Source organism: Coturnix japonica, chromosome 11 (genome assembly GCF_054131305.1).
Source record: "Coturnix japonica strain WE chromosome 11, WE-NBRP24, whole genome shotgun sequence".
Classification (NCBI taxonomy): domain Eukaryota; kingdom Metazoa; phylum Chordata; class Aves; order Galliformes; family Phasianidae; genus Coturnix; species Coturnix japonica.
Genome location: NC_140673.1, coordinates 17926799 through 17998887, shown reverse-complemented (window position 1 = coordinate 17998887; position 72089 = coordinate 17926799). Strand labels below are relative to the sequence as shown.

The window sequence follows — 72089 nt, the reverse complement described above, 5'->3', positions numbered from 1 at the left end:
AGTAATTGGTTTAATTATAACTTAGAATGGTAAAATGGCTTAGGTTGGAAAGGACCTTAAAGATCATTTAGTTCAGCACATGAAAGACATGAGAAATCTGACTGCCAATGAACTCACAGAGTTCATGTCCGCTGGTAGCCAGCTTTCCCTTCTCATTTATCAGAGGGATCCTTTGCCTGTTTCCTCTAATCAATGTAGCTATAGAATTTCTTGCTATTTTTCACATCCCTCACAAGTTTAATCCCATCTGTACCTTGGCTTTCCCAATCCCATCTCTATGAATGACACCCCTGTGTTACTCCTAGGTCACATGTTCCTTCTTCCACCGCCTGTATGCATCGCTCTCCTCCCTCATTTTCACCAGCAGATCCTTGCTCAGTCATGCCGGCTTCTTGCCTCCTCTGCTTGAATTCTTATGCTAGGAATGGAGAGCTCTTCTGTTCTCAGAAAGACATCCTTAACAAATTTCCATCTCTGTGCCCCTAAGGACAGTTCCCCATGGAGTCCTATTCAATAATCCCTTTAACATGTGGTAGTGGCTCTCCTGAAGTTCATGGCTCAGAATTTGCTCTTTTCCCCAGGCACATAAACTTCAAAATCATGATCTCAACCTGGACATGGTCACCACAGCCCACACTGACTCCAATTTTAACCTTGTTAGTGATCTCCTCTGCACTTGTGATGACCAGGTCCAGTAAATATTCACTTCTGTTGTCCTTTGATTACAGTTTGTCATATACTGTTAAGTAGTAATTAAAAAAAAAAATTGAGGAAAAAAAATAATAATTGCAGTTCACTGCAAATCACAAAACGATGTTGTGATACCAGGTTAAATAAGGTTTTGTCAAAGCCCTCTGAGATAAAAGCCAAAAGCAATTCCTCCTTAAATAGCAATACATGATCCTGGGAAAAGTCAGCTAGGTGTCTGCTCTGTGATCTTCAGTTGAACATGCAAAAATGTTAACAGCGCCCTTCCTACTCCTGCAGACCCTCAAGTACAAGAGCTTTGCCCCTTTTGACCCAGAAGGAAGAAGTGGTATGTGGAGTGCCAGGAGCTCAGTAAAGCACTTCACTGAGACCTGGTCCATTAAGGGCTTTAAATGTCAGAAATAATATTTTTAACCCGATCTACAAAACCAGTCAGTGAAAACAGCGTGCAAAGTTAATAATATCGTCACTGAGAGTTTATAAGCTATGGTTCTCTAAAGAAACCTTTCACTCTACATTTCAGTTCTAAGAAAAAAGCAGAGCCTGTGTAGTTAAAGGTCCTGTTGAAAACAAGTCTGTGCGCACAGGCGCACTTCATTTTAGAATGAGGTTTTTTTTGTTGTTTTTTTTTTAATAAGTTAATGTTTCTGAGAAACAAACGGTATTTTCAGTAATATTTCTCATTTGAAAATGCATTCCTGATGACAACATCCATTAAATGAATTCAAAGTGATTTTTCAACTGCTTTAACCTTTGTATTGCCCTTGCAAGCGTTCCTGCAAGTTGCTACCTGTTTCTGGTCAAATCTCAGCCCCACACTGGTGGCTGCAACACTTGTCTACATCCCATCTTTCAAAGTTTTTTTTTTGTGTCTGTGTGCACAACCAGAAGGTATGGTTCATGGTGTTCAGAAAAGGCAGTGTGCAAATTCCTATTCCAGGTATAAGAAACAGAGTTAAAAAATTTCTCCTTTCCCTGTTTTTGGCACACTTTGAGGGAGTCATTTTTCTTGATTTATTCTTCAGTAATCTGAAAACTCCCAGACATGTCTTGGTGTTCCTTCTTCAACAATAAGCTCAGAAAATGACACATGTAATATTCAGATCAGGAGACCAAGTGACACAGCAAGTAATCTTACAGCTTTGACCTTCAAACTCTTTCCACACTGACTCACTCACTACATTACCCATCAGAAAACACTTTGCTGACAAAAGCTGCTTTTCACATACAGGCAAAGTGGTGAAACTATTCTAGGTAAAAGAACACCTTTCCTCCTTTATGATGAGCATAAAATAAATAAAGAAAGAAAGAACAATTTCTTAGGAAGTAACTAATTTTTGACACAGTCCTATTTTCCGCCTGATTTAATGGGAGAAAGGAAAGTGGCAAGTTTAAAAGCAAACTTGAAAATAGTTATTACATTGGTTTGATGACCAGTTACTTCTTCAGCAAGTGACCTAATTTGCTCCCTTAGACTTCTTCCTGCTTGATAACACATGAAAAGGCCTGTACGTTAAAATGTGCATCTCAGTACAGACCATCACATTACAATGAGACATAGCATGAAGTTGAAAATAAGTCCTTTTAGCTTCTGCTAAAAACAATGTCCTCACATCTCAAAAACCCGCTAATGCAGGTGTCTCAGAAGTCACACTATTAACTTAAGAAATGCACCAGCACCCTATTGACATAAACAGTACCCCTTATTCTGTCCTTATCTGGCTCTCAGTTTTAAAATATTTTTTGTTTCCTTCCTGGTCCGTATGAAGGAGAAGAACTCACCAATCTGAACACAATTAACTGTTTTTTTGTTATAAGATGGAAAGACTGTGCCAGATCCATAATTGATTTAAAGCTGACAGAGACCCATTGGCCTCAGACTAACAACTGCTGAACAAGTAGCCCTCACTGTTTCAGAGGTGAGCTTCCAAAGATACTGTTCAGGGCCATATTCTGATGCTACTTGTCCTGCCAGATTCGGCTGAAGTCACAGTTAATTTTCATGGGTACATTTAAGACTTACCCATCATCTTCAGTTCTATTAAGAGGTTAAATTCCACTGATTTAAAGCCAACAAGGAGTCACTATAAGAAAGATAAAGGAAACTGTAGTAAGAAATACCAAATCTCATCTCCTAGAAGATTTGCCAAGAGTTTTATTTGATTTCTTATTTGTCCCTCCACCAGGTAGCTAAAGCAAGACTGAGACTACCAGCTCAGTATAGAACTACTTGCACATGTATTCTTTTGTATGTCTTTTATTCACAAGGAGTGTTTATTTGATTGAATGAGGCAGAGATGGGTTTGAATGGAGGGCTGAATGAAAGCTTCCAATGGAGAGTCAAAGGTATGCCTGCAAAGGTTAGGCTGAGTGGCAGCAGAGTGGCCAGGCAAAAAGGAGACCTCTCTCCACAATTATTTGATTAGCTGCCTCTCTACACCCGCTGCCTGCAACGTTTCACTGGCATCACACACATCAGAATACTTCTTTCCTGGGAGAAAGATAGAGATGTTAAGTACATAGGTCCAGCTCCTTCAGCTTGCCCTGCTCCATTCATACATTCCTATATTGCAGTAGAAGGAGAAACTCCTCCATGAGAATTCTCCACTGATTAGTTATCAAGAGGCAAGGATACTGTTCTACTTATTTTCTTTCATTTAGATTAATTTTGAAAAATCAATATTAAAAAAAAAAACAGAACTGAATTACATACCTTATTATAGAGACAGCTCCTAAATGTTGGACACAGTCCTTTCTCATTCAGGGAACATTAACTGAATAAAATACGAGTAAAGGACCTCGGTGTCTACATAAAATCTAGTAAAGAGCTAAGTCCTCAGCAAGAGTTGCACATTTAATCTTCATCTAAAGTTTGTTCTTTCACTGTCACCCACCACAAGGTGCTATCCCACCATTTGGCCACAGTGAACAAAGAAAAATAAAAAAACAAAAAAAACTCGGGGTAAGAGAGGCAACCTTCACTTGTACTTTCTCAAAAATCAACCCTGTGAAAGCAAATAGAGCAATGCTAAGTGGAGGAGGATAACTTTAGTTAGTAGGGTCTGGTGCTGATTCAGGGGGAGCTTCAGGGCAAAGGAGGTGAAAGCAGACCAAGAAAAAAATCTATTTCATGCTGTCATATGAGTATGTTATGCATACTCAACAGAGTAATGGACTACAAGGGAGTATTTTATGACATAGCAATACACACACTCTGTAAAATAAAACAAGCTACTAACCTATCTTTGCCCTTAAACTTCCCATAATTAAAATAGATTATCCTGGAATGACACAACTATTGCTGGCCAAAGAGGAAAGTGTTTGATAAAGACCTCTATAAATTCCTAAAGTTATGCCATTTTATGAATAGCACATGTAGGAGTTTCATTAAAATGATTGAGAAGTATTCCCATCATTTTTCTGTGTTTTTCCAGTGAATACTGCTGCATCTTTCCCAGTAGGCTGTCAAGCAACTTCAGGAAGCTGGGAAAAAAACAAAACACAAACATGCAACATAAGCAATTTCTCACTTTCCCCTGGTATATCCAGGAGTGGCTTTTCCTTGCAGTCAGCTATGTGTTTATCTTTTCTTCATTCACCCACTTCTAAAAACACACTTCTCCACTGAGATCCAAAAGCTCCAACTCCACTCAGTTAATACCTCGTTATATACTGGAAAAATGTATAGTCCCCACTAGACTCTGTGTACTGTTTGTTTCTGGGAGTGAAAGATGATGCAGAGAGCCACAGATGAAATCCTGGACCCGTTAAAGCCAAGTGGAGCTTCACCATTGACTTGTATGGGGTCATAGTTTTGCCCTGAGCCTTTTATTTCCATCTTGTACAATGTCAGGAAGCCTGTCAAAGCTGATGCCTGGTTGGTTCATTAGGCTGACATGATCAGATAGAAATTCACAAAATCTAAACTGTTGGGATCTGCACAGTTTAGACCAGAGAACACAGCCAATTTTAACAACAACAACCCCTAAGAAGAAAAACAAAACAAAACAACAACAACAAAAAAAAACCAACACATTTACAAAACGATGCAAGTCACTTCTAGTAGGATTACATGTCAAGAATGCATCTAAAAGTTTCACAGTCAGTTCAGTTTTGCAAAATGATATAAAGTGAGCTGAGCTAACAAATTATGAGCTATGAAACCTAACTTCTTTCATACAAATTCTTCACAATACAGCTACCACGATTATACTATTGTTACCTTGAATTTATAACAAAGCAGCATGAGGTTCTTAATCTTTCCTAGGAATGAGCACTAAGCATGCACGACTAATAATAACAGTAATATCTGAAAAGGTTTGGAAACAGCGAACATTATGTCAGCACATCTGTGCATCTTGTTTGGACACAGAAATTAATTACCTGGAATTGACTGCCAAAGCAAGGGCAGTTTTCAGATCCTTTGTTCAGCATAATGAACAGTTGTAATGAGTGCTTAAGCTCAGAATGTTTTATGCAGTTTCCATATCCTTTGAAATTGTTACTGCAACCTCTCAGAAGAGGCGAAGCTGAAAGCACATCACACTACTTGTTTTCCAAAACAATAGAACAGCCATTATTCTATTTTGATGATAACAGATTTAAATACTGCAAGCAACATCAACAATAACAATAAAACAACCGTAGAAAACCTAAGAGCAAGGGAATCTTCAAAATCTAAAGTTTTCAAGTTGCAGAGATAAGCAGCAGCAAACACAATTACTTTAAACCCAAATAAGGTAGCAGTCAGACACTAGCGATAAAGAAGGAATTGCTCACCCCCTTCCAAGGATCAGGGCTCACCTAGCACTCTAAAGAAAGTAATTTGCAAGTAGATATGCTTCTCTTGTGGCTGCCTGCCCTTAAATGAGGTTTGGGAGGGGTCCACCCATTCCAGTTACACATGTGAAGTGCTTCCACCTGTGCTCCCATGTCTGGATACACCCCTTCACCAGGTGCTCAATCACTGGTTCAGGCCCTGATCTAGAAGTTCACATACACAAGTAGTGCTATATTTTAACATTTTAACATACCTCTTACTTTATCACTGTAAATGAGCAAAATAAAAACAGACATTCACCTTAGCACTTGACAAAGCAGTTCTGAGGAAAGGCTACATTTTGCAGGTTGTCCCAGTGTAGGACTTTCTAATAAAGCTGCAAACTTCAAGGCGAGGTAAAACTTTCCACCACATATGCATCCTTGATAAGCTGCTGGACAGGGTCCTGTTGGAGAAAGCTACAGACTGAGTTGAATGGGGTCTTGAACTGGGGAGGGTCTGTAAAGTTTGGGCCTACTGCCAATAAATCCTTACAAAACTAAGAGACTAAAAGCTTGAGCATGCTGACATTTGTTCACCTATTAAGCACGAGTAATCGACTTCCAATTAGTGCAGTTGCATGAATGTAAAAGTAATGCAACAGTGAATAATCTCTCCATAGGAGAAGGAAAACCATTTGTATAGAGAATAATAACCCCCCACTGATAGTGCCTGTATTTTTAGTATTGAACTTGTGTTGAACCTCTGTTAAGGTTACAGAAACTTCTGGTAACTCGTGCATATGCCTCTGTGATTTTGGCTTCTGGCCTGAAAGCACAGATAATCAGTCTAAAGCAGGCATGTCCAACACACAGCTCAGGACAGCTTGCCTGCCCCGTGCTGTCATAGTGGTCCTCCAAGCAAATTGGCCCAGCCCCAGGCTTGCACCCATCATTCACCAACAGCCAAATCATCAGTGCGCAATTGGCACAGCCTCAGCTGAAACTAGGACAAGGTGAGCATGTGATGCAGAGCTGGCTCCACCTCTTGTTCCTTTTCTACAATCAGTTTAATTGAAAATTGCATGTATTATACATTATGGGCACTTGTATCACTTGGTGAGTAAAACACAGTGATTACTGATAGTATTTCAACCTAATTAATGTCATTTCAAAAGGAAAGAAAGCCAGAAAAAAAAGCGAAATTGGGGTTGAAGGAAGAGCATCCAACAAAAAATGGACAGATGAACACTTTTTTGTCAAGATAAATATGACACTATGTGTGATTTGTAAGGACATTCAGTGAATTTTCAAAGATTATAATTTGAGAAGACGCTGCAAAAACACATGGCCAAGTTTGATACATACGAAGCAATGTTTTCTAAAGACAAAATAGTGGACCTGAAGAAAGTCTGTTACCTCTACAACTTTCATGTTTGTTTTTCTTTTGTTTTCTTTTGTTTTTGTTTTTTAAGTTACAACTTAAACAGATAAAAGCTAGTTCTGTAGTAGCAAATCTGCCTGTAAGCAAATCAAAATTGTTTACTGATGATGAGTTTATTAAGCAATGCATGGAAAGTGTGGTAGACATTATTTGCCACAATAAATAGATTTTTCAAAAATCAGTTTGTTGCACCAGAATATAGCCACATGAACTGAAGAAACAAGAAAATCTATTGAGAGAAACTTGGAAACAAAAGCTGCAAGTTTCAAGTTTCATGATTTGGCAATAAAAGTACTAATGTTAAAGATATGGATCAGCTTGACATTTTTGTTAGAGATGTTGATAATGAAAATAGCAGCCCCAAAAAAATGGCCTATATGGTGCCATTAAATGACACCAATTTCTTGATTTATATGAAGTAGTAAAAGTTACATGAAAGTAATTTTCTTTAATGTTTGTCAACATATCTAGCGTAGCTACCAATGGCACCTAGATTAGTCTTACAAAATTAACAGATGATGTAATTGCTACCAGAAACTCATATTTGATGAAATATCACTGCATTGTACACCAAGATAATTTATGTGCAAAAACATTAAGAATCATCACCAAAGCTGTGAATTTAATTAAACCCAAAAGACTGAGTTATCCCAATTCCAGGATTTCCCTTAAACAGGGATGTTGATTATGGGAACATCATGGACCTCATTTACTTTTCTGAAGTAAGGTGTCTAAATCAGGGTAAGAATGTTAAAAATGTTTCAAATAATCAACAGAATTGAAAGGAAAATTTGTGCCAGAAAATGAAGATTAAAAAAGGCTCATAGATGGAACGCTTTTGGTGGATTTGACCACTAATTTCAATGAGGTAAACATTCATTTTCAAGGTGAAAAATCAGCTTATCTGTTGATGTTTCAAACCATAATAGCATTTAAAATGAAACTTAAAGCTACAATGTATTTTATAGATTTAATACACAGCCCTGTGAACAGCAAAAAATACACAACTTTTCCTTGTGATTTGAAAAAGAAATTTTAGAACAGGTTTGAAGATAGCAATAAATAAATAAATAAATAAATATTAGAACTCTGTTTTCAGTTTACATAAATACATTACCTGCAGATTTTTAAGTGGAACACATGAAGTTGCAGTCAGATATTCAACTCAAATTTTTTACCTTATCCCTTAACCAGACTTTCATAAGCCCTATGCCACCATAGAAAAATATCTACCACTTCACAATCACACCTTATTCACGACATTCATTTTGTCAGCACACTTTTTTGAACTATGGCTTTTAAGGATCAAGCACAGGAAGAGTAAAATTTCATCAAAATCTTTGACAAACACCTTTAGAACACATTAAGAATTGTAGCCGCTTCTATCAAACATGACACATTAGTTTCACAAAAGCGATACCACATCTCACTAATTTTACATTTTTGTTGCACGTTAGTCTTTATGTATTAACAAAATGTATTTTAAATTATGTATTATTTAATTATGTATTAACAAAAAATGTATTTTAAAAGTTTTGCTACATGTATGTACATACACTGTTAATGTATACCATATATATATATATTATATTAACTACATGATGTATAGTTAATGTTCAAGACAATTCTTCACTCAGTGTAACCCAGGCAAACTAAAAGGCCATGGTCTGAGGACTGTTTTTATAGCGTTTCCCACTTGGAAGAGTGAAGAAACACAAGAAACCTCATAAACATACCTGTTTTCAGATGACTTCCCTTCTCACTTCCAAACCTGTGAGGCCTGCTGAAACTTCCTGCAGCCAAGAGCAGCCTCTTCCAACTCTCCCCACCTCACATGTCAGCCACTACTTAAGCATCAGCTTAGCCCCAGAACACCTGGCACTGCAGAGAGCTGCCTGTCTATTTAGGTACTAACAGCTATTCAGTACTTCAGCTGTGCAGTTCATGTTGAAGATGACTTGTTGGTTTCAAACAGCCACTAATTAATATTTATGCCACAACTTTAATTTTTCTTCTACCTGGTTTGCCTGTATTTTTCTTTGAAGCATGTTTTCTGATCACACTACTGGCCTTGGTGTCCAGAATACAGCTAGAGGCTGAGGCCAATGCAATTATCACTGCATGTTATTTCAAGCACATGTTCATTATCACTGTTTTGTTCATTATCACTTGATGAGAACCAATTGATTTTATAGCACCAACTAAGACATGATACAAATGTCTCTTGATAGGAATGAGTGCTGGGTGAATTATTTCCTGATTAATAAACTGAGTTTCAGGAAATAGTGAATCCAACACCAATCAAATACTATTTTTATGCCCCTTCATCCAAAATAATAATAATAATAATAATAATAATAATAATAATAATAATAATAATAATAATAATAATAATAATAATAATAATAATAATTGTATATAGGTTTTTTTATAAGCACGAGCACTGCATTGCATTTCATTAAAAACAGCAGCTTTGCTTAAAAACTAATAAAAAATCAATTAAAAAAAAACACATAGAAAGCAATGAATTTGTTTTCACAGAAGTACTAGATCACCTAAATTGACTGCTGAGCCTTCTTTCTCTCCATCCATTTCATTATGTTCTGGAAATTTTAAGTTTGGTCAGGACATACTTCTTCCTTTATTTCTTACATTTTTATATTGTTTTGTTTTTCAGCAGTTTTTGCTTGTTTTGGTTTTCCTTTGTTTCATTTTGTTTTGTTTGAAATTTCCCTAATATTGCGTTCATGTAGTTGAATTTATCCAACTGATAGAAATCTACTAGTTTTAAACTGCAAAAATATATTCAGAGTTGTAACATTTACTTAAACATGTGAAATGAGTTTGATTCCCATGAAATCTACACTGTTCTTGTCTCTGTGTTACTCCTTTCCTTTTGGAATAGTTCTTCTACACAATGGAAGCTCCAGGGATAGCCAGTTTCAGGAATAATTCCAGCTCTTCAAAAACCTTTTTCTTTGATGCCTACCTCCATCTTCCCTCAAGAGCAGCACTTCACAAAATGATGAGGTTTTTTTTCAGAATCATTGCAATAGTTGAGTACAGCAGTATTGTCCACAGTAGACATTCTGCAGCTGACTCTCCATTATTAGCATTCTGATTATACTACACTTATACTGAGATGAAAAGTAAGTGACGTTATCCTCACTGGAATGCAGTATACTCTGTAATTACAGGTCTGACCATTACCATTGCCTTCCTTGAATAACCCAGGACTAGCAGAATATGGAGGTAGGATTAGAGTAATGGGTAATTGATGATGGCTGCTTTCAGTAGCTTGTATGGCATAACTGAGCACCTAATAGATGGATTTCATCACCATGTAACATATAAATTCCAATACTAGATAAATTTATCTACCTTCAATGTTCAGCAGTATTCTTTATAAAATAAATTGGAAAAATAATATATTGCTCTAGTCATAACTTTCATTAAATTACTGTTTATGCATTTCATTATACATCAGAACTTTTAATCTTATATAATATATTTTTATTCTTATTATACAGTTTTTATTTTTATTTTTTAATGTTCGAAGATAATTTCAGTTAAAAATGCAAAGATAGAGCAGCTATTATTAGATTTCTAAGTTCTCATGGCTTGGAGGCAACTATCTGACCTGAGAAATTTCACTATCAGTTGTTTCACATAAGTAGATATTTTTCTTTTCCCTAATTATAAAGGACAGATCTTGACCTCTGCTCTAAGAAGACCAAATTAGCTAAACAGCAGAGAATTCTCCCAGTGTAATTGCTTTTATAATCTAAGGTTTCTCCAAATCTCTGCCCTGGCATAAATATCCGTACTCAACTCTGTAAAGATGTACCAAAGTATTTTAGCAGAAGAAAAACAAATTGTTTCCTCCATTCTTCCTTCAGACCATGTGTATAGATTATGAAGCAGAAAAAATATATTTTAAAATAAGTTAAAACACACTATTTGCTGGTCTGACAAGATCTGATCCCTAGCAGTATCATTTAATGTTATCCTATTTGTTACTTTAAAATGCTTTCTGTTTTGTAAGAGTATCATTCTTGAACAGCCCTTTGAGTTACCACTTAAAAAAATAGGTCAACATATTTCTGAGGTTTCCTGTATAACATGTCTGTAGGCATCATGGTGTTTTTATATGACTTAATTCCTGCCTTTTATAAAAAGACGTAATTTTGGTTTCCATTGGCTCTCCAATACAAGACTCGGGTATTATAATCTGTTCATTGTATAACCTTCTTGAATCCTAGTAGTAGTAGGACCAATATATTCACTAGCCATAAGAGTAGGGATTTTTAGTTCAAGTTATAGAGATAAGAACACCTCTCCAGGATTACTGTAGGTGTAATTGAGTACATTACATTTTTAATATCAAGACATAATTGACCTTATATTAGCAATCCTACCTTGTTCAAGGCAATCTTGAGGGCACTCTAATGGGAAACATCAGGACAAAGCACCATTAAAACTGAAAGAACAATTGGATTATTGTCACTACACTGAGTGGAAGATCTGATTGATTCCTTCATGTAGTTCAAGACAGGAGCTATCAGACTTTAGGAGAACCAGAAAGGGATCAAAAATAACAGCAGCTACTCTGAGAGGACTAGGTAATTTGTCTAAAATGCCTGAACCACCATAAGCTACTTCAGGTCTTCATTATTCCCCAGCTGTCTTGATTTAAAAAATAAAATAAAATACCCATGAGAAAAAGTAGCACAACATAGCCCTGTACAAAGAGAGACAGACTCAAGAACAAGTCTTCAAATATCTTTAACAGTTAAAAATAAATAAATAAATAAATAAAAATTTTTAAAAAAAGAGAAAGAGAAGATGATGCAGAATGCAGGTTGACATACCACGTAGCTCAATCTGATCCTCAGAGGAATGCTCCCTTTTCTTTTTGCTCCATGGATCTTCCCTGAGATCCTGAGCAGCATTGATTCTTCAGAATTTTATGCAAAGACAGAAGCAACCAGAACACGCTATGTCTCAGGAGTGAAGAAGCACTTACTGGTCCAACAGCACAGTCCTGCTTTTATGTATGAAACAGTCACTTTTATGATAAGATTCCATATATTTGTTCATTTGAATTTCTTCATATTTCTAAGAGATGTATTTTATAAATGTCATTAAATGAACCTAAGTTAACATTGGAGTAAATTTTACCGCCATTAATATTTTTCTACATGTTTTGTAAAGTGGTGATATAATCAAGCAGAGTTCTTCATTCCCAGCAGAGATAACCTCAAGTACTTACATTTTCATTAGGGTTTTTTTTTTGTTTTTTTTTTTTTGGTTTGGTTTGGTTTGCAGTACTTACAAAGCTTTAATGAGCATTAGGAATTCCACACAGAAATCTTGCATAGATTTAAGCTACTTTGAATGTATGCAGAGAAAATACAGAGGCATATTTTATTCTTCCAGAAAATGAATCCATAAGTTGTTGCTGACTTTAGATGACCTTCATACAAGTACTTCATGATCAGTATGGAATGTATGATGCCTATGTCTGTAAAATGTTTTGTTTGAAAATATAGTCCAATAACATTGATTTATGGTGATGTCTACTTTCTAAACCCTTATGGATACTGTGTTTAGAATGAATGAAACAGTGACAGTACATCACTCTGTGTGAGGTGAGTGCTTGCAAAGCATGAATCACACTTACACATGTCTAACTGGAGTCATTTTAAGGATGCTGAAGTTCAAAAATACAGTTTACATTTCAGAATTTATTTATAAATAAATGGTTTATTACTGATTTCAATGTTTGTATTTTCTGCTTGTGTATTCAATGCTGTAAAAACTTAGAATAGTTTAAGTTATACATGAACAGATAGATTTAAAAATGACATACAAAATTAAGGATTCAATTCTTTATAGTCATGAATTTTATTAATACAACCAGTTAACAGCTATCTCTTGACAGGCACTGTAAAAGTATACAAAATATTAACACTGAAAACTGACAAATCTGGGAGTTAAAATTGAGATTTATGTCATGGCAGGTCAGTATTTATTTCTCTGCAGATGTATGTGTCTGATACTTGTATTGGAATTCTTTTAAAAAAGAGATCATAAGACACAGTGCTCTAAGTTCACCTAGTTTTCACAGCAGGCATCAACAGAATGAAATCCTAATAACTGATGAATAGCTCTCCACTATATGTCCCAAGAGGAGGAACAGAAAAAAACCACTGGTGTTACACTTCTGTCAGTAGATCATTTAAAAGCAGCTTGTTAGCAGAACTGAGCAATAGAAGAACTTGCAGTTAAACAGTTTTGCTAGCAGGTGTTCTTACTGCAGTGGTAAACTCCTAAGTTTAACCCTTAACAGAGTAACAACAAAATAATATGTTAATATAAAAAGATGGATTTTTCAGGATTTCAGGAGATTTTACATGTATGCTACATTATGTTTAATATCAATGTTTTATTTTTGTTGGATATGTTAGGCTGAGAAAATTAAAACATAATACCGTACAAACACTCTGCAAACAAATTTAATCCTGTAAAGTCTTACATGCATGTGTATTCTAAGAATACACATAATGATGCTGATCAAAAACTAAATTTAAGACAGTTCTGTTCAATGTTCCAGCCCAAATTCAGAGGAAAAATGGCTTTCATATCTGGTGTTACCAAGATGGACACAGCATATCTGTGTAGGAAGAATTTGCAAGAATACATCAATAACTTCTTATAGATTGTACTTCTAGTTGGGTGGTGGATAGAACAAAAAGTGAGAAGCCAAACAGGTTTCCCAAAGCTTTGTTATTTGAATAATCACTTCTTAGACTTTAACCCATGTGTTTGTAAATTTCTATGTAATACGCAGTCTATTTTCTATGTCGTGCAATGTATAGTCTGTATATAGTCTATAAAATACCAGCAAGCAGTTACTATAGACCAGACATGAATGCCCTGGCTTAGAGTCAATTAAATTTCCCAATTGGAATCTCATTTCAGTTTGATTCTTTGAACTATGCTGTACGTATATAGTAGACCAATGTGGAATTCAATATCATCATTCAATAAACTAAGGACTCTGATGATATTATATGTCATTTATTATGAAATTCTTGCTTAATCTTCTAAAAAGATACTTTACTCTAGACCACAGTGCTGATGGAATTTGCAACAGAATACTCAGTGAAAAATGTTTTATATTCTCTGGTATCATATGAGAACAATACAGTATGGAAAGTACAAAAGTAACCAATATGTGACCTAGCTTCTCCTTTTACAAAAAAGTTGAGCACAAAGCCTAATCTTTGTAAGCAGCTTTGAACTCAAAATATTTTGACATTTTTTTTTTCCCAGAAATTACATTCTTGGTTAATGGATGTAGAATTCTATGCAAAACAAACAAACAACAGGCATCATAGAGGACATGCTTTTTTTCCAGATGTGGTCTTCCCTTTCCTCTTCCTCATATAGATTCTCCTAATGCTTTGTACAAGGTCGCCTGCTAAACATGCTCTCCTGTTTCTGATTTATCTTTGATCCTATTGTGTCACATACATGCTAAAGCTAATATTCCTTGTAAAAAGTGTCAAGAGCTTCAGTACATCCAACCTGAAGGAAATAAATTGTAGATATAAAAAGGAATGTGTAAGTTGTAAAATTTTATGCAGTAGGTTAAGTATGTTGTGTTTAAAGTCACTTGTATAGAATAGCAAGCCTTTCTGCTAGAGAAACTAGATAATTCTGTAATCCAAAGGGAAAAGACATGAGAAGATAAAACAAGCACAACACATAAATAATTTTTCTTATCTCACTTTCAATTTCAGCCCCCAGCTCCGAATTGTTTAAGAAGTTTTTGTTTTAATATCAAATCAAAGAATATGAAAATTTCCTTTTTAGGTTACACTCAAATTTTCTACTTGCTTAGGTCAACCTTAGGTGAATTTGACATATCCTAGAAATCTACTAATACCTTTATTTCTCAAGCTAATGCTCATTGCAAGGTCTACATGTAGTTTTTCTACTGAGATGAAAAACAGATATCTACTATTTTGTCAAGTGGACTAATCTCTTTAGGACTTTCTATTAAAACTGTCTGACTGTGACTGTGATTGAAGCAGGTGATCTTATAGGTTTTCTAAAAGTTGAGACATTCAAAGAATGAGTTGTCACACATGTAGAGGCAAGTAAAGGATCAATAACCAACAAACACAGGTCATAAAGATATTGCCGTTTAAAAAAATCTTAAGTAATTTGCAGTGGAAAGAGGAAATATAGAAATATTAGCCATGAAATTCAATGCAAGAGGAAAGTAATAGTTAAACAGAAAAATAATAATATCTGAACAAACTTGAAAGTAAATAAGAAGTTTGTTATAATCTCTGAAATAAGCAACTTTCAACACAGATAGCGAATCTGTCATTATTTCTGTTTGCATGATTTTCATAATCTAGACTACAGCATAAAGATCTCATTCAGACCTGTACTGTGTTTGTTTGACATTGTCTTGCAATCTATTGAAAGACAAAGAACACTTTTGTCAGCCTCTAGCATCAGGGCTGAATGTCCAAAACCTCAACAGATACAGTGTTTCTCTTAAGTTGGGTCAAAGCCACCTGATCTCCCTGCAGGGTCAAGATTTGTCTGGTTGTTCCCATATTATTCCCTGTGCTGCACTAGTAGGACTGGACACTGGGATCTACAAAGAACCAGCCACTAATCAAGGGGACAGTGCAGTTCAATTACAAAGATGTACATGTGTTGCTTCTGGATCTTGAATAGACCATTCTATTCCAAACATTTGTGTGTGCTGACCAAACACTGTTTTTATCAATACAAAATAGTATTTTTAGGCCTGTGCCCAAATAACGGCATTATTTTATTGTAGTAAAATGAGTAGCTGCCAAACTCATTGTGAGTAAACTTACCCTATTATAGACTAAACTGTATGGTAGTTTCAAAGCACTGAGCCGCTCTGAACAGACATGTGCTATGATTCACTAATCACCCTCCTTTATATTCTAATCAAAGCAAATATAGCTGTTTCAGCTTGTTTTATCCAAACACTTTAAGATTTTCTTCCAGTTATAACCTCCTTACACAATAATTTAACACAATTATTTCTCACAAGTATCCCAGTCATCAGTTATTAAGTGCATTAATAACCCAAATAGGGTTTTCTGTTAACACAGTAAGAACCATAACCAAGCTTAATAAACCCTTTTGGGGGAGTTACTTAGCTTAGAACAAAGTTATTACTTCACCTATTTTTCCACTGAGTAAATCTATATATCTACCTAATTAACAGCATCATTTAGAGTTTATTCACATCAAGACACGAAGAAATCTGTTTCATTAATGTCAGAGGGATATAACAGATAAGAAATTATACTTTTATTATATTAAAAATGAAGAATTTGCCTGTATAGAGTGGTTTTCATGACAGAATATTTGCTTTACAAAATCGTGTGGATACCATTGAATCCACAGGGTAACAGAGGCTGAACAGTTCACTGAAGGTCACACAATAAGGAGATAACAGAGCTGAGCAGAGTTCCTAGATATCATAACTAACATTTCTTGGCTGCACCCACTAGGCACTGTTCCTCAATTTAATGTACTATTCTCTGTTAATACTATCTGGAGTAATCATAAATTAGCAGATAAAAGAGAACAATGAAAACCTGGTTAGTTCTTATCTAGTAATTATGATTTTACTTTATTAACTAGTATATTAATCAGTTTTCTTCCCCCCCAGCTACGTTTACTTTCATAATTATGCTTGCTCTGGGAAATGGTTGGGTTCTCAAATTATTTCACGTTCTCTCATTTGGGAAGACATTGCAACCTATTTGTAAGTACTGAATCTGGAGCCAGGGTTCTGAACGACTGCATCCATTACAAGGCTGAGGTCATAGCCAGACATAAGTATATAAACAGTGAACAGAGTAACAACATTTTGTCCTAAAACCAGCTCTACCTCAGTCTGCTTTTTAATTATGAACTATTTTCTTTAGCAGCTATAAATAGAAAAATTTTGATAGCTGCTTTTCATTTGAGACTAAAGAAAATCAGAGTAACATGAAAATTAAAGTTCGCAAATCTGAATTGTATGATGTAAGCACTAAAATGTTTCCATTCTACATGACATTGAATCATATATGTTTTTCAACACTAGAAATTCCTCATCAGGAATTGACATATCTTGCAGTATTGCAATAATTAATTTATAAACACTTTCTCAAAAAAATTATATTTCAATGGTGCACTCTATCTCTAGATATGTCTACTCTAATAATCTATAAATATAGATTATTTATTCTGGTGGTCATGGGAGTCCTAAATAAAGTTATCTTAAAACTCACAGGAAGCAGGAAGATTAGCTGCTATTTTCTTTCAATCTAGACTAGTGTTTCTAATGACAACTGCCTGTGATATTTTAAGAAAGATAGGACTACTTTTTAAATTATGTTGGAAATAAAGTATAAATACTTGCTTAATACTTGCTGCTGAACAGCTTTGAGATAGTATACTGTCATAAAGTCAAAAGACAAGAAGTACTGAAATTTGCATAGAGGATCTACAAGGGTAGTGAAAAGTGGAATATATATTCCAATATGCAGTACTAATTACCATCTGAGTTAATAATCAATTGGTAATATACTAACATGAGTTGTTAATGGACACAAGCATCACATTGATCTCTACCAGAATTTTAGTTAAGATATGTAAGAGGTAATTACATAATTACTTGGAGTCAGTAAACAAGAAATAGCTCTAGTATTCCAGCACTAATGTCCTGGGTATAGTGAAGAACTTTATAGCTTTATGTAGAAGCTTAAGTCTGTGATTCAAAATACAGTCATTCACATGTACTGTCCTAACCTATTATTCTGCATACTTCAAAATACTTACTGCAATTTCATTCCCAAAGCAGCTGCAGTTTGCTTAATTTTAAACACAAAGGAACTTTGAGCCGTTGGATAATGACTTCACTAGAAGTGAATAGGGAAAACAGTCTATTAATTTGCTGTAGCATCCTCAATTCTCCAAAGACCATAGTTAAAGGACTATTCATTGCACTCTCAATCAGTTTAGTAATGTGTGAAGACCAGCAGTTTTATGGAACAGTGCTTATTTTTATGGTAAAATGTGTTAATGGCTGTCTCCAAACAGAACATTGATTATTCATGGAACTTCTTATTCAACAGATATGTTAAACTCTTTTTTTTTTTTTTTCCCCTCCTTACAAGATAACAAGAAACATCCATCTAATTATCTTTTATTTTAAAACAATGACATTAAAAGCTTAGTAACCTAAACTACAGTGTAAGTCTCAAATAGGTAAGTTGACCAAATATATATCTACAGATTTATATATGGGTGTGTGTGTAAATTTTTAATACATATATGGACACTAACAGTAGGCATTAGTGGGAGAACTGATTTTGTTAGAAAGGGTACAGGAAATGGTGGATGGTTTTGTTTTTTTTCTTCCCCAAAGATTAGGGAGAAATGGAAAACAATGTTCCTTCTAAATAAAAATACCAAATTTATTAAATTCAGATTTAATAAAATGCACAGTTAGATTATTGAATAAATGGACAATGCTGAGTTATTCTTGTATTCTGATTTCAAGAAGCATCAGATATCCATGATATTTTCTGGGTGACAGAAGTATTTGACAAGATTCTGTGTAATTTGCAATCCAAATCAGAACTTAGTTTTACTTAAAATGAGAAACGTTAGACTTTTTTCCCCAAAACTTGTTGAATATACCCAGATGGTCTCCAGAATATCTAGAAATTATGATAATAGCTCTCATCAGCTTTCAGTTCTTCAGACTGTACATTCATAACTAAAATAGCTTTCTTTGATGTCCATTTATTTTACAGAGAAATCCTCTATGGACTTTCTAAGACTTATATTGATACAGACTTTTGAGGGGAGAAAAGAGGAAAAGCGTAGTCTATATTGCCTATATCCATATATTAAGACAACATTGGAGATATCTTTTCTCAATTTTGGACATTCCTAGAAAGAGAACTACATTAGATAAAGAAGATATTGCCAAACTCTAGGAGACTGAAAATGTTTCCTCATAGAAAATATGTTTTCCAACTAAATTAGGACTTTTGCTGTGTCTAACATCAACTATGAAAGGACAATATAACTCCTGCTTGCTCAGGAAACAGATTTTCCATTGTTCCGCAGGAAGAAAAAAAAAAAAAAAAAAGGAAAGAAAAAAAAAAGAAAAAAAGAAAGAAAAAGAAAAGGAAAAAAAAAGAAAAAAAAGGAAAAAAAAAAAAAAGGAAAAAAAAAAGGAAAAAAAAAAAGGAAAAAAAAAAAGGAAAAAAAAAAAGGAAAAAAAAAAAGGAAAAAAAAAAAGGAAAAAACATCCACTTGGTTTCAGATAAGTACCTTTTTATATATATGACTATTATTATGGATGGTATTTATTAAGAACAGTCTTTTATGCATATCTCACCAATGTAGAGGATAGGATCAATGGCAAGTTTGTTTAAACCAGGCATGTTTAGGCATGTTTGCATTCAAAAAAGGCAGGAAAGCATTAGAGGTGGTGACATCAAGAAAAAGAGGGAAAGAAGAAAAGACGAGGGCCTAAATCACAAAGCAAAGCTGCAAGCTCAGGTGAGAAAGTGAAGTAGAGGTAAAAGGTGATAGAGGATCAGAAAGTGTAGTCTGGAAATCTATATAATGGAAGCACAAAGTTAATAAATCTGAAACAAAATGAAACAAAACAAAGACCCTTGTCTTCTGAAATATTTCAAAGGAAAAACAGAACTGTAGAAAAGAAGAAGCAATAAACAAGTTCAGGGGAGGGAGCCTCATATCACAGAGACATATTTTAATACTTTGTGCTAGATTTTATTGTTGCAAAATTGCCTTTTCAGATAACACACATGAATGGAATTTAGTGTTTCATTCTTTAATACAAACCATATCCTACAAACCTATTTTTATCAGTTCCATCCAGCATTTGTTACAATATTCAGCTCATTTCCCTCTCAGTACATTCACTGCAAAGGCATTTTGGACAGGAAGAGTAGAGGGGAAAATATTTTAAATACATGGAACATTAGTGTCTGGTACTGCTCTGAAAATTGTAGAACTCTATTCCAAATAACTCCTCTTTTTGTCATAGCTTTCTGTTTCAGAGTTAACTGCACTCTGCTCACTGGTCGAGTGCTCCCATCAGTTTCTTCTCTAAGCAAGACAGCACTGACAATTTTAATAAACCATTAAAAGTGAGACTTTGGTATAACCTTCCAGCAACGTGTAAAATGAGTTATAAAAAACCAGCGAAATAAAATCTTTCCTCCCAAAAGAAGACTGAAGTTGCAGCCAAAATAGGATCAGTATTACTCACCTTTCAAATTTTCCTTACACTAAAGACTTCATAGGAAATATTCACTCTTAATGTTCAATAGAACAACAAACTAACATGTAGAATAACACCTACAAATATACAGGAGCACACACATTTCTACACTTCTTTCTGTAGCAATCATAATTAGTACCTTTTCTGACTTATCTATTAACTGCTCCCCAGTGATACAGGAAATTTTCTCTCTTTACTATAAAGGAAGCCACAGGAGAATTAAATCTTCTGCAATATTAATCCAGGTACTTTGAAGCTGATATGGAATTCCCCAAGATGCAAATGCCTATCTAGAACTTTGGTGTTTTTCTGAGCACAGTGATGATTCTTTCAAAACTTTTCATTCAACAATCTTTAGATCTCTTTCTCTCTTCCCCCCCCCCCCCTCCCCCATATGGTTTGAAGCCTCAATTTCAGTAGAAAGCAAAATTTCAAATAAAAGTTCATTAAAATCTTTGCCAAACTTTTCATTTTGAAAGCATCAATATACACAATTTTCTAACCTTAACAGAGCATTGTTTTTTTTCCTGAAATAAAATTTGTCAGGTTTCCATGAAACATTTTGCTTGGATGCACTGACATGTTCTAATCTCTGATAAAATGTTTTGTTAAAATATTCCCAGCCAGCACCGTAATAAGGCAGTTCAAATTTCTGCCATTTGAAAGAAGCAAGTCTTTTTTTTTTTCCCCCACAGATACAACCATTATGATGAGAAAAAAATATATACATATATATATTTTGCTTCTATAGTTTTTTCCTGGATTAAAGACAAAAGATCAGGATGGAAATGTTCTCTTCATATTTGCAAGTAATCAGTTTAAGTTACCCTACAGAAATAGCAGGGGAAAAAAAAGCCACAAGACTGTATTAGAAGAAGCATAGGGCCAGCCTTTTTGTAAGAGTTCTTTGTTTTTTGTTTATTTTATTTTCCACAAAATAGTGCATGTTATAAAATTGTGTACTATACACAAGAAGAATGTGCTAAAAAATAACTGTTTGCGGTACTGGTAGATATTGTTGTTGAACATGACAGTCTACAAACTCAGTCATGTTGGAATACTGAGAATTCTAAAAAAAAATAAAAATTACTGGTAAAATGTAATTTCTTTCCTTAATAAAGAAACTTTTTTGACCTATTAGCATCCCACATCTGAATGTTTTGGCAGCTATAGGATGATGTCATTCTCATGGGATCAACCCTTGAAGAACTGCTTCACTGATAGTACTCACATCATGCCTTTTTGTGTCCAATCCTGAAACAGGTATGCTGAAGGCTCAGCTGGTTTTGATGTACGAAGACTCCAGCAGAGACTGACATTTTCCCCTATAACCTGTAAAGATTTTATTTATACTTCATATACTTTTAAAGTGCACAGTGAAACCAATAAGAAGACCACAAAGTCACACTACTAAGACAGCAAATTGCCAAAAGAAGACAGAAGACAGGAAGGCTGGCATCTCTAAGGCAGAACATCAGAATGAAGAACAGCTGCATAGCCCATCATCCTTGGTGCTGCGGCATATTGCCCTACGCAAATCCTGGAAAGTCCAGAGCATTTCTGCTGTTCAAACTTAGCCTCAGTACATCACAAACCATTAAAACTGACCACCCAGAACTGATTTTGCCTCATGCAGACACTTAACAAATAAAATTAATTAAAAGCATCATTTGGAAGGATGTTCATGCAGTTCTTATCAATGAGAAACGATGCTGGCAAATGAATTTAGTAGGAATTAATTAAATAAATTTGTTCAAATCTTACATGCAGCCCTACTCCCTTATCTGAAAGACTGAAAGCTTTATTTGGGGTTCCAAATTCAATTTATAATCTACTATTGTGACTGTTTAGCTCTAGAAATAGTTTCATGCGATGCTGCTTCCTATTTTCAACATACACTGCCTAACGTTACTGCTATTGAACATGATTTGCCTGAAATGTTTTCCTGGTTAGTGTCCAACTGATGTCCCTTTAGATGGCAGTCCAGTGAGAAAGATGTAGTTGAGAGACCAGAAGAAAAATTTCACAGCCTCAGTTAAGACATATCCGAAGATGTCAATGCAACTCAAAGTGGACAGACTGTAACTTTTTCTTTACCTACTTAATGGAGTGATTTGCTGCACCCATGGATTTGTTCCAGTAAGTTCATTCTCAGTGAAGACCAGAGTTAAAAAAAAAAGAACTGCCTCAAAAAAGCATGGAGTGGGAGTGTGCAGCATTGGTGAGGAACGCAAAAAAGCAATGAAAACAATGTTTGTACACATCAAGGCCAGAGATTAGGTTGCTAGAGCATGTAAGTTACTTACATGTTGTCTGTGCACGCAAAGACAGAAGTAATATTTTTGTTAGGAAGTTATCTGAATTCAAGCAAATATTCTTCCTCCTATTAAAATTTATAAGAATTTTCTCTGACTAGTAGCACTTTCTGTGAACTTAAAAGCCTCAGGAAATACTAAATGAGATTTCGAGACTTGTAGTAAACTCAGATACACTTTCTCAGTTAGGAGCACCTAATCTGAAGTATATGGCAACATGACAACTCATCCCACCTTAGGATTTTTATTTCCCAAAGACAGCTAAATGCATGCATAACTAATGAATTTTATTTTTTGTTTGTTTTTGTTTTTGTTTCCTTCTTTCAGCTCATGCAATTATTTTAAAAACTCTGTGCTTTCAATATGGTAATGCTCCAAATCTGAAAAGAGTTTTCAAAATGACTTTTTTTTCTTTAAGCAGAATTGTGATATGCATTTAATTTCATAAAGTTAGATGACAAGAGAACAATGAACAGCTTAAAATTACTTCAACCATTTCTATCACTGAAAGTGTATGCTGAATAAAATATATAATTTTCAAATTTAATCTCTTGAACTCATATGTTTTATAATAATGAGTTTACTCATTGAAAATTAGATACTGTCTGTTTGAAAAAAAATCCACAAAAAACAACATCTAGAACTTCATGAAATCATAAACTGGAAATGTCACCCACTTCTTAGTAAAACACATTCTTAGAAGTAACTCATTTAAACATCCGAAAAATACTGTGAAGGTATACAATCAGTAGAATTACAGATGCAATCACCTAAAAAAATCTAAATAACATGGAATACCTGTTCTACTTGTACACTCTGTCTGGATATCCACACTCACTTTTTTGTGACTTAAGGGCAATGAGTCAGTGATGACTGAAGTTTAATAAGAGACTGCTTTTTCTAGGCTAGCAGCTTATTCCTTTATTGCCTTTTGCCCAGTATATTCACCTAAAGATATATTTTTTTCTTCTTTTACAGGGGCTTTGCTTCAAACACAGAATAAAGCAAACACTCTAGACTTTTCCTTTTGAAAGGAAGAGATTTTTTTTCCCCCTTAATTCAAAGAATCTACAGAAATGTGTGTAATTATTTACAATGTTATTTTGTAACTGATTTGCTTCTTTGATATCCACAGACTAACTGATGTTCTGATGTTTAATAATTTTCTAATTCTATTGAATTATGTGTAAACCAGCTTACAAGTTCCCATTTATTTGGACTTCATTTGAGAGCTGCTAACTGAAAGTGCTCAAATATGTTGCACAATGTACAGAGACAATAACGAAAAGATGATAGTTGTAAATACTCAGAAGTTATTTACAGGAAAAACTCATATGAAAACCTTCAGCCTACTTGGAACCACTGAGGCAATCTCCACCAAAGAGCAATCACCAAGAGATGCTGCCTTAGTGATGGTCAGCCCTTAAATGAGATCTAGAGGAGGTGGAGTCAAGCTTCACCCCTTCTGGGAGCACAGTTAAATTACTCTCATCTGTGCTCCCACAGCTGACCCGACACTTGCCTCAGCTGATTAATCAGAGGTTCAGGCTGTGATTAACGATTTCCCATAGACACACATACTGTGTTAGACAAAAATACAAAAATACCTCAAAACAGAAAAGAAAAGAAAAAAAGAAAACAAACACAAGATAAGCTAGCATTTGTTTGGACTTTGCTATTAACATGTAAACTTTGTGTTTCCACAAGATGCAGGCATTTTAAATTTCACTTTATGACAGCTGCAGCTGAAATACCTAGTAAAACAAATTACAGCTGGAGATACTTATTGTCCCTTGTCTGCTTTCTTCATTATCATGTAATCTGCTGGATTTTCCTTTCCGCATGTGGCAAATATCCTTAGTACTGTACTGTACTTTTACCATTATACAGACATCTTAATTCTAAGAACTAGTTCTATCTGTCATGATAGGAAGCAGCATTACAGAATAATGAATATTCTCATTTCCTCTAATTTTTAATAAAAAGTTTGAGCAGTTAAACTGTGCAATCCACTGGTGTTCATTAATGACAGTGCATATTTTAATAGTGTATTTATTATGCAGCCATGCAGACAGAGCAGAAAAGATGTTCTGAGGATATTGTTTTACTCTCCAGTTTCAAATGCTGCAGCCAAAATGTAAAAAGACCTCCTTTACACAGAGGTGGTGTTCAGTGAACTTCCAGATGAGCTGCACTGTAAAATTGATGATACCTGTTTTGCTACTTGGAATAAGTAAATACTTGGGCTTCCAAGTATATTGTTGGGAACCACACCTCCCCTGTTCCCTTGTTGATGTCACGGCCCAGGCAGCTCTGCAAAGTGTACTAAAACTCGATCCCTGTTTATCTGTCACTGATATGCTAAAGTGATTGACTTGGCCACCACTTTTGACACCTCCTGCTAAATATATTGGTTAGTTACAACATCTGCTATACTTTGAGATCCGCAGACCAGATTTGATTTGTTTCTTGCACTGCTGTTATTTATAATGCCAGCTCTCTCAGCTAATGTGGCCCTATTATGTTCTTCTCCATTCTTCACGTATCCTTGGTTAGTGTTGCAAAAATGAATGCAGGATTAGCCCTGAAAAACAATTCATTCTCCACAGTAATTTAATCCTAGGCATCTCTGAGGAAACTTTCCAAACGTGCCCACAAGAGCTGTTAAATTATTCACTGCTAATAATATTTATTCCTAATAATTTTTGCTGATTGAAAATGACTCCTGAGGCAGGCCCTCTTGTTTTTCAGGATTATCTGCCAAGTAGCCTAAGAGATCAAGTCTCAGGCCCAAGTTTAGTGACACTCAAGGACTTTTCCACTCCTGATGAATACCTGTAGCATGTGATCTCACACATGCCATCATTCAGGACAACTAACCAAATAGAAAGCCAAAGACAGAAGCACTTAAAAACAGGCAAAGAGGAAATGGTGAAAGCATGCAGTGTACATCCACACTGAAATTTTAAACCATCCTTATTTTTGTTGGCAAAGCTTTTATGTTTCAGGATCTCCGAATTCAGGCAAATGATATGCCACAAGCAACAAGTGAACTTCTTGTTTCTGTTCTTGCAAATTGTCAGAATTCATCTGTAGATTTTATTCATCCAGTGGGACAGTACACTTTGTTAGAGATGTTTGCAACAAAGACATTTGCCTTAAGGAGATCCTGATTGTTTTCCACTGACTAAACAGGTTACAACTTTCAGAGTGGTAAAGACTTTTCAGCCACTTCCAATCTAGCTAATAGAACTAAATCCAGTAATTCAGAAGTGAGAAACTATCTGGTCATTATTACAAAATTCTTGAGTTCCTGCTCCCTCCTGGGACAACTCAAATGTGGGTGTATTTTTGATAACACAAAATGATAAATTGCAGAATATTTCTAGAGTTTAAATATTTCTGAGGGAGCAATTCTTCACTCCCTGCTGTTTACAAGGGAAATTCTGTCTACAAATAATACATTACATTAGCTGTCTTCTTTATCATAAAGCCATGTTGAATACTTGTAACATTTATAAAAAGACACCAACTGATTGCAAGATGAGTGTTACCCTTGAGCAAATTATGAACACATTTATTTCAGTCTTATGCATTTGAAACTAATTTTCTGGTAATATCAAAAGTGTTCATAGAATTAATTTCCTGTCAGTTCAGCAGTATTCAAGTGAATATTTTATGATTTTGCATTAGCTGTATTTGTCTAGAGTTGTGACATGATCGAGTCATTCTCTGAGGGAAACACATTAATAATTAAACTCTGTCCAATGTGGAGTGCTAAAGATGACAGCATAATTGTACATTTCAGAGACCATTTCACAAGGCAGAGAATGAGAATTGCCCTGCCACCATTTAAATGTCAATTTAGAATTTCTTTATAAACTTAAAAGAGTATTGCAGAAAACAAAAAGAGAGGATAGAAAGAGTGATGCCAGATTTGAAACCATGTCCCCTTTCTGCTTTCCCTTTCTTTTAAGAGGTGAGTCAGATGTAAATGGCTTTCCAAGAAGAAGGGAGAAGGCAGATAAATGATCATTGCTAAGATTTGCCCCCTTTCTTGTGGTAATATTATATCATCATCAGTTGTAACACTAGATCTGTTGTGATGATAAATGCAGCATGCATAGATAAGCTCTCAAGAAAATAATGCTTCTTAGCACTGAAGGCTTTGATTGGTTTCAGATCTCATGTTTGATTCTTTTTTGCCCTGACAACTTCAGTAGTATTTTAAGATTTTAAAATGCAAGGACATATCAATGCTTCCTGACTATTTTCTTTCCTCGCTTCTTCTGCCACCTGTGGCTGACAATGCCAAAGAATTCCCATTTTGACTAGAACCCAGGTGATGCTCCCACACTTATTGCACATTTTACCATATTATCCCTACAGAAATATGCCCAAATGAGTAAATAGTAGCCAGAAAGACTCAGGCAATTAGTAATAACTGCAGGAACAATCTCTTTAATGTCCCTCTGCCTCAGGTCTCTGCCATGCCATGTCTGTCTCAAACTTCCACTATTCTTGCCCCACCCTTTAAGAGGTAATTTACTTTATGTGAATGTTCTTTTCAGTTGACCCTCTCCTGACAAACTCTTAATTTATTTTCATGTAAGAACATTTCACAAATCATATCCACTTTCTACCATCTGTATGTTCACTTGTTTGTGCTAAATCTTTTCCCTCACCCATGTTTTCCAACTCATCCGTTTAAATTAAAAGCAGTTTAGGAAATGCATTTGCTTCTCTGCTTATGTACCTCCTTTAGCACAATAGCTGCTATTTGGCCAATACCATATGAAACACGATTGATCATAATAATTCATTTCATTTCATTCAACCCACTTAAATCTCTATGGTATAATTCAGGAACTATTTAGGGCAAACAGAAGCATTAAATGGATACTAATACCATCCCTGTGTTTTAAAGAACATATTTCAATTTAATTTTGGCATACAAATAGAAGCATTTGGTCTAAACAACATTCTGATTTTAAAATTTGATACTATTTTATGAACCAGTTAATTGAAAAGAAAGCAAGCAGAAATCTCTATGATGCTAAACGTGATTGATACCCTTTATTGTTTATACATGCCCGTAGCTGGGATCTCATTAGAAATGCAGTTCTGAAGTACTACCCAATTTTTCATTGGCTAAAGATGGAGTGCAGATCAAACTTAGAAAATGTAACATTATCATAGAACATTTTAGGAACAGGATAAAAGAGCATCTAAATATGAAATTCACATGCAAAAAGCTAGTAATTTTGCATCCACCCTTCAACTTGTACATGTATGTACAAAGAAAAGTATATATACATTACTAAAGACAGTGAATGTGTGCAAGTACCTTAAGGGAGAGTTCCAAGAGGATGGGACCAGACTACGGTGCCTGGCAACAGGACAAGAGGTAATGAGCTCAACATGAAACACAAGAAGTTCTTCTATACCTGAGAAAAAAAAAACAACAAACAAAACTTCTTCACTGTGAGTGAGCATGACTGAGCACTGGAACAAGTTACCCAGAGATGCAGAGATACCCAAAACTCACCTGGATGTAATTCAGGGTAATGTGCCCTAGGTGACCCTGCAGGGGGATGGACTGGATGATCCCATGTAGTCCCTCAATCATTCAGTGATTCTCTGAATGTTGATGATGAATCCAGGTGCACAATTTAAAAAAAAAAAAAAAAAAAAAAAAAAAAAAAAGAGAGAAAGACCATATAAACAAGACAGTGAAGACTACCTATATAGCTGTGGCTATAGGAAGGAAAACATGATTGGGTTACTATATGTTGGGCCAACATGACAGTAAACACATATTTTTGTGTTAGATAACTAAAATATGGCTGTTTATAATAAGAATCCATGTCTGATTATATAAGATAGCAGTTAAATAATTTATAAGGTATGAAATAATCTATAACACATGGCTCATTTTACTGATATCCCTTTATATTACCCACTTATTTCAGTACTTATGTCTATGCTACATAAATTCATGCAGTCATCAAATCACTTCTAAAATCTATGAAATTAGGCAAAGTAATAGATGTTATTTCTAGAGAATAATAATATTTCATATGAAAAAAGTCATCTCTGTTTGCAATGAACTTATTTAAGCTAAGATCCGCTTAGTCTAATGAAATATTACTTGATCAGATAAGAAAGCAAAATTCATCAGTGCGCAACAGATTTTACATTTTTCTGAGCAGTTTCATCATGCTTCATAATAGCTTACATTTGTCTAGTATTCAGATGTTGGAGCTTATAAAAATATTAAATTGCTTTTTCTTTTTTTTGTTTCTGTTTTTTGATTGTGTTTTTTTTGTTTCTTTTTTGAATATATAATTTTATGTAAAACATTAAAGTAGACAAAGGTCTTTTGAATTGTCACTCTTTGGAAAGCGTGTAGATAGGTTCACATTTCTGGATTTGCTCTTTTAGGAAGCTGATAAATTGTTCTATTTTAAATCCAAGAGCAGCTGATATTAAGGAATCTCATAGGCTTTGACAGATAAGATTTTTTTCCTTTGAAAGTATTTTACACTGTCCTGAGGTAATTTTTCTAGCACTAATACTCTTGAAGATTGCGATAACTTGATCCTATTGGTAAGTGACATGTGGTACTTAAAATTCTACAATTTGTGAACAAAGAATATTCATGCCTTGAAAATTCTTGTTAAGTAGATCTCTTTGAACAAGGTGTGGCCCAAAGAGAAATTAATAAAAGCTTGTGAACTGAGTTTAGTAAATATTTATAGATCATAAGTATTCATCAGTAACTAAAATGTTAATCTATATTCATCAGTAACTAAAATGTTAAATCTATAAAAGTTTCAAGTGTTAGGCATGCACCTCCTGGGATTAATGCACTATTAAACCATCCTGCACGTTAGAAAGGACAGGTTCCTGGTCTCCAATGAACTTCATTGGTTTTAATTTTAACTGAAGGAAGGTCCATGATAAACTCAAAAGAGGACTTGTAAGACTCCACAGTATCTTTGTAGAAACAAGTATTTGTGGGTTTTAATATCCATGAATTTTTGGATTGGAAATAAAACCTCTGTGAAAACAATGTAGTCCTCTGTGAAAATGGAAACTGGCCACATTCTAGGTCAGCTCTGAATATAAAAAATACTCCTTTAAATAAAATAATAAGAAAAAAAAATGCCATACTCAAATGAATACTCACATGCTTCTACCTCTTTGAATCTAATCCACAAATTGCTGAGCCAGTAACATCGGCATGAATCTCAGCATAGGTTTTTCTTTTTTCAGTCTGTTTCTTTTCCAGTAACTGCTTGTTGCTTCATCTTTTTTTAGGACCACGGTAATCCTGCATTCTAGAGGAGAATCTTTTACTTGATTCATGTGAAAGAGTAAAGAGTTTATTTGCCTGTTCCAGGATTCATAATTTAAGTAATAAATAAATAAATAAATAATAGTACTTTACCTTTTGTGCAACTGAAACATTATTTAAATGTCATTTTGTGTAATATCAACATTGTAGATTATTTTTAGCTCTATTGATATTTTCTCATTTTTCTTTATTATTTTTTTTACTGTACACTAGAATTTAATGTATGAAAGATTTTTTCATTTGCTGAATTCTATGTACATTGTTGCTACAGTCTTCAACCATAAAATTTGTCCTTGTATGCATAGCTAGAAATTTATTAATGTGAAGGGGAAAACATCTACTATTAATAGCAACATCTAACACAGAGTGCAGATCTCTACATAGCCAAAGGAGACATGGCATCCCTAGACAGGAATTCAAGGCACTCAGGATCCTACTTCTCTCCACTCATTATGTAAGTGTCTTAAAGTTCAGCATCAACCGACTCCATTCCATAAAACTAGCATTTTTTTAACAGAAAGTTATTATTTAAGTACCAGTTTATACACAGTATTTTTTGCATGGAGAAACTACAAACATTTAGATAATAAAAGGATATAAATATTCTTTTTAATTAAATAATACCCTAAAATAGACTCATTTTTCTAAGTGAATCAGGAAGCCTTACAAAACCAACGAACTTCTCATCCAAAATACTGGCTATTTAAGAAGAAATGAGCCCTGTAGGAATACATTCTGGATCTTTTGTTTCTGCTAATGACAATGATTACGATGAATAACTGTATTTGCTGTTTCTTTTTCTGCTGATTCCTCAGTTCTTGATAGACATACTGTTGCTACAGTTATTGCTGCTGGTCCAACTGCATAATGTGAATAGAATCCATAGAGATACAAACAAGCTCTTCAGCAGCCAAGTGAAGAAACCTGTAATTTTAAAAACAGAAAGCAAAATTGCTAGCAATCACCAAATGCTGCAGGAGGTATATCATAGCAGGCCACTGAGAAAAACCCAAACAAGACGCTTTGACTTGGAACAGGTTCTTTAACAGAGCACTTGAAAGCACTTTAAAAGAAATGTGGAGTTTTTTTCTTCCTTTTTTTCATCCTTTTTTTTTTTTTTTTTTTTTTTTTTTTTTTTTAACTTAACTGAAATAGCCATAAACATTTTAAAGAAAGAAAAAGAACATAAAAATATCACAAACACAAAAAAACAAAACAAAAAAAAAAACCCCAACCAAATTAAACAAACAAAACATTATTCAGGCAGGATCTTTGTTTTCTTGGCACCACTGGTTCAAATGTAATTGAGGTTGATATCACAAATGGTCACTATTAGAGCAAAACCAAGTCATGTCTGTCACATCCTTCCAGTAAGCAGTTTCCAAACTTATCTTAAATGCCTTTTGTAAATATTCCAACTTTTTTGTGATGTATTTTATGGCAGAGCTATTCTGAGTACTCTGAGCACAAAGCAAATGCGAGATAGAAAAACCTAAGAAAAAAGGCAGTAATAAGCAAATATTTTTAACTACTTCTCATAGCTAAAAATCTTTCTATCTACAAATGATCTTCCTGATCAGTGAAAGGAACGAAGTAGATAACAGAGATTTAAACCAGGACTCATAAGATGAACAGGCAAAATTGTGAACGTTTCTAAAATATCTATGGAGTCATTGTAATTTCAGTATTTAAATACTGGAGAATAGTACCTAGTATAAAACATTAATTCAGTTAATATTTTAGGAAAGCAACAACATTTTTCAGTAGTAAACTAAACAGAAATGAAAATAAGGGTGTGATTTTTTAGTATAGTTTTAGACACAATTTGTTACCTGGCTTCATACATAAAAAACAAAACAACAACAAAAAAACATTAAATGTCGTACACTGTTTCCCTTGAAAACAGGTCTCATCATTAACTGAACTGATTTTTCGTTCACCACCAGTGGCAATATACTCTGTGAAATTAATTCTGAGACTAAACAACATTTGCAGCCAGGACATAACATGACTAAACTCTCTAATATGTAGAGTGTTATTTACTTCAGTGTATTTTGCTTTATTGTTTTCAAACTCTACATTTAGTGCAGGACAAGCACCTGAGAGATGTAAGCTGCCCCTATTCAAATGATTTGTTTGTACATGCAGAATGAAAATTATTAACACCAAATGCATGAAAAAAATATCTCTGTGTGAGAAACACACTTCCTGGTCCCATGCCCTGACATAGCATGCTCCAATTCTCTGTAAAGGAACTGTTTGTACTGGAGCCCTCCCATGGGCTGGCACATAAATCTTAAAAATATCTTTGAAGCCCATCTGCTGTAGTGCTTCATTTTTAATGAAAATGGAAGGTGCCAACCATAAGTAGTTTTGATACGTCAAGTCTCTCCCATAATGCCAGTCTGTTACATCTCTGAGGAGTCAATTTAAACAGGCAAATATTTCTAGGAGTTATTGGTAAGCTTATGATTAAATGTTCCTGGAAGTGAAGTAAAAAATCTTAAAGACAAGACCCAATAATAGGCCATTTTAAAAATTAAGATGTCAATGTTAGATTGTTAGCTTAGACATTTTCTTACCACTAAGGTCTATTTGGTTTTCCACATGATTTGGACAGCATCTTTATTTAGAGAAAACATCTTCTCAAAGGCCAATTGTCATTATTTTTCTTCTCTTTTCAGATTTCCTTAACAAGTCTTACCCAAGATGGACCTAACAAATGAGGTGTTAATGTCCCAGAGATGCATTTTCTTGTGTGGTTTTATAACTTGCAGACAACATAGTGGAGAAGCAGCAAAAATTAGATAGCTATGAATGCTTCTAATTTGTACCTGACTTGCTTGTCAGTGAATATTAGTGTTTACTATATATTTCAGTAACAGTTCTTAAAAAACACTGTAAAGTTTTTCAATAAATGCTTTACCTAGTAATGCGAAAAGTAAAATAAAAATATCCAGATGCTTTCCAGATTGGTCACCATAATGTGATCATCATATTAATTGTGACTATAGCAAAGTTTAAATAAAGAAATTCCAGAAAATATTTGGAATAGCATTTCAGAATTTTGGATTTTATGCTCCCTAAATGGAAGAGCAGGAGAATCAGAATTTCTGTAACCACTTGCCTCAGAGAAGCAAGGAAATAAATCAGAGGTTATATCTCAAATATTTAAATGAAGTTTAAAATCCCAGAAATAAAGTAAAACCAGGTATTACTGACACATTAGTTGGGTCACTGAACTTATGATTCAGTGGAAATAGAGGCACTAAAAACCTCTGGAACTGGGATTTTTTTTCAGTACTTTCACAGGAGCGTTACATATTTATTACATTATCTGCAGTATGATTATTCCATAATCATTTGTATTCCTCCTATAAATCTGAGAAAAGCTCTCTATACAAATGATTAGGGGATTAACTTTCCTTGTGACTAGGTTCACATTATGCATGGTCAAAGTCATATCACAGACACACATGGAAAAAAACATTTCAAGGGTTATAATTATATTCACATGTTGGCTAATTGGGCCCTCAGGGGCCTAGTTCCTAATTATAAGAGAGTAGGCAGGAAAATACCAGCAAAAATGTATGCATAGAACGAGTATGAGATTAAATGGGTTCTGTTCACGGTATAAAAGCCATTAAACTTGATAGGAAAGAAATGCAGTTACTTGCCAAGTATCTCTAAGCCATAACCGTTTTTTTGATATTGTTATCAGAAAGAGATGGGAGGAGGTTCTTTTGTTTTCGCAGCAGCCTGCAAACATCTACTGTAGCCTCAAGTAACAATTCTTCATAATTGTAACTTTATCAAGTAATGATTGAGTAAGATGAGAGTGAGGGGGAGGGTGATGTAGAAAAACTTTTTACAACAACTTTGATATCCAAAGAAGATGAGAGTAATTTAAAGGAAAAGAGGAAGAGGAGAGTTTCATAATCATATGTATGTCACTGGGATCTATTAAACAGAAACTAAATGCTCTAAAAATTAAAGATATTCTTTAATTAAAATTGCATAACCTTTAATGAATTAAAGGTTCATTAATTTACCTAAGGGCAGTGTTTTTATCCCCCATAACTGAAAACTATAGCTTATTACCTTGCTTATACACAAGTACAACATATAGGTTTTACTTTTTGTTACATGCCTCTTAGGAGAAAACCATAGAGGAGTAAATTATAGAACTTTTACAAGGTTGTAATTCATTTTATTTCACAAATGGTATCCTTCTGACATATCTATAAAGGTCTCACTGTTTTTTGTGCATGTGTATGTAGTATTACATTACACCTTATGACAGAGAAACTGGCAGGAATCCTGAAGCTGAATGAGAACAAGAATATCTTTATGTCTTAAAAATGTCATTTTAATTTTCCATTCTAGACAGTGCCATATAAGTAGTGACATAAGTTCCTGGTGGCTGTTAGACCACAGCCTTGTAACATTTTGAATTTAGTGCTTAATCAAATAGCTTTGCTTTCAGTACTCTTATCTCGATTTGTATGAATGGGGATATGGTACCTTTGTAAGAATACCCAAATGAATTAAGTAATTTTCAGCATTCTAAATGCAAATCCTGCTTTCTTATTTATGCTTTGGCCAGGGTAACAACACCATTAAAAAGAATTTAAAATGAAATGCAGAAAAATTGAAATGACAATTCTAACATTCTTATGTCTTTAACAACCAACCTGATGTTTCACACACCGTGACTGCACAAAAATGCTGTAAATGAAATCAGGCTTTATGTGCCAAATCTCATCTTTGTGGAGCAGAAATTAAATGCTTACCTGAAAATAATAATAATAAAAGAAACGCATAAAATAATTGTGTATAGTTTAGAACTTGTCTGTAACTTCCAGAACAGAAATCATATAATACTGTATTTCAAAGCAGTTATAAGACTACTTTATAAAGTTGAGTCACACTTTCATGGTGCCTTTCATTCAAATTTAAATTGTACATTTTAGTGTCTAGAGGTATCACTCATTATATTTTTTATTTCACCAGATGTTATTGACTGTATTTTTTGGCTGGCCACAGGTTCTTCAAGAACTTCAAGAACTTCAAGAACTTCAAGAAACAGGAGGAAGAAAAGGCATTGATATAGGAGTTAGATCAGATGGTTGAGCTTGTAATTTCAGTGAGGGGCAAGAAGAAAGAAATAATGATTGTTAATACTTTTGCATCCCATTAGTCACATTCCTCCCATCCTACACTAGCAAGTTTCTGTACAAGGGTATAGGGCATCTACAGGGATTAAGAAGTCTATGCAAAGGAATAATCTAACACAAGGGTAGGATTGAAGCTGGCGTCCTGGAGTTCTGGGAAGAGGAACAGTATCTCTCACTTAATCAAATACATACCAAGGCAGAAAGTCTTGCAGGAGTAGAAATTCTGATGCTGTTAATAATTTTTCTACCTTTAGATTTTTGGTCCATCTCAGATGATTCAAAGAACTGACATCTCAGTGTTATTTTAGGCCATCTGAAACAAAACAAAACAACCATTATCTTCTCATCCAGTGCTTCTAAATGAAGAATTTCATCATATGCATACTGACAGAGATGGTGGTTACAAGTTTGTAAATACTTAGAAGCTAAAATGTCAAGACTGCCACCTGATCATAAGGCAGGGCAAATCAGTGGTGTTGACAGTCTCTCTTATAACAGTGTGGGAATGTAACAGCTGACATGATGTATAAAGGAGCAGTCAGGAATATTCTGGGGGCTAAAACTCTTTTCCTATCAAGAGGAAAAGGAATGTTTTAATGGGATTCTTGATATAAGTTTCAAATACAAGTGTTAGTGAGAACAGGTAAAGTGTTCCCTTACAAACTTTTAGAAAAAAATCAAAGGGTGAGAACTGCAGACAGAGGTACATAACTATAAGAAACTGAAGGAAATAACTGTGGAAAAATGTCACAAGCTAACTTAGAAAGTTTCAGAAGAAAGGGGAGAAAATCTCAAATGTTTATTAATAAACAATCAAGGCAGAAAATTGATGACAAAGTTATTTAGAGACTTTCTGAATATAGTTTTCTGCAAGATTCAGTAGAATGCGACATAGAAAAAAATGTAAGTATTGACTAAAAAAGCACATTGAGAAATAATCAAAACAAGATCAAATGTACATCTTCACAGTGAATCAATATATGATTCCTAATTTTCAGGTATAGTACTTTAAGCACAAAGTTCTGGTCTTTTTTTCCAAATTCCAAATTCGTTTCTTACTTCACAACTGTACAGATTCTAATGCTTATAGTGCAAACAGAATTAATTATGGATTTTCTGATCTCTGTTTGGATGATTGAAAGAGGTTTTCCTGCTTATGCAGAACCACCTACATTACATTATTTGAAAGTATAAGGCACTTGTATGGTCATGCACTTTACTTTCAATGCATTCTTTTCCCCTGGTGGCTAGAAGAATCTATAGAGAATTTATTCTAACAGTACAGCATAGATAACTGTGATGTGGTTAAACATAGGTCACTCTGAAAGTAATGCCTCCTATTTATTTCCATGGAAATTGCAACAGATACAAACAGCACAATAACACCATTTCATAGATAATTTTTCAGATACAAAACACTACTTGTCAACAAAGTCACCACCATTATCTACGCATTTTCACCAATGTCAAAGGGAGCCTTTTTAGCTAATAGGAGGAATTCAAATATACCAATCCAGATTAACCTTGAAGAGAAGAATTTCTTAATTAGCTAAAGCAGATGTGATATTTTAACTATTAAAAACAAAAATTAGAAACTGCCTTGGGATTTTTATTATTATTTTTTTTGTAATGCAGACATTATATACAAACTTCTAGTTGTGCTTGCCTGATTTTGTTTATGTTCATCACTTTTTAAAGACTGTTTCAGCTTTAATTTAAAAGCAGTGTATGCATCTCACCCTTACCATTGCTTCTCAGGGACCAGAGATTCATGAAGATATTACAGAATTTGTTCCACTACACAGAGTCTGTCATCTACTGCAGGACTTGAAGAAAGTGCAAATTCACAATCCTAAATTAATACTTACGTATCAAGAGGCAAATTTATATCCTCTACTGTGAAATAACTTATTTCTTCCATTAAAAGACTTTCACTAGATGTGCTGATGCAACCTGAATGCAGTCTGAGTGTCATCACTGAATATGCAGTTCTACGAAACAAAACTACCTCAGCAAATGCTCAGTAAATAACAGGCCTGAAATACCACAAACCTGAATTATATTCATAAGCAATTTCCATTCTATTTGTTTAGTACCTTGGTACAACACATAGAACAGCTCAGTAGTAGGAAGCCTTAGGATATGAGTTTTGTCCTTCTGTCTCTGGGTTGTGAGATAACTCAGTTATTCTGTTCCTATAATCCAAGTGATTATAAGCGGATGTATCAGTTCAGATCTAAGTCTATGGTTAATTTTAAATCTTTCTTGATGTCAGGTTATTTTTCAATTTTTTGTTTTGTTTGTAGAGGACAAGCTATTGTTCTGGTGTAGCCTATACCATGGGATCCATTTATACAACCCTGACAGATCAGCTAAGATTCATGCAAGAGATTCACAGCAATATATTTAACAGAATTACATCTCCTGCTAGATGTCACTTGGTGTCCAGTCCCTTTAAAACATAAGAACACAGCACAACTATGAAAAGCACAATGAATCACTCGAGTTTCAGAAAGATGTACTTCTAATTATTTTCTGGTTTTCCATAGAAGTATTCATGAAATCCAAGCTTTCATAACAGTGATATCTTTTAATCACTTTTTAAGAAAAGAGGGACAAGAATGCCTTTAAGGAGACCTTAACTGATACTACAGGATTTTTCTTTTTAAAGAATATTTTAATCTGATTCTCAATTACCAATCCTGAAACTAAAACTATCAAGCAATATCAAGCATTAATTTCCAGCAGCAAGTATGATGTAGACATTTCTATTAAAGAAAAAGCTTTAAAATTCCCTAAAATATTCATACATAATACAAAACAACAAAATACAGCCACTTACATAACACTTCCCTCCATCCAAATTGCCTCAAATAAATTTATTTAAAATAAATTCTCAAAGCTCATAACTCACATCTGACCTGAATGCTTTTATTAGTCCACTCCCAATTAGTTTTAATGAGTACTTCATAAAACTAGTCTCAGGTAAGCTTTGCACTCTTAGATTCAAAGGCATGGTGAGGTTAATCAGGGATTTGCTTTTTCAGCCTTAGTACTACTTTTATAATAGAAAGGGATATTTCAATGTTGCTTATTTGTAAGCTTTTGTGTTCTATTTTTTTTTTCTCCCAAGATAATAGAGCAAAATATATAACTAATAGCTGCAGCTTAAAGTCTAGTAGAACACTATGTACAGTGCATTATGAGCATTCAGTAACTGTCACCTGTAATTCAAGGTTTCTAATCTTATTTTACTGTAGGTACAAACTGAAATGGAATGCTACCTTCAAATTGGTGTTTTTCAATGACTAAAAGGATTTTTTTCCTCAGTAGGACTTTTTTTCATACTGTGTACATGTCTTAATTAAGGTATTCTTTACGCATGCTTCAAGAAGAAATAAGGTGCTTTTTTCATATTAGTTTAAAAAATAAATCTAGCTGGATATTGATTTTCAGTTTATAAATATTTCTAGAAGGTTGTATTTTGCTGGTGAAAGGAGAGTAAAATATCTAAGTATCCCAGGTTGGTGCAGATCAGGTCTATTCATTGAGCACCAGAAAGATATCTGAAATATGCAGGGTTTTTTTCCATCTTGCACAAGGGGAAAAATCAGGTCACATAGCACATATCTCACACATTCTTCTGTAAGTACTGTAAAATACTGTAAGTGCTGTAAAACTGTAAGTACTTAGAAGCCTGTTGATCATTAATAGCATGAATTTCTGCAGTACCTCGCATTGTAGTCCAAGTTTTACCCATCCAAGTACTGTAGTAACTTTTACCACAAATGGTCTGTCTTTAGGCTTTCCCTTTCCTGGAGTCTGTACCATACGTACCCTTGAAGAAGTTGTATATGGTCCTCTGGGATAATGAGGGCAAGGGAGGAAAGTGGATACATTGAGGATATTGTTCTGAAGTCACAGCATGAAGAGATCTTTTTGCTTTTAAAACAAGGCTCTGCTGACCTAACAGTTTTAATCTAACCTTAAAAGCAATAAAATTGGTCTCAGAATGCAAAGGATTCAAGCTGCTTTAAATTTGGCCTTAGTACATATTAGTACAGATGATCCTATCAGTATATTAAAATGCAAAAGTCAGATACGAAAGGACACAAGTAATTCCATTCCTCTTAGCAGAAATATTCAAAGTGTGACGGTAGCAAGATACGGAGGAAGTCTCTTCTACCCTTAGGGAGCTCTGCACAGTGACCCTTTCTGCCCAAAGATATCTGACAACATGAAGTCCCAATTTCTACCCTTATCAGTAACAGCGGGGAAGCAAACCAATATCTTAAGGGAGTGCTGGCTTGTGCTTGCTACCCCCCAGTGTGCTCAGTGACTGCAGCCGCCAAGGCAGAGCTGGTGTAATTAACATACTTCCCCTCTGAGGTGTGAGGCTGAAACAGGAACAATGAAGCAAGAGGTATGGTATGGTTAATGAAAAAAACAAGCTCCAGAATTAGTTCATGTGAGCCTTCACATGGCTGCATTATTAAATCCATATGTGTGTGTAAATACACATTTTAAATGCATAGTATCCTTTCAGTTCTTATGGTTTGTTATTCATATCATATTTAACACCAATTCTAGTGGATTTTGTGTATGTGTGTTTTGCTTACTTCTCATGCAGGTGTCATTACTTTTTAACTAGTAGGAAACCAACCACCTGACATTTCAATTTAAATCATGCCTGCCATTCATTTTTAATAACGTTTATGAATTTCTGAGGTAGAAGAAATCTATACATGTTTTTAAGAAAACATAATCAGTGTGAATTAGGAAATCCTCAGTGATGCTTTGTGCTTCTTTCAGAAAAGAAGCGGTAATACTTAGCTTGGTGGGATTTTTTTGTTTGTTTACATAAATGTTCATGAATATTAGAAATTTGGGAGAGTTCCTAAGGAACTAACATCTTTCTAAAACCCTTAGGCCTTCAAAATGACTTGTGATCTTGGCATTTCTCCATTTTGCTATACCTGTCTGTCCACCTCTGAATTCAACTGGAAAAATGATTGCATAAGCGATATAAAATTATTCAGTTCCTTATTCTTCCTGAAGAAGCTCAGAAAAAGCTTAATTGGAATTCATTATATATAGGTGATAAGTTCAAATAAGTGAGTGAAAATTTTGAAGCCTTATGCATTTCCTCTCTTGCTCAGCTTTTTACTCTGATGTCCTAAACTAAAAATCAGAGTATTTTAGGATCTGTGTAATTAAAACTTAATGAGATTTTCTGTTACTTTCCAAAGAGAATAATCTTTTTTTCTTTCAAGACAATCATTTTAATATTTTAAAATATTTAAATTAATTTTAAGTTCTTTTCAAACATATTATAGCTCTAAAACCTTTATTTCACTACCCAAAATTAATTCGTCAGTTTTCTTGAAAAGAATATCTTCGTCCAATGAGGATCTGAGGTGGCAAAATTCATAGCATTCCCTTAAAATGACTGCCTATGCTGATAGTCGCTACTAAGAAGAATCAAACGTATCAAATTCTGACAAAATAACTACACGTTCCTTTCAATGAGGCCTACCTATCTGAATTCTACCTGAGGTAATTGTTGGCTTACAAGGAATTACTATGTAGTACTGTTTTAACTTGTGTGTGATTGCCCTTCCTTTTTCACTCTATCACTAAATGCGACATATTCATAGGCACAAAAAGGTTGACTATTTCTTAATTCTTAAATTGTCTATTCCCTCACGTCAAGAATTGAGAAGTATTTTGATCAGCCAAGGACAAAGTCAGTTCTTCAAATAGTGTGTTAGATATGTCTTTCATTCCTTGTATTGCCTTCACTTCTGTAATATTTTCATTTGCCTGCTTAAGGCCTTTGAAGCTTATTTCTTTTTTAAAATTATTATTATTATTATTATTTTAAATATATTTGTCTCACTGAAATAATGGGTGGGAAATTTAAGTACTGTAATCACTGTTAACCTAATGTTGTGGTAAGTTGACTACAGTCAAACTGTAACAGAAATGGAAATCTTAGCAACACAGAAAATGATCAAATGCACCTCATAGAGTTTAGCTATAATCAATATTTCTGATACACACACTGATGACTAAGTATTAAGATGCTGTGCATAATTTCTTCAAAATTTCTAGACTAACTTTAATAAGAAATTCAAAATGTAGGTGCTATTTGCCCCCTGTTATTTATAGCCCTGAAATCCTCAGCTGTTCCAAAAAAGCACATGTTTCAGACAATTTGCTCCAATCACATGCAAAGGTTTTTATAAATATTTGTTTACAGGTAACAATTACTTAAAGCATGTCAGGTGTGCATAATATTTTAAATTATATTGGAAAGCACTGAAAGAAGCACCACAGAAACTCAAATCAAATTTGATCAGTGCAAACATTGCGTGCAGTGGGAGCACACTGTCTCAACATCTTTATCTTCAATTCTATTAACGATCTGCAAGTAAACACTTCTGAACTTCCAAAAATGATACAAAATCTCAGAAGTTTCTGTAAATTTGTATTTTTGTTAAGGTTCCATTTAAATTCAGTAGATTTCTCTAGAAACACTGAGTAAACAAATATAGGTTAGAAAGCTTTCCCCAGAGATCTTACAGTTTCATTGGATGAGACATATATAGAGGTGAGAAAGTGCAAACATCTCTATTCCTTTTTTTTTTTTACATGGAAAACAGGCAAAGGCAAAATACTATAAAATACTGACCTACTCTGATGACTGCAACATATTGAATGGAAATAAGAAAAATATGAATAATACATCAACAATCTTTTGGTATTATATACAAAAGAGAATTTGTTTTCTTTCATATGTAATTTACAAAATTGCATGGACCACTTTTGTGAACAAAGCATTTTTAAAAATAATGTTGGATAAAACTTACTTATTGAAAAGCCAGGCAATTTCACAAATAATGCATTTGTTCTCAGGATGTACAAAGAGGAAGGAACAGATCAGATTAATGCTTGGTATAGACAAGGTAAAACTAGATCCTGCACTACTGTTTTTTCCCCCTATTAACAGTAGTATGCTTACTTTTTTAGAATATTAGGTACAGAATAATAAAATAATGTTAAATACTACAATTATGTTCAGGAGTCTTCAGTAGTGTTGTTTGTCATGCATTAGAGCAAAGTTGCAGTACATTTTTTTGAAGCTATTGATTGCCTCTGTCTTGGTTCTTGTTTGGTTGGTTGGTTTCGTTTTGGTTTTTTGTTTATTTGTCTCCATAAATGTATGGCAACAAAGTGCACTGAAAAGAATGTACTGGAGTAAGAGTTATAAACTCTGAGCCTGGGGGCCATGTTTGCCAGAAAACATTTGCTGCACTGAGTTACTGTATGCTTCAGCAAGATTTTCTGCACCAAGGGCCTATCATTCTCCTCTAGTCTTTAAAATTTCAAAAGAGGAGCAGAGACCATGGACAATAAATCTAGACTAAAGGATGTATTTAAACAAAACATTTACATCTCTACTGTACTGCATTTGCCAGCTTCACCCTGCTGGTAGAAACGTAGCAGAGACCACAAAAGCAATTTCTCAATAGCTGCAGTAATAATCTGTAGTTATAACTCTGATCTAGCTGTTCAGTTAGAGCCATTGCAGTCAAACTGAAAAGCTCTAATATATATATGAGACCATGTCTCAGTAAGTATATCCTATCTACAGAAGAAATGTGTGTGTGTATATATGCGATACCTCACTTGATATTAACAGAAATGTCTGCCTATAGTGACTTGGTCTTCTGAGTAAAATTACAAACCCTCCTCCACTCAAAAAAATCAAGAAATAGAGGAAAATAATCATAAAAATGATGTTTAATAGCTTTTCAAAGAAATTCATTCTATTTTTCTCTGAAAATAAATCTTATGTCACAGTCATATTAAACAATACTATTTTTCAAAGTAGCCTATTTATGCAAAAAAATATATATATAAACACCAAACTTGATGAGGAGTGGTTTAATGCCAGGAAAAAGGCTATTTCATAGCATGTAGATTTTGAAAAATACTAGGTTAAATTTTTCTAAAAACTGGCTAAAGCTGAAATTTATCTTCATAAACCTATTAGGTAGACTGTATGTGTCAACAGAAACCGTGGGCTTGTGCTATTGCTATGCAGCTGGCTCCTTGATCCTCCAGCACAGAATCACAGGGGTTGGAAGGAACCTCTGGAGACCCTAGTACAACCCCATTGCTAAAGCATGTTCCCTAGAGTAGGTTGCAGAGAAAAGCATCTAGGTTGGTTTTTAATATCCCCATAGGAAACTCTGCAACAACTTATAATATTTATAAGCACTGATGAGATACCCTCTCAGTCTCCCTGAAGGCTGAACAGCCCCAGGCCTCTCATCCTTTCTTCATGTGGGAGATGCTCCAGACCCCTGGACTGCAACCAATTATTCCTTATCTTTCATGAATGGAGAAGCCCAGAACTGGACACAGTACTCCAGATGTAGCCTCACCAGGGCACAGTAGAGGAAGATCAAATCCCTCAGCCTGCTGGCCATTCTCTTTTGAATGCACACTAGAACACCATTGCCATGCTGAGCCAAAAGGGCACACTGCTAGCTCACAGGCAATCCGTTAGCCACCAGAATACCTAGATCCTTTTTTGCAGAACTTTATTTCCACCAGGGGGAGACCTAACCTGAACTGAGGCCTGTGTTTTTGCCTCCCCAGCTGAAGAACTCTATGTTATGTAGTCTCAGTGCCACTTCCTGGCTAACCAATCACGTGCTTGGATACATGAGTCAAATACAATATAAATTATATTATATATATATGTAATATATATTTATAAATAAATAACAAGTAAATGTGTCAACTTGATAACCCATTGGAATTAAAAAAAAAAAAAAGTAAAAAAAAAAAAAAAGTTGATCTTTGTGGATTTTTAATCTGAAATACAAAGTACAATATATTATAATAACAAATACTGAAAAAAACACCAAAATTGCTTTCCACATAACCTACACGGGCCACTCCAGAATAATGTATCCTACTTTATTGTGTTGGCCAATGATACTGGACTTGGACATTGGTGGTGTGGCTGTACAGGTTGAAACATCCTGTCAATATTCAATTACATTTTGTTCCTCTGCAACTGATGGCAGCAAAGGGACAGTCTGACAACATGGGGCCTGACATAGAAGTGCAGATGAAGCAAAGGTGTGCCACTGAATTCTTCCATGTGGAAAAATTAGCACCCACTGACATTTACTAATGCTTGCTGAAGGTTTATGGAGGCTAAACAGAGAATGTGAGCAGAGTGAGGAGGTAGGTGGTAAAACACCATGAAATGATGGGTCAACGACACTGACACAATTTTTTGAGCGTGGCATTCAGGCCCTTGTTCATTGCTGACAAAAGTGCATAGTTAATGGTGGTGACTGCTGACAAATAGCATTTTGTAGATGAAAATTCACCTTATCAAACAATATTCTTGTGCTTTGTAGTTTTTATGTATTGTACTTTTCATGGAAATTAATAGGAGGCATTATTGTAAAATATCTTTAAAGCAAACCTAAACTGAATAACTTACAGTACTTAAAACAAAGAACAATAATGTGAGGGTATTCAACTGCTCTCAGAAAAAGTTAAATCCATTGTTCCTGGCCATCAGGAATGCCTTCTGGGTTTCTGAAGCAGAAGAACAGTTTTCCTTAGAAGGATAGGGTGCTTCCAGCAAACATCTTGTGGGAAGAATTGGTTTGAAGAAACCTGTTACAGGACTTTCAGTCTGTTTGCTTAGCATTAGTCACAGACTCCTCTGAGAGCTGACAAGTACAACTCCTTTCTATCATCCCAATAACACTTCATATTTACAAAAGCAGTAGAAGAACTACAAAATTAAGTCATTTAAACATTGTTCTGCAGGATCTAAAGGGTAAAACAACTCCAGCTGATTCCATCTAAGCACACAAAGAATTTTTATTTTTACTCTGATTGTTACACATGTTGTACATATACTTAACTGTGCCTTGGAATTTTATAGTTTCTTTGTATGGGAGGAATTAATTCACTTTGGCTCTAAGCTATCAAGGACTGAATAGCACAGGAGAAAATACTTGAAATCTCCTAATCCCTAGGTGTAGTTATGGTAGAAAGTATTGGATCAACTTCATTTCTAAAGGGTCAATACCACTTAAAGCGAGGACAAGTGGTACAATGTAATGAATGTTTGAAACCCCTTATGTAATTAATGGTTTCAAGTGCTACCTTCTGTGTTTTTTCTTGTTAGATTTATTAACTTTTCAAATAAAAAAAAAATAATAATCTTTCCCTACTTCACATATAAATGATATTTTTAATCAACATTTTCCTAACTATAATTTCTATTTGAATGAATATTATTTTGATTTTGAACATATATTTGAATATAGACTTGAATAAGCACCCCATCTGTATTTTATAAACAGAAATCTGACCTTCCATTGCAACTGGAAAGTACATTGAAAAACCTTTCTGAATCCATGCTGAAAAAAAATAGAATTAAATAAGGCTGGAAGGGACCTTGAGAGGTCACCCTCTCCATTCCCTCTGCCCCAAGGCAGAATCAGCTATACCTAAACCATTCTTGACAGATGTTTGTCTAACCTGTTTTTTAAAACAGTCTGTGACAGAAATCCCACATACTCCCCAAGCAATCTATCCTAATTCTTAACTCTACTTCTAGTTTGAAAGGTTTTGTTTTTGTCCTGTCTTTGGCTTTTTCTGTAGTATCTAATTTAAATCTTCATTGTTGTAAGTTAAGCTCAGTTTTTGGTATTTTGGTCCTGTCCGCCACAGTTATAGAGGGAAGAGATTATTCCTTTGCTCTTTGCAGTAGGATTTTGCATAGTTGCAAACTGTTGCAGGAGAGGAGGAGTTAGGGATACTAAAAATAGCCTCCAGCAGTATAAGTGACCAATAGGGGAGAAAATGCATACAAATGTTGAATGCATTGGAACAGAGCGCAAAGAGGCAATCAAGCCATAATGATTTGATAATTTGGCTAGACAGAAGGAAACTTGAATAAAAATCACACATATGTGATTCATATTGGATATTCAGAAAAGATATGCATGACTTCTGGCATACTGTATTACAAGCTATCTAGCAGTAATTAGTTGTAAACACTGGTGTAAAAGCTATAAGGATGGAATTTGCTCTGGAGTTTCTTTAAGAATGTTGCTTTAGTGTTTAGGACAGGAAGATAAATTTTTCCCAGTTGCCAAGAAGTATAGAAGCTAAAAATAAAGCTAAAAATGTATGAGCTTAAGGCAAAAGGTAGAAATTAAAGTGTCTCTAAATTCTAAAGGAATGTAGGTTAGTCAGTTGAAATTCAGTCAACTAATACCTTCAGAGAAACAGCATTAAAAGCAAGGAACTGTTCTGCAAAGGTTGATTTGATTACATCCTAAGGACAAAAATAAATAAATACAAACTTTAGGAAAATACCAAGAAACCAATAACAAAAGAACAACCACAAAGTTAAAAACAAACAACAAACACACACACATACACACACACACAAGTATATTACATTTAAAAAGAATTTTATAGAACATCTGAAGTTTTACCACAAGTGTTGCATTCAAGATAACATTTAACACATTGTAAATAGTTAAAAGCTGGGCTTAATTGCACTTCAAGAAATTTGAAATTTGGTGTAGAAGTTTGAGAAGCTTGAGAGAAAATTTTAGAACATGGGAAAGTAAAAGCTACAACTCTCTCTGAAATACAACCTATGTTGTTTTGTGCTAATGCAGATAAACTAGCAGGAAACTACTGTAAAGGAGAACCAGCAGATCTTCAAAGACAATTCAGTTGAATACCTTGATTGTATTTAAGAGACATCAGCTTTTAATGCCTAAGCTCCTATTACAAAATTATTTTATAATCTTGAAGTCAACAATCATATTTATTTTGCAAATTACAATAATCATCCTGATTGAAGGAAAAAATATATATATAGACATATATATATATGTATATCTGTAACAGCACTTAATTACTATACTGATCACTTTTCTACTTTTTACTGTTTTATCTTCTTACAAGGTGAATAAAAATTAAATATTCATTTAAATAATCTCCAGGCATATCCTTCACCATCCAAATCTAAAATATTATTTATGTGTTAAATTATTAAACATAAATTATAAGTCTAAAGCCTTCAACTTGCAGAAGTCTCTAAGTCATGGCATAGTATTCTGTTAATTCACTTCTGCAAACAAAATCTTAATATGTTTGGACAAAAATATATATACACACTTCACAAATTTAGAAGAGAACATTGAGCAGACAGCCATCTTAAAATATTCTTTTCTTCTTGAACTTAAATTTCATTCAATAATGTTAAATTCCTATCAGCATCCTTCCTTTGACATAGCAAAGCATAGCAGAATGTGATGTTTGATGTTTTTAATCTTCCGTGTATTCTCTTTATTCTCCACAAGTTCCATATGAGAGGATTTAGAAGAAGAATTTGGATGGATCTAGCCTGCAGTGTCCTGTGGTTTCTGTGTGCAGAATCCAGCTGAGTCTGCTGGAAGGGAAAAGAGGCCCTCACTACCTCCCAACGTGTCTCTGCAGAAGGCTATGCAGACACCTTGATTATCCTGCCTTCCTGTAGATGTGATGAATTTTCATTGAAAATGAGTCACTTTCATGGTGCACACAGTGTGCATTTCAGTGCGTCATATTATCAACTTCTATACAAGCTGGCCAGATACTTGGAAAATATGTATAATATATTTTAATTTACAATAAAAACAGCTCTCAGACAGAGGCCTGGTACTTTAAATCAACTGACTTAAGGGCTATAGACCAAATATAGAATAAGTTATTGTGAGAAGTTAATATAAATAAAAAGCTGCTTGGACTAATTCTGGTGTGTATATTTTTTCCCTCCAATCTGCATGGAAATAGGATTTACAAATACATATCAAGGCAAGAACAAAGATCAAAAGTATTGATTTATCCGATGCTGTAGAACACAAAAGCAGTACAGAGTACAGTGAATAAAAAATATATAGAGATAAAAGAGCTATTACAATAAGTAAACTGATAGCAAAGGACAAACAGGGAAATCACTGCTTTTCCATCATGCCTTAATGGGATGACTGTACTCACCAGCTTTTCTAAATACCGATTTTCACTTACAGTAAGCCTTGGGGATATTCATCAAAAAGTGTTTCCAGTAATTAGAACTTTGTGAAGAAATAGAAGACTGACAGTACAGAGCAGCAACAAAAACAAAATTCTAAGGTTCATTCAGGAGTGTCCACAAGCTGAAATATGAGCTCAATAAGCAGTGATCTCCTTGGCAATGTCTCAACACATTCTACTTTAATAAACCTTTGCACTGGAAAACGTAGAAGTATTTCTACTAATTGGTCAAAAAGATCCTTACTTAATTTATGATTTGAATAAATCATAACTATTATTATTATTATTATTTAAAACAAAAACTAAAACACAAAAACCACACACTACTTCTCACTACTGAGTTTTTCAGTTTGGGGAATGAGAGCTATTGATTTGTTCTGTCCTAAACCCCTGCAAATAGCACGTGTAAATGAATTTACTGAATGACAGATGAGCAAGGTAAAATATTCTTCTGGTAGGGAACCATTGTTTACCTTTTGGTAATCTGATGTTTTGGCATTTTCTAATTCTAGCTGGGGTTCCATGCGCTATTGGTAGAAAGAAGGGAACTAGACATGAAAATAAAGGTTCTCGGTATGAAAATAACACAGTAGAAAAGCAAACAAACAAGCGAAAAACCTTTCTATAGTCTTACAACTTAGTATCTTTAATAACACTGAGGAACAACGTAACTGTGGCAATTTGTGACTATAAGCATGCAAGTAATTAAACATTTTTTATTTTTTTTCCTCTTTTTTTTTTTTTTTTTTTTTCGCCCCCCAACAGCATTTGTGTAGAGTCCATTGAGAGAGGAAAGAAAAAGCTGTTCAACTATCTGCCTGGGTGCATGGGTGATGCTAGAACAATTTTTACTGTGCAAACTTTAGGTTCAATGACTGCTTTCCATCTCGTCATCTGTCAGTTCTCTTCTCTGATTTGTCTTGATGCAAACATTTTTGTTTGCTTTTCTGAGTGTGTTTGGAAGGCTACATGAGGGGTTTCACTCTGCAGGGCTCAGCAGCTCTGATGTGTGCTGCTGGCAGTCCATAGCAACATGCAAAGGGGTTCTGACAAAAAGGATCAGAACTTGAGAATACTGGCAATTCATAGCATTTTCTAGGCCTGGGAAGTTATCTCACACATAATGGGAGCCTGGACTGCAAGGACACCATGTGCAGGCTGAGAACTGTCTGTGCATAAGGCGGGTGACAGCCGTGTGGCTTCAAGCTTCACTCCTGCACGCAGGGTCATGGGTAGCACAGAGAGAAGAGAGATCAGAGAAATCCCTAAAGAGAAATATTTAGCTGCCTCCAAGCCAACACTGTGATAAAGTGGTCCTATTATTTGGTAGCATCTCTCTTTTAAAGGGCAAACTTTGTCTTTAACCTTTACTGTACTATTTCATATGGTAGTCTACTTCTGCAAGTGAGAGAAAAAAAATAAAAATCACTGCACTCTGCTAGGAAAGAAGAAAAGGGATATAGCTGGTGATGCAGTTATCAGAAGCAGCGAACTGCTAAGGTTGTCCATGCTTTTACAGATCTCATTCCCAAACTTATTCTGCATGAGGATTTTGGCAGCTTTGCTGAGCAGTTTATGCTTTATGCCAGCAAGATGACATGGATTGTAGATTTCCTGCTCTTCAAAGATTAATAGGTTTTAAACTTTAGGTGAAGCATGTTCCAACAGGGTGCTTATACCAAAAAGTGAGCTGTAACTTGTATTTTGAGCAATATTAATCCTTCACACTCTTATATGCTCACTATTTCATCCTGATAACAAAGATAACCTGCTTCTCTTGTGTCACTGGATTAGATATTCCCAGTGTTTATAAAGATAACAGAGGTGTCTTTAGGACCCTCTCAAAAACATTAACATCAGTATCTCTACTTCGATGCTCTTAGAAGCTTATGATTTCCTTAGCTGAGCTAAGGAAGACTGGCAAACCCCAACCAGTTCTCCGTTGGCACCAATTCTACTTCAGCAACATTTATTAAAACGGGTTCAAACAAAGAAACTTGCATATTTATTTAAGTTGCTTTCACTTCTTTTTTCTTTGACTGACAATCTGGAAGAACAAGCTACCCAGGTTTAAACATTCCCATTTAATACAATGCCGTTAGAAGTGTACTTGTTATGAATCTGTTCTCATAAATTGCACTTACTAATTTATGTGCTGATGTGTTGTGGAGCTTGGAAGTCATGACTGCCTCAGCACTATCCTATGATGGACAGAAAATAAATGTTTCACTTTATGTTGATGGATTCTGTGAGTTGGAGCCGGACAGATTTAAATCAATTCGTGATAAAGACATTGTATACCAACACATGATCTGGAGTATGCATAAATATAGAAGAGAAACAATTAAGGACCAGCTGGGGATGCAGACACAAAGAATTCTAAAGTAGCAGGCTTTTAAGCCATCAAAACTGGAGGATTAGTGGGTTAGGGCTGAATATGAATCCTTGTGGGTTATATTTGAACTCTTGGGAACTATTTCAATTCCAAATAGTTTACATCTTTTATAAAACATATATAAACTATTACACTAAACTTCACACATGTGTGCACTGATGAGGGCACAAGGGAACCTTCCATCTTCAGGTAAAAACTAAAGACAGTCCAGAAAGGCACAAAGCTGGCACTTTTTGCACTTACAAAACAAAGAAGAAAAGGAGTTAGAAAGGGAACAGATTTCTCTTTGCTAATCTACAAACCAGCTAGGCAAACAGTGAGAAAGGACAACTGCACCCAAGAGAACATAAATTCCCTTTCAGGGCCTTTCTTTGTTCTCACATGCCAGAGGGGGGGAAAAAAAAAAAAAAAAGAGTATCAGTCATTTTAAGGGAGTTGGTGGCAGTTCCTATTTTGGGGTCCTACAATTTTTCTGACTTTCAGCATCATAGAAATTACATTAGTAATTTGTCTCTGTAACAGACACTCAGGTTTGTTAAAATACGTATCCTGTGGTGCCTCCAGATACTACTGCAACCTGCAGGAGATTTTTCTCACCTGCATCATCTATGGTTGCTCCTTCAGGGGCTGTAGTACCAGTTAGGAGCAATGCAAACTACTCATGGAGATATTCCTTTGGGGAGGCCAGTAAATGTTCTTAGCATGGTCTTAGGAAGGCACAAGGATGCCTCACTGCTGTTCTGCTGCTGCCAATGGACTCTTCTGGGCCTGCTGTGTGAGACCCTGATGCTTCCTCCAACACCTGCTCTGCACTGACCGGCTTGCTGCTTGTGGCCAGCCACTCTGCTGCTGCTCTCCCCTGTGCTTTTTCATCGGACCTATGCAATGAAAAGAGACGGGACACTGCTGCATCCAGGTGGTGACTATCCTTGCTTTATGTAACTCTTGCTTTCTTCCTACCTTTCCTATCACCCGTTTTCCCCTTTCCATCACCCTAATTCTCAGTAGTTGCCGCTCTCCCTTCCCCATCTTCTTGGTTGATTATTATTTGTAATAAACTGGTCGGACCAACATTTGAACTGGTTTCTTAATCTCATGCCGGGTATAATATATCAAAGAGCCTTGCCTCCCTCCTATAAATTGGAGCGAGACAGTGGGGAATCTCAGTAAAGGGAAGTTATGACCAAAAAAGGTCTAGGCAGAAGTAAGGAGGGTGAAAGAGACCTGAGTGCATCTGAAGCATGTAAATGGTGAAGGTGCTGTTTTTCCTGAGTCAGATGCATCCCAACTATGTTCAGAGCTCACATGAAAGTGGCATCCAGCCTGACTCATACTACTCTTCTCCAGTACTGTTTTATCTTCTTTCACCCTTCAGCACCTAAGCTACCTGCTTTACTTCTGGCTGAGAAATCTAGCAATCCTTTTGTCACGTTCCTAGTCATTACTGTGGGTGAAGGTTTATTACTGGCTGTAGACTGCTTCACATCTCAAGGTTTCTAGCAGTTTTTAAACACAGAATTGGAATTTCACCTTTAACAAGTTACACAGGCACTGCTGCTGCATAACTAGTAACTAAATCAGTCTCAGTTACCCCGGGCCAGAATTTGATCTCTGTTATTCCTCCGCAAATCTGGAGGTGGCTGGAGAATTAAACAGAATGATTCTCTGTATAAACCCAAGCCAGAATTCAGTACTTTATGCTCCACCAAACAGATACAATTGCATTACGCCTTTTCTACTTTCTTACATGTATTTACATTTAAGGATGTCAGTAGAAAATACCATCAACAGACACATTCTGGCTGATTTCTAAAAGCATACAACAATATAAAATATTTATTTTAGAGAGTGAGATACTTAATTGTACTCAGACACCTCTGGAATCCACACTCATTCATTTCTGTACAAAAAGCAAACAGACAAAAGTCTGGCTGACAGCCTGCCAACACACTAATTAACTTTCAGCTGCAGCATTCTCAGTCAGACTTCGCTCACAACCTATACACCCTGCCAGGAAGCACAGCAATGAAATGCATCTTTAGATTATAGAACTAGATAAAAAATAGAGGAGGGCTTCATAGGAAATGAAAATGTTCCAAATGTGGACATGGGTTGTACCTTCTTATTATTTAAGGAAAGACTTTTGAGTAGCTCACTCACGGATTGAGAACACAACATAAATTACATCTCATCCTTAATTCTGGAACTTCAAAGATGCATTCCTTGTCCAAATATGCTAGACTCCCTTTTATTATTTTGCTGTCACCTATATTTCCATGTCTACCTTGGGTAGCTGAATACACTCAGATTCCAGTATTTTAGAGACAAAACTTCCCAGCTGAGAAACTCTTACAGAGCCTTCCACTTACAAATGCTTTTTCAAGTGACATTCATTTTTCTCTCACTTATGCTCTGCAGGCTATTCAGACTTTACTGTAGACACAAGAAGTGTGTTTATGGGAAAAAGATTCTAAATGTAAATTACAAAATTAATTAATATTTGTCCTCCTTTGTCTTTAACCAAAATTAGCCCTCACCCTCCCCCACATCTGCTCTGTCTCTGGTCTCTTTCCCCCTCCCATCTGCTCGTGCTCTCTTTTCCCTCCTCCCCCATCTGCTTGAACATCACTAACCCTCCAGGGATCCCTTTTCCTCTGTTTGACTCCCTGCCTGTCTCCCAGCTGGGCTTTCCTTTGCTATCTGAAAACAAAATGATAAAAACAAATGTTTGTGATGGAGAAAGCAACATGCACACTATTGTAAATGAATTCCCCCAAACTTCTTCTTTTCTTCAGTGAACATGCACAAGAATACAGAAATTGCTTCCTGAGTTATCAAAAGAATCATAGCCTACCATTTCTGAGTCAGAGAGCTAGGGCTCCATTAATGGATTCTGTTGAGGCATTGATTAGACAAACACTCTAAGTGTCTCACTCAGAGTGGGAAGCTTTATTCTTTTGTCTCATTACCATGCCCATCATCAGCAGCGACAACTATCAAAAGCATCTCTGTAGTACTGGGTCAGATAGTGCTATTGCCATCACTTCTGGGAAAAGAAAACTCAGCTGATCTGGCTTTGATAGCAGCAGGTTGAAGTAAAGATGATGCTTCAATTGATATTAAGTTGCAAAGGTCTTTGAAAACACTGCATTTTCCTCACAATCCATTTTACTTGGATCCATCGATTACCCTGATGTTACACTGGCATGAAAGGAGCACAGCAGAGTAGAGGGTAATTCCAGGAATAACAGAACTAATTATTTCATTTTTACCGAGACTTTTCCCATATGCAGTGTAACCAGCATAGCAGACACCACCGTTGCTTGGCACTTGCTAAGACAAGTATTACAGTATTTTCAGGTATGCATTTCAGCAACATCATTTCAGGAAATGTTTGTTTTGGAACTTAACGCAATATTTTATTTTGATCAGCCTTTCCAAGAATGCATGAGTGTACTGTAAGCTTTATGAAAGCTTTGTGAGGAGTTACTGTACAGTATTGCAGAAATCAGCTTTGAATTGCATTGCCTGGAGACCTGTCACTTACATTTAACAGAATAAATATATAAACATATTGTTGGCAGCATCTAGCTACAGAGCTACTGCCTCACTTCCCAACCCAAAGTGAGGTCAGCAGGAATACTTTTTGATGCATGCAGAATTGAACAAAGTGATACTAAACAAACTCAAAGCAAAAATAAAAGGGCTGAATATTTGGCCATAATACTTTGGTCCATCTTATTTTTAGTCTGAACCTTAGAGAAAATGTTAAACCTCCCCTTAAAAATACATCATTTTAAGTTGCTTTATTGGTAAGTTTTTGGAAAAAGCTTATCATATGCAATTCATGTATGATATAAATTCTGCAAGAGCTGAGAAGAAAGGTGCGTTGTTGCAGTCTCATCCTCCAATATCACTCCTTATTCAAGAAGACATGATGTACTTTCGTAGGGAAGCCAAATAAAAACTACATTTATGGGGAAAAAATTGGTCTCCTAGATCCATGATTACTTTGCATTTTCAGAGAACATATACCAAATATGTGTGGGGGAAAAAAACAAAACAAGCTTTTTTAGTAATTAAGCATACCAATTGTTATTTTTATTAAACTGATTTTCCCTGAATTAGAAAGATAAAAATCCTACTTAAGAAAGTAGTCCATGAGTAATGATTCTTTTTAAATGTCCTGCTTCTCTAGTATAGACAGGGAATATGGAATTCCTGCATGCTTAACAAGCTTGTGCATATCTTTCATGCATAAGAGAACAGGATTATGGAACACCCACAGTGTTTTCCACATTTAACAAGTTTAACTACCTTTCTCATCATCTGGATTTGCAAGTTTTTCATGAATATCTGAAGAGACATTTTATGGATAAAGTGAATAGGAAAGGAAAAAAAAATCTAAACTATACTACATATTAATTATTAAATTTGCTCTTATAAAATTTTGTATCTTAAAAGTCATGTAACAGTTTAAAATATTTAGTGATTCCTTACATCTTCTCCAAAATGTCAGTGGTTCTTCCCTCATTTTATATATGAAAGAAAAAAAGATTTGTTGATTGAGTCTCCCAGGAATTGTTCCATCTCTCGTTTAAACCGATTGGGCCTGATTGGTTAAAAGTGATTGCACAGAAAATCTGTAGCAAGAACAGGAAATAGGTCCCAGTTTACACAATTATTAGTTCTATACTTTTACATAAGACAGGTATTCTAACAGAAGCTTTGAGCTGAAACTTCAACAAGATTTATTCTGAAAATGAAAACTATTATAGTAAAATATCACGAGGTAAATTTTCAGAATAGAATTCAATCTGGCCTTCAAAGAAAAATGTATTTTTAAACACTAATTTTAACAATTCTTTCTTTTTTTTTCTTTTTTCTTTTTTTTTTTTTTTAATAGATGAGTTCAGTAACTCTAGAAAAGATGGATATACTCAATTTTTAAAACTGGCATAAAGAAAGAAAAGGAAAATAGAACTATATGAAGCACTAATGAGGATGATACAAATATGAGAATTGTGTTCCACTGTTTTATTTCTATTTTTATTATGTGTTTTGTTTGAATAAACAAAACCACAATATTTCTCTGTATAAACAGACAATAATGTAAATAAAATTAAATGTGACTAGAAAGATTTCTCGGTATGACTTTTACTGCAGGTGGATGGCAGTTTTTAGTTCTACATCAGATAGAATATCCTATTAGGATCCCGAAGCCTTAGCCAGAACTGCAGAAACTATTTTTTGTTTTTCTGTACTGAACTGGTCTCAGCATTTAGAACAGTTAATGGTAGCATTCGTGTTAAATTTACATGGTGATAATAACAGTATTATCATTTGTAAGTGCTCTCCACTTTCAAACAATACAGCGTTTTCAAGTATGTATATTGCTAATGTCTGATTTGCTGTTATTTTCACTTCATAATTTTATATCAGAAACATTGCTATATAATTTAATTAGTAGGATGAACTTGAGGGGGTGGAGCAGCTGTTTATTAAGTCTGTGATGATTAGCAATCTTTGGCCTTAACTCCAGAATTTCATGACAATGAACTTCAATGTTGATTCATTATTTTCTAATGTGCCACAGGATACCAGTTTGACACTTAAAGAAAGCATCCATCAATATTAATAAAGTGTTGACTCTGAAGAGTTAAACAATCCATAAAATTTTCCACAGGAGAATGAAGTAGTGATGCTAATAATTACTGTTTTAGAACTATATCTGAATGACAGAAGATTGAGTTTTCTAATTCGTATAAGAAAGTCAAGAGATTAAACCTGCATATATTTGTCTATGCAGCTGTTAAATAAGTAAGTAGAGCTCATTTACTTGCATAACCTGATATAGCTCTAGTCTATTTACCAACAGCAATATAATCAGTGAGGTGAAGAGCTGAGTATGGGCTCAAAATCCAACTGCGAGCATGGGCAGGTCTTTTTGCTTGTTCACATTCATGAAAGTTGAAACATTGCTTTTGACAACCATGGAGATATATCTAAATGTTGTAAAACTTAAATTCAACAACACCAAAGAAATGAGATTCCTATCATCTATAGCTGATATTGCAGGATTCAGCAGTAAGACTTTTTTTTCCTTCCCCTAAACTTGGTCTCAATATACATGGTACACCAGCAAACAATAAACTAATCATTACATGTTACATAATCAACCATGCATCACAACACAGCTGCTGTCAAAAATACACATCAGTGAAAGAAATATAAGGATACGCCTGCTTAAAAGAACTGGAAAGGTAGCTGCCTTGGATATTAGAAAAATGTGTCTCGTTTTCTATCTCTCAATGCTAGAAAAAGCATATGTAAATAAGTCAAATAAAAAAAAATATATAACTTAACTCCTTGAAGAAAACATATGAAGATTGGCATGATGCGATGTATAGAAAGGGAATACAAAACTTAAACCTTCTGAGATCTACATTTCCTCATTTCTTTGATGATGATGATTATGCTTTCTTAAGTACATCATTGTCTGGAGAGAAGTTCTTAATTTTACATCTAAGGTGAGATATTAAAAAAAATCTTTTTTTTTTAGTTAATTAACTAAAACAATTAGTTTCTAATTGTTTTAGTTAAAACAATTGTTTTTTGTTCTAATCTGCTTTTAAATACAGCTGTTTCATTATTTCCTTGATTTGTTAAAGAACCAGAAAAAAAAACTTAATGCAATAAAATTAGTTTATGAGTGATGTTTCAGTTTATGAATGACAGGTTTTTGTTTTTTTTTTTATGGAAGAAAGTCAGACACACTTAGCAAATTTTTGATGTGTACAGTTAAAAAAAGTATTTCTGAATAATATTCAAGGTGTCTCCTCACTGATACTCCAGAACTCCAAACAAATGTTTTAGTAAATTATTCAGTGTGAATTATTTGTTCAGCTCCATTCATTATACCTTTGGTTAGCTTGATTACTACTAAACAGACTTTCCTGGAATATAATATTTTCAAGGACTGAATCAGGAATACAAAGGTAACCTCTGCTGATACCATGAAATGTAGTAGGGCTTGAATTATAAATTCTTAATCATCTCTCTCTTTGCATAGATCATATACCACTACATTTTTTTTAAGTTTGTGTTTGTTTGTTTTTTTAAAATATTTTACGAATATTAATCACTGTCCGCAATCAGTGAGTAACTTACAAAAGTAATTTTAAACCTCCCAATTTTATGAAATAAAGACCCCTTCAAACTCTTAATTTTCTAAGGAAGAGGAAAAAGTTTCTCTCCACATTCTCAAACAGTAAATGTAATAACATTTTAATATTAAGCTTAAAGTAAATTTTAGATTGCTCTGCCACAAGAATCAGAATACTCAGAGCTTTGGAAGTTATTACACTATTTGACGGCACAATACCCCTAATTCTCACATTTTAAAGAATAATTGCTTTCTTGCAGGAACAACAAGGTCCTTTCCTAATGAACTTAAATGCATTTTAAAAGAGAACTAGATGTTCTTTTTGAGAGAAGCCCAGATAACTCAATAAGGAAAGCCTGCAATGGCTGGTGGCAACCTCGTTTAAGATGCTGCATTTAAACCTGAGGTTGTCTGCCATTGTCTTCAGGCTGACAGACCTGGCAGGAATCAAACTTAAAATAATAATACTAAAAAAAAAAAAAAAAGAAAAGAAAAAAGAAAAAAAGGAAGTTGCTTTGTCTCTGTCCTGAAAGACTTTCTTACAAGAGAAGATGACATTCTGAAGGTGACTCAAAATAGTCATTAAGAACAGTTTAATACTTCTATCTGTTTTAAAGCACACTCAAGCACATTGATTTCTGACAGTCACTGGCAGAAGTGGAGCTGTTACAATTTAGCGAGCCACTGAAATGCTGTTTACTGTAGGCTGTGTACAACACTTTATGAAACAGAAAGACAGACATCAATCCTGAATTCTATATGCCCTTCCAAATACATTTTTACTGAGAAGAGAAACAATCAGACCAAGAAAGAGCATTTCTGTTCAAGATTCTAAGTACTCATGCCCCTCAATTTTATTATTTTTGAGAAGTTTTATAAAATCCTGTCACGTGATTATTTGACTTTTGCTTATAGATTGTGTGTCTGTCTGTATATATATATATATATATATATACACACATACATATACAGACACACACACACTATATATATATAAAAAAGCACTGGTCATAAGAGAGTTAAGTTAGCAAATGGAAGGTAATTAAGGTTGGAAAAGACCTTCAAGATTATCCAGTCCAGCTGTCTATCTATCAGCACTGCCCATTAACCATGTTCCTCAATACTACATCTACCTGACCCTTAAATACATCCAGGGACAGTCACTCCACCATCTCCCTGGGCAGCCTGTGCCATTTGCCCAGTCACTCTGAGAAGAAATTCATCCGAACATCCAAATGGAGAAAATTAATACTAAATATGTTTATAAACCACAGTTCCTGTTTCTTTCATTTGGCCTAGTATTAAAATGCAGAGGTCAGTGGCCCTCACTGTGGCAGGGGGTTGGATACTCATGATCCTTGTCCCTTCCAACCAAGGCCATCCCATGTGATTTTATGTTCAGAAGTTCCAAACAGGACACCATTCCCAGTTTGAATGCACCTGAGAAGTGCTTTCCCAAGCTGACATAGAGACAGGATGAGACCTGCATTTCCTCTATCATACAACCACCTACTGGAAGAGATAAGTTGAAAGATCAGTAAAACAAGTGTGTTTGCTGAACTGCTTTGGCAGGTGCTGTTGATCAGCATTAACTTAATCATGACTGTTTCTTGAGGGCTGCTGAAATCGCTGTGTTCCTTCCTGAGCCTGCAACCTGCCGGGAGTGACTGTCTCTGTGTGAGGCTGGCTGTGCTTCTGCCTTCTGCTCTGGGCAATGCAGTTCACAGCACTACCCTGCTACTAATCCAGTGAAATAGTTTGTCACTTTAGCTTCTAAGTAATCAAGAAAAGACATGCATGCATTTTCTGCCTAAGGTACATACTGTACAAGAAGGTGTTCGTATTGTTCACTAAGATTGCTTATTTAAAAAGTATATAAGCATCATTTGCTTCTAGGTTGTGGATTTTTTTTATTTTTATTTTTCCCTCCCACTTGATAAAGATCTTTTGGAAGTGTTAACAAAGCTGCTGTCAGTTAGTGACTGAATCTGTGTTTTACATTCTGTTTCCCACTTGGCACAAATCCTAAAATTAATAAAATGATGTGGTACTCTTCCTGGTAATTAAAGCAAGATGATTATTCTACAATAATAATCCTCTTAAATAGTGAGGAATGTAAAAAAATGCAAAGATAATTCTTTGCTTAACAATGTAGTATATTGGTAAATAAAAAAATAAATTAGTTTTGAATTGATAAACAGGTAATCCTGTTTGTTTCAGTCAGAATAATGAATATCCATTTGGGTAACAAATGAGCATTTGGTTTGTGACCCTGAAGATATGAAGTGGAATTCAGATAGTCCATGTGTTCTGAAATGACTGTTTTATCAACTTGCTGATTCTGAGCCTAAAGCATGTAGCTAAGGATAACAATCTGTTTCATCCTTCTGACTTCATATGTTCTGATAAATACTAAATAAATAAAGGAGTAGAGAATACTTCATTTGGAAATCTGTTTTTCTTTTGAACTCTTAAAACTTGTACTAGCGCTGACTATACTATAAATGTTATACAGATCATGGATTTTATTTTTATTTTCTTTTTTCCAAATGCATATTTGATGCTTGTTTTTATCTTATGTGAGCAGAACAGCTTTCTTAACACAAGCAAAGTTATCTCTAGCACAGAGGCAATCAGCCTTAAGCATGAACATGTTTCAGAAGTAAGCAGCCCTCTGGTAGGGAAAGAGATGAAGCTGCCACTGTGACACGTGAGGTGTGCACATGCATTCTACTAGTTGGTGTAAGCTAGGGAAAGTGTGGCAGAGAGGGTACTAAAGGGTTTAGACCCATTTACCCAGCTCATGCAGCTCACAGTGGTTAGGCTGGTTATCGTAAGGATGTTAAGAAATTTCAAAGCTATATCTGAAACATAGAACAGGTTGACTGCTTTGTCCATGCATGAGTAGAATGCCAGGCATATACTATTTTGCCATAGGCAAAAACCAATACAGGCATCACAGAACATCTATTCCTTAGCCTTGATGTTTCAGATTCTGATATATAAATGCTTGTGATAATCTATTATTTGTCATGTTTACATGAACCTCACAAAGTCAATGGAAATACAAAAGAATGCTCTAATACAGTGCATAAAGTTATCTTCATATCTTATATTGATGTAAATCAGAGCAGAGTTCGTTCGTTCTCCAGATCTTTACTTCAAGTGTAAACAGGATGGCAGAAGTTAAAAAGAGAAAGTAAAATTGATGGGTAACAAGCAAGTGTTGTTTTGTGACAATAGTTGTATTCTAATTGCCAGTACCACTGAGAAACATGAAAAACTCACACAGAAACTATTGTACCAGGAGCTTTACCACGGAACTAAAGAGAATAAGTTTATCCCTAGCATATCACTGTCTACGTTGGATTCAACTATTTTGCTCTTCAAAGTAAAAAAAAAAAAGAAAAAAAAAAAGTGGTGATCTCTGCTTATTTAAAGCACTATTATGAAATTAAAAGGCAATACAGTGGGAGAGACAAACAGTCACCTGGAAATCTACAGTTAGATATCTGTCATTTCTGTGTTGCTATTCTTCCTCCTTTGTCTATTGCAGATTAATTCTTTTGAATCAAAATAAATAAATAAATAAATAAATAAATCACACCTAGTTTTTATTCATATAAATCTAGAATATGTTAAGGTACATTATTCAAACAGCTACATTCAAGTTCATACAAATCACAAACAGATCTAACCTAGGAAATCTGAATGCTGAGAGACCTTATTATAATTCCGTTTTCTCTGTTCCTCACTTCTGGAGTAGATGTTTCTTCAAAAATGTGAGTGTGTTTTGAATGTAGAAATGGACATACTGTCTCTCAACAGGACTTACTTAATCCAATTCCTGATGCTATTATCACTGACAGCTTTTAGGGGAGCAGCTGTAGCTTTGATTTATGTCCTCAAAGAATTTATTCTGTCAAGGAACATTTCCAAATATGTAGGTACACAAGCCCTTCTCAAAATGAATCCCTTATGATGTATAAAATGATAGGATCAAGGGATTACAAGTGTTTGACACATTTCTGTTTTAAAACAATATACAACTCTGGATTCTTAACCACAATTTGTCTATTCCTAACTGCCTTAATGCATAAACCCTTGAAAACAACGCTCAGAGTGGTAAGTATTGGGAACTACACAGACAAACCACTAAGGGAGCAATTGATTGATCAATTTTATATAATGCATTCAGCTCCATATTTAAATTCCAGTAAAAATATAGTGTGTATAAACATTTCCATTAACACATTATATGAATTAAATGCCAAAAAACTACTGCTTATTTCCTTAACTATGTAAATTTCACAATTATATCAAAAATTCCAGTGTATCAGTGGCAACTCCCAAACCATAGAAGAGGAGTCTTAATGGGTTACATCACTTGCATTTCCCTGTGATCACCCTTAGATAGATATATCATAAACCTGGTACAATAGCATGACTTACAGGTCAGTGATAGGAGGCCTTGGAGGTAAGATACTGTCTCTGGAGTATTCCTAGAAAGATTTCTGTGTTACCATTACAGCGTAGTAAATCCAAACCAAACTTGTGTTAAAACCAACTGTAGTGATTTTTATTGTATAGAAGTAATAAGCAGTAGTACTTACAATATTTTTATCTTATGGTCTTCAGGAATACCAACCATCAAATAGCTTACATTATTCCAATTCTCTTCACTGAAGATATATAAATAATACTAAGTGGCTTTGTTCAATTGATCCAGAATTGAATGGGAATAATTTATAAAATTATTTCATTACCCTTCAAGTAAAGGGTTGCTTAGAGACCTATTGGTCACACATTTGACCTCACATACATTAACTTGCACAGGAAATCAATTGAAATACTACCATAAATTTATAGTAAAACTTGGTGTACTTACTAGAGATCGACAGAGTGGCCAAGGTTCTGGAAACCAGCAACAGTCTTTAACTGCCTCTTCGTACTGCCTTGATGAGGTCATACAAACATGACCTCAAGATTTTTTATTTTTCCTACTCCAAAATAACGCAATAAGACCCTTATACAGATAAGTACTAGAACTAAGTTTACTGAACCATGAGTTTTATAAAAGTAAGTTATGAAATTACTTCCCAGAACTTTTTGACACACTTGCATTGTCATCTTATTCTGTCACTCGGAGAGACAAATCCAAGACTAGTTTCCAGAGCTGGACACCATACTGTTTTGGACATGCTTCCCCACTGAACCCAGAGACTTAGCAGAGAGGTGTTTGCTTCTAATTAAGAGACAATTTACTTTAGCTCCTCTCAGAGCAAAACTAAAAATTGATGAGATAGTTTGTCTTCTAGACAACTAAGACCAGCTTTCAGACAATATTTGTAACAGAAATAACAAACATAGCATGTAAGAAATAAACAAAAACAATACCTTAAAATAAGATAAAGGCATATGGAGCAATTGTGAGCAACAAAGGAAGAACAAAATTGGCTCACCCAACAAGCCGTGACAGCCTCAGAGAAGTACACTTTCTTTACTGCTTTCTCAGCTGCTAATCCTTAAAGGGGTGTGAGGAGAAATGGATCCAGGCTCTTTACCTTCTAATCATTCAGGTACATTGCTTGCACCTGAGCTCCCTGTGTTAGCCACACCTTCCCACCTGGTGCTCAGCCACTGATTCTGGCTGTCAGTTGGTTCAGGCTGGCAATTCCACTGCACAAGAGACAACAAGCAAGGCATTGCAGGATTTAGGGCCTAGTATTTTATCTGGTAAATTGTCATTAAGTATGAACAAAATACATAAAACAGTACACTAAAATAACTTAGAGTTTTGTTTGTTTGTTTTGTTTTTTAACTTAGGCCACTATGAAAAAAAAAACAAAAAAACCCCACAAAAAACAACAACAACAACAACAACAAAAACATAGTTAGCCCGAAATACACATTCTGATTTGTTTGAACACTATTTCTGACTGTTTGATGTTATTCCAGAATTGCCATCTTCTTCATTTTGAATACTTCCTTGTAAAAAAAAATTGGCATATTGCCTGTCTATAGATTTAGTTACACTAACAGGTCACAGGCTAGAATGACAGTAAAATTGTATTCTCAAAATAAAAGAAAGTCCACCCCATGCCCAGAAGAAATTATTTTTCCTGGATGAATGCTTCAGCAGGCTTCCCAGTGGTACCTCCTCAGGCTGCTATTGCCTGCTAGCACTGCTGAACTTGTCAAGTGCTATTGGGAAATGTCATAGATTTCTTTGACTTTGCGTTGTTTGGATCCACAACAGAAGAATACAATTCAGCTACAATTAAACAGTTGTTCCATACAAAATATCTTAATTACTAGAAAAAAATAGCTTGTGACTTACCTTGAAAAGTAGGTTGATAGATAGGGAAAGGATGCTTAACGTGCACTATGACTGAACCCTCTCTCTCATTCTGATTGAGATGGAAAGTTTGATGTAAGACATAATTGTGGAATATCTCTTAGAAAAACCTTTTAGACAACAGACTTGTTAAATATCTTGTTTTGTGGTACGTTCTGAAGGATTTAAATTAACTTTTTGGCTTTTTTATTTCATCTTGAGAGCTTGAGGAGAGAAAATAAGCAGTCTGTGAAGCTCCAGATATTCACTAAATATTTGCACGTGATAATTAGTTAACTTGCTTGTTATTCGGAATATTGGCACCTTATATGCAACCAGAACTGTACAAAATAAAACAACATACATATATACACATATATATTTATATAATATATATAACATCAGAAAATGCAAAACCAAATAATAACAAAATAAGAAAAAAGAGAATTTTCAGAATAATAATTAAATAAATAAATTTAAGGGTGAATCAATCATGAGCCAGGTTCAAATCAGATATCAAAGATTTACAAATGTATTGTATGCCAGCAAATGTGCTTAGGAACAAAATGTATCTATAAGAGTAGATACCAAGAATGATTCCATTAGCATATAGCATGAACAGGTGCAGATCTATGGAGACTAAAACTGTTAAATATGAGTATTCACACTAAATAGGGTTCTGATACCTTTATGCTAAGTCTAGATTGCTATGGAAATGTTCCTGCAGCACATCTTCTGGTGAGGCTTTCTCTTGAAGAAATCCAGAAAGTGTACTCTAAAATGTCCCTTGCGTGAATTATTTTTCTTGTCTGACTACACCTGACTACACCTTAGACAATAGTCTAAGGTACTATCCTTACCAAGCAGAGTTGCCTAAATTAGTTACTATGCTAAATGTGAAAAAATAGGATACCTATTTAACTGTAACTAGTGTAATGCTATGGATGTGCCACCAAAATGTCTCAGAAGAGCATCTGGGGGATGCTTGTGGGGAGCATATGTATGAGCTTGAAGAAGCATATGTATGAAGTGAATTTTTTTGCAGAACAGATGTCAGATATGTTGAACTGTGATACAATGTAGATCATTTTATTGGCTTCCTTGTAAGGGACAGTTTTTAAAAGAACACTGACTAATCTCCTCTACTTTCTTGTACATCATCAAGGGAGAGAGATAAGTCAGTGACCAACTTCTTGAAGGGATGAAGAACTCCTTCAAGGTGAACGGAGGCCAAGAGAAAAAGGCCACTTTCCTTGAGGCAAGGTAATAAGAGGTGCGTGGGGGGGGTTCCAATCATGGGTTTGGAGGACTTTTTTTTTAAGCTCTTGACAACAGAGCCCTTGACATTTCTCTTTTTCCTTTCTGAGGCTCTGCCTCCCGGAGGGGAAAAAAAGAGGATGAAAAAACTCATAGGAAATGTAAGTGATCTTTATTGACCTGTGACTTTTGTGTAACCATGGCCTCTGGCATGTGACTCAATGTGCATTTCTTGTCAAAACAGGTAAGGGAATTGTGCTCTGCCCTGAAGGAATGTATAGTGTGTGTCTGTAAAGTGCTGAAAGGCATGATTGATGTGAGGGCTGAGGTGAGAAGAGGAGGATGCAGGAAAATGCGAGAGGAAAGAGTGATTATGAAATAAATTCTTTTTTGTTTCATTTTGTTTTGCTGATGGAGGATTCTCAGAGTTATTGAGGTGTTTTGTTTTGTTGGGTTTTTTTGTTGTTTTTTTTTTCCTAACACAATATTATTGTTTTATCACTCAATGAGTGGTATGCTTCAGCAGTGGTGATGGTGGCAGTAGGTCACTTCTGCCTTTGCAGATTTCTATGAGTGCAGCATGCAGGCATTCATTACTGGCAGAAATGCACAGCTAATGGTGGTGACTATGTTGAAAAAATGGTGTTTTGTACCCGAGAATTTGCTCTATCAAATAGCGTTCTTATGTTGTTTGTATCAGTTGTAGTTTCCATGGAAATATACAGGAGACATTACTTCCAGAGTGACCTATGTAAATATTTGAGTTATACTATACCTTTTGGATTGAAGAAAGGATGAGAAGAGAGCATTTAAAGGAGGATTTTAGGAACTAAGTTGAAAAAATGAAGTGCATGAATAATATTAACACAGGAGTTTTATCAACCTTTTGACCCTTTTGAATGAGTCTTCTGTGCATTACTTTCTGAGATTAGTTGACATATTTACAGACCTTGTCAAAGAGAAAATGAAAGAATGAGAGTGGTGGGAGGGGAAGACAGTTCACTGGTCCCTGATGTAATACCATCATCCAGTCCCTGCATGGTTACTTTTTCTGGTCTCACTTCACAGAAACATTTTACAGAAAAAGACAATTTTTCCTTGTGCTTCAAGCTGTCTCCTGCTCCCTTGCATCAGATTTACCTAACTGTTTCATCCTGGGAGCAGCGAGATCAGACCTGAGAGCTCATGTCAGCAGCAGCAGTCTCTCTGCCAGATGTGCCTATGGGGCAGAGAACAAAGTGTTTGCAAGCTTGCAGGGGCTTGTTTTCCATCTCTCAAAAACATGCACTTCCAAATAGCTGACACTAGCAGCTCTACTAAAGTGTCCCACAGAACAATCAATCTGAATTGTAAAATATCCCATAAAACTGCTTTGTTCCCAATGGTATTGCCCTCTGCCCCAGAATTCAAACCTAATTTGAGGAACACTTTGAGCAATGGAAATTCAAAGGAAGTTTCAGCACAAATATATTGAAGACTGATTTATAAATCACAAAGGGTGCCCTGTTTCAGTGCTCACCCTATCTTACAGAGTCAGGCACTCTGGCTTTTGTGTCTGTATACTTCATGAGCATATGCTGCATTAGGTGCCTCAGAGTAAGGCAAGGAAGAAGGACAAAAGAAAAAGAAGGGAGAGGGAAAAGAAAAAGAAGTTATAAGAAATGCTAAAAGAAAAAAAAAAAAAAAAAAAAAAAGAAGAAAGAAAAAAAGAAAGGGCTCAGGTGTGAGTACTTCCTGTAAACCCCTTACTCCCTCCAGCTGACACTATTCCATTTGGTATAAATAATTGAGTGAAGAAGGACGTGCATCTGACTTTCCCACATGATTGCCCTAACCACTAGGCTATAGAGTCAATCTTGCCTCCTTTCTTTTTGCTCTAGCTTAATTAATATTTTATTGTTTACTTAAAATGGAATAGTTTTAATAGGAGAGAAAGTCTGAGACACAATTCCCAGCGAGCAAATACTTATTACACTTAACTGAGAAGTGGGAGATCTAGCACCAGATCCCAGTTTCAACCCATGGAATCAAGCCTGCCTGGTAATATAGGTAAAAGCCACTACTTTGAAGTAGAAGTCAGTAGTGGCTGAAAGATTTACCTCTGACCACGCAATAGCCTAATGGTTACAGTAGGCTCTCAGGAGGGTGACAAACCAGATTTAAATCCCTTTGTCAGTAAGAACAAGGGAGGGTTATGAACCTGGATCCATAGAAATGAGCTAATAAGCTCTGTTGCCTGATGTTTTGGGCTAGTTTATTAGGCTACTTTGGGAAGTGTTCTTATAGATAGGATAACCGGAGGAATGTTTGGGTTTGTCTGTGGGTGATGTGTGGTAGTGGTTTTTTGTTTTTTTTTTTAAATTTTTTGTCTGCTTTCATTATTTTAGTATAGCTACTGTTTAGGAGTTCTTCTTGTCATTGGGTGTTTATATTATACTGTAGATAGACCTGTTTCTTTGGGCCAGGAACAAAGGAATTTTAGAGTAAAGGGCAAACATGTTGTCACGGGTTACTTAGATTTACCTATGCCCGTGACAGGGGAAGCCACCCCGTAGGGCCCCCCGGGGCCCGGAAAGGACGGGGAAAAGGGAAATGGGATAAAAACAGTGGCAATCTAAGAAGGAAAAACTTATTTTACTAAATATGATATCAAAATACAAGATAACACAATATAATATAATTGAGGTTAATAAATCGAACGAAACAGAGAGAGAGTGTCCCCAAAAACCAAGAGGCCTACTGTGAACTCTAGGCGACACGGCTGGAACGCTTCCCACTCTCCGAGAAGTCCAAGAGAAGAAGAACACTCCAGCCTGGGAACAAGATTATATAGTGTCCTGGTCCCGTGACTTATCACTGACCGTGTTGTTCTCTGGGATATGTAGTCTTCTTCTGTGGACTGCACATTCAATAGAAGTATCCATGCTTTACATGATGTTATGATGTGGAATACTGATAGCAAAATTACAAAACCACGACACATGTTTAAGGATAGTTAGCGATAGTCCATCAGGGGGGTATTTTGTAACACAGTGCTTTCTATCCTCTGTCATGTACGTATATTATCACAGAAGAGGTAAGGAACCTAATATTTCCAGAGGAGGAAGTTCCAAAGAAGACGTGTACACATCTGGAAACTTGGTCTTAGTCCATTTTTCATATGCCATTCTGAAAGCAGTGCCTCCTGTTCATTTGCATGGAAATTACAACAGATACAAAGAACATGAGAGCACTATTTGATAAATTTTCAGCTACAAAATACTTTTTTTTTTTTTTCCAACATAATCACCATTATTACCTTCAGAGCAGCCATTGTAATTTGTCTATGAGAAAAATGCTATAAGACCTTATAGAATACTGATTTTTGACTTTCAAAGTATTCTGTCCAGAATATTGAATCTTTGGAGATCATGCCTTCATTCTGTTTTTCACTGCATGAGACTGTACTTTTGGGTCATCTAGTATTTTATAACTGCAAGTGTTTTTGGACCTTTACTCATATGACAATTGCTCGATTTATCTATTTGTTTATATTTTCAAGAAAAAAATGACATGATAATTTTTATGCATCAAGTGTTATGAGAAAATATCTGTAAGCTGTACTGGCACTCACCCTTCAGGAAATGGATGTCCTTGAGATAGCCAGCTACTCTGACTTCCAAAATCATCTTCAGGCTAATTCATCCACTGTCTCCACACATAATAATTCATATTTATACAACCACATTAACCTGTAAGGGAATCAATGAATAGGTTAAAAAAATAAAAAATATCACAGTATAAATTTACCTTCTGAGATATAAGTTGATATTCTTAAAGTTCATCACTATTACTGCATTTTATGTCTGTCTGCATCAAAGCACAGGTTTTGTGGTCATATATGTTGTAGAAATTGTCTTACAAATCAAGTACAGCCGAATAGGTTGTTTTGCCTATGGGGTTTGCTTTTGCAATGGATTAACTTACAAATTTGCAAAGAGAAACATGGGGCAAAAGTCACTTCAAAAGACACAACTGAAGATGCTGTGTTGTAAGACTAGGGAGAAATGATTGCAGACAGATTTTTTTGAGAATTGTGCATTGTACTTAAAGCAGATCACTTTGTGAAGAGCTTCTTGGGAGTGCTTATCCTGTCTGCAATAGTTGTAAGCAAAGTTGTTGAAAGTCTCCAGCAGAGAATAGAGAATTTGCAGAAGTAGAAATAAATAGAAATGCTGGGTTTCCCTGAAAAATCAAAATACCCTCTTCCAGTATTTAGTGCCTGCAGTGTTTTCTGGTGACTTTTGCTTCATTAGAAAGAAACCAGTCTGATTACAGAAGATCAAATATACTTGGGCATATTCGTATTATTCTAAATTTACATATGTTGTAAATAATACTGAATGACTGATATATTTGTTTTTCTTTTTCTTTTTGGACAAGTGAAATTTAGACAAAGTTAACTGATGAATTTAGTTGGTCCTTAGACTACCCTGCGGACAGATCTTTTGTTATCATATTCAGAAGGCTGCTGAGGAGGTGTTAACGCAGGCTTTTAAAGGCTAAAGTAGGGAACTGAAGAGAGAATCTTCTTTGACCAAAGAAGTGTATTTTGTATGTCAAACACCTGCATATCAAAATATTTGAGAACATTATCTTTACATGAAAGGAATGAACTGTTGGCATTAAGACTGTAAGTGCAGAGGCTCACAAATTTGACCTGAGTAAAATGTACTATTCTTCCTGTACTATTTTTCCCTTCAGGATTTTAGAATGATTTAATGATGGAAAAATACACGAATGCATGTAAACAGAAATTATTTCAGATTTTATTCCTCCAAATCCACTCGAAACTTAGGGATAAAGAAAGCAATGAACACAGATCCTTAAATGGCAATTTCCTGTCAACATACAGAATAAAAAATATCAGACGTTCTCCACTCTGCTCTCTCCTTCTGCTTATGAAAAGAGTAGTTACACTGTAGACAAACTAATGGCCTGACCCAGAGTGCATTCAAGTCAGTCAATATTCAGTTTGTTGATGCACTTTGGATGAGGCAGTGACAAGGGTACTGCTATTTTGCAATAAATCTTCTAGATTAGGATCAGTGAATCTTATAGCCATTTTTCTGGACCAAGTAGGAATTAATATTACTTTATGTATACATTTCCTACATAGACGTGGATTACCACTCTCAGATTTCAGACTAATTTCCGTGAAGCTCATAATTATAGAACTTCTTATCTGGTGGAGTGTCTATAAAGAATGAAAGCTGTCACTTGAAATAGTACACAGTGAAACATACAAAAAGGTTGGGTTCCTCCATTTTTGTGGGGATATTTGTGGAATCATGACTCATTCTCTCAACACTAATCCACTGTAATGGTCATGTCCTATGATCAGGCAATGATTTTAATAAATAAGTATCTGTCCTGTCCCACTGAAGCAATTTCTTATTGTGTTTGTCAGAGAAAAGGAGAATAAATAAAGCAAAATCTATTTCAGAAGCAACTAACTATGGTAATTTGCAGAAGAAAGCAAAGGCAAAGGTTCAAGGATGTTAATATCAAGTATGGCTACAGACCGACCTTGCAGGAGCTAAAGGGTGGTAGTCTCACCTGGAGCATCCTCAGATTTCCAAATGTCTGTGTTTCCAGATACCTCAAACTTGGAATAAGATTCACTGTTTCTTCTCTTAAGTTCTTCTCTATTGTGAAAAACAAGATTTTCCAAATTCCATGGCTACAGTCTTGCCAAATTTAATTTTGTACAACTTGAAGTGATGTAGTGTTCAGCAGCTGTCCCAGGTGAATGTAACTGTACATGCATATTAATGCTACTTAGTACAAGGAGCTTTTTGCAACTTGCTCTTGATAACATGTCAATAGTATTTAACATCCTTGGAACTAAAGGAGAGTAACAAAAATGTGATGTATAAGTACTGGTTCGTAATAGTAGATGTACTGAGATTGTGGAGAAACATTTATCTTCAGAAAAGTGGAAAATCAATTAAGCTATTTTAGAAGTAAAGATTTCTTTTCAAGGTTATGAAGATACATGTTAGGAATCTAAGTATTGTTAATAATGCACTTTAATAATACATAGTACTACATTTATGGTTCTAGCCAGTGAAAGCTAACTAATGTGCAAAACTTAGGATCAATATAGATACTCAATTCTGAAAGGAAAAAAAAAAAAAAGAAAAAAAAAGAAAAAGAAAAAAATATTCTTTTTGAAGAGCTGTCATTGATGAAAAATAAGTTGAGTTGCAAACAACTCTTCAATTACATGTTGTATTTAGAGTACATCTTACAAAGATTTCAGTAAAAGTGTCACCTTGAGCACATAATGCAGAGATAAAAATGCATCCAACATCTTGATGGCTGTACATTCCTTAGGAGCTTTGCACTACACAGCTCCTCTACACACTGCCTAATCTTTCTGGTCTTATTCTCTGTCTACTTTATCAGGCTCCTCTGTCCTCTTCCTGAGCCATACACTGACTCAATCAATAAATTCTTATTCTCTCTGTATAACTCCTTTTTTTATAGCACAAAAACCTCAGCTCTTGTTTTGCATTGATTGTAACTATGATCAAATACCCACATTTTCACAAAACATTATGTGCAATTTATCTTCAGGCATATTTTCAAACCAGTGTGACAT

General features: G+C 35.0%; 2 long non-coding RNA genes across 2 annotated transcripts; both read right to left on the bottom strand.

Annotated features, from left to right (window-relative positions):
• Window positions 1-3494: 3494 nt before the first annotated feature.
• On the bottom strand, window positions 3495-8745 carry LOC107317372 (uncharacterized). Its single transcript, XR_001556838.3, has 3 exons — window positions 8647-8745; window positions 5789-5933; window positions 3495-4191 (listed from the first exon to the last, which is right to left on the bottom strand). It is a non-coding gene; the product is annotated as an uncharacterized LOC107317372 (long non-coding RNA).
• A 21073-nt stretch (window positions 8746-29818) lies between these two features.
• LOC116653784 (uncharacterized) lies at window positions 29819-63531 on the bottom strand. The gene is made up of 3 exons (XR_004308232.2): window positions 63312-63531; window positions 35339-35459; window positions 29819-30893 (listed from the first exon to the last, which is right to left on the bottom strand). It is a non-coding gene; the product is annotated as an uncharacterized LOC116653784 (long non-coding RNA).
• Window positions 63532-72089: the final 8558 nt, after the last annotated feature.